Source organism: Camarhynchus parvulus, unplaced genomic scaffold (genome assembly GCF_901933205.1).
Source record: "Camarhynchus parvulus unplaced genomic scaffold, STF_HiC, whole genome shotgun sequence".
NCBI classification, from domain to species: Eukaryota; Metazoa; Chordata; class Aves; order Passeriformes; family Thraupidae; genus Camarhynchus; species Camarhynchus parvulus.
The window spans coordinates 29,843-99,459 of record NW_022148732.1 but is presented as its reverse complement, the minus strand read 5'-3'; the positions used below and the strand labels follow the sequence as shown (position 1 = coordinate 99,459).

The following is a 69,617-nucleotide window of genomic DNA, read 5'->3' as shown; positions in this document are numbered from 1 at the left end:
TTTGGGGGATTGAGACTCTAAACCCCAAATTTTTAAGAAATCAAGACCCTGAACCCCAAATTTTTGGGGAACTGAGACCCCAAACCCCAAATTTTGAGAGGATCAAGACCCCAACCCCCATATTTTTGTGGGATGGAGACCCCAAACCCCAAATTTTTTAAGAAATTGAGACCCCAAACCCCAAATTTTGGGGGAATCGAGACTCTGAACCCCAAATTTTGAATGGATCAAGACCTTAAACCCCAAATTTTTGTGGGAATTGAGACCCCAAACCCCAAATTTTGGGGGAATTGAGACCCCAGACCCCAAATTTTTGGGGGAATTGAGACCCCAAACCCCAAATTTTGAGAGGATCAAGACCCCAGACTCCAAATTTTGGGGGAATCGAGACCCCAACCCCCAAATTTTGGGGGAATTGAGACCCCAAACCCCAAATTTTGTGGGACGGAGACCCCAAACCCCAAATTTTTGGGGGAATCGAGACCCCAAACCCCAAATTTTGAGGGAATTGAGACCCCAGACCCCAAATTTTTGGGGGATTTGAGACCCCAGATCCCAAATTTTGGGGGAATCGAGACCCCAGATCCCAATTTTTGGGGGATTGAGACCCCAAACCCCAAATTTTTGTGGGATTTGAGACCCCGGACCCCTGGCAGACGCCCCCGAATGTTTTGGGGTCCCCAGGGGTCGTGTTCAACGACGTCTACTCGGCCTCCAAGTTCGCGGTGGAGGGGCTGTGCGAGAGCCTGGCCGTGCAGCTGCTGCAGTTCAACGTCTTGTGAGTGCGGGGGGAGCCCCAAAACCACCCCAAAATTATCCCCAAAATCATCCCAAAATTACCCCAAAATCACCCCAAAATTATCCCTAAAATTAGCCCAAAATCATCCCAAAATCACCCCAAAATTATCCCCAAATCACCCCAAAATTATCCCAAAATCATCCCTAAAATTACCCCAAAATCACCCCCAAAATCACCCCAAATCACCCCAAAATTATCCCTAAAATTACCCCAAAACCACCCCAAAATTATCCCAAAATTATCCCCAAAATCACCCCCAAAAACCCCAAAATCATCCCCAAAATCACCCCAAAATCACCCCAAAATCACCCCAAAATTATCCCAAAATCACCCCAAAATTATCCCAAAACCACCCCAAAATCACCCCAAAATTATCCCAAAATTACCCCAAAAATCACCCCAAAATCATCCCAAAATTACCCCAAAATTATCCCAAAATCACCCCAAAATCACCCCCAAAAACCCCCAAAATCACCCCAAAATCATCCCAAAATCATCCCCAAAATCACCCCAAAATCATCCCAAAATCACCCCAAAATTATCCCAAAATCATCCCCCAAAATCACCCCAAAATTACCCCAAAATCACCCCAAAATCACCCCAAAATCATCCCCAAAATCACCCCAAAATTATCCCAAAATCACCCCAAAACCACCCCAAAATTACCCCAAAATTATCCCAAAATCACCCCAAAATCATCCCCAAAATTATCCCTAAAATTACCCCAAAATTATCCCAAAATCATCCCAAAAATCACCCCAAAATCATCCCCAAAATCACCCCAAAATTATCCCAAAATCATCCCCAAAATCACCCCAAAATTATCCCAAAATTATCCCAAAACCACCCCAAAATCACCCCAAAATTATCCCCAAAATTATCCCAAAATTATCCCAAAATCACCCCAAAATCATCCCCAAAATCACCCCAAATCACCCCAAAATTATCCCTAAAATTACCCCAAAATTATCCCAAAACCACCCCAAAATCACCCCAAAATTATCCCAAAATTATCCCAAAATTACCCCAAAATCACCCCAAAAATCGCTGGAAAACCTCCCCAAAAATCACCCTAAAACCCCCAAAATAGCCCTAAATCCCCCACAATTCACCAGAAACCCCCTCAAAAATCCCCCAAAATCCCAAAAAAACCCCAACCCTCCCAAATCTCCTAAAAATCAGAAAAATCCCCATAACCATCCCAAAAATCCCCATAAAACCCCCAAAAAAATCCCCTAAAAATCCCCATGAAACCCCCCAAAGAATCGCCAGAAAAACCTCAAAAAACCCGCAAAAATCCCCCCAAAAAATTCCAAAGAATCCCAAAAATCCCCCCCAAAAAATTCCAAAAAATCCCAAAAAAACCCCCAAAAAATTCCAAAAAAAAATCCCAAAATCCCCCCCAAAATTCCCCAAAAAATCCCCCAAAATTCCCAAAAATCCCCCAAAATTCAAAAAAATCCCCCAAAAATCCCAAAAACCCCAAAATCCTCCAAAAATTCCAAAAAATCCCAAAAACCCAAAAAATCCCCCAAAAATTCCAAAAAAATTCCCAAAAATCCCCCCAAAAATTCCCCCAAAAATCCCAAAAAACCCCCAAAATCCCCCCAAAATTCCAAAAAAATCCCAAAAAAAATCCCAAAAATCCCCCAAAATCCCCCCAAAAATTCCAAAAAAATCCCAAAAATCCCCCCAAAAATTCCAAAAATCCCAAAAATCCCCAAAAATTCCAAAAAAATCCCAAAAAATCCCAAAATCCCCCCAAAAATCCCCCAAAAATTCCAAAAAATCCCAAAAATCCCCAAATCCAAAAATTCCCAAAAAATCCCAAAAAACCCCCAAAAAATTCCAAAAAATCCCCAAAAATCCCAAAAATCCCCCAAAAATCCCAACAAAATCCCCAAAAAATTCAAAAAAATCCAAAAATCCCCCCAAAAAATCCCCCCCAAAAATCCCAAAAATCCCCAAAAAATCCCCCAAAATTCCCCCAAAAAATCCCAAAAAACCCCAAAATTCCCAAAAATCCCAAAAAATCCCAAAATCCCCAAAAAATCCCCAAAAATCCCCAAAAATTCCAAAAAAATCCCAAAAATCCCCCCAAAAATTCAAAAAAATCCCACAAAATCCCCCAAAAATTAAAAACTCCCAAAAACCCCAAAAATTCCAAAAAACCCCAAAAAAATCCCAAAATCCCCAAAAAATCCCAAAAAATCCCAAAATCCCCAAAAACCCCAAAAAATCCCCAAAATCCCCCAAAAATTCCCCAAAAAATCCCAAAATCCCCCCAAAATTCCCCAAAAATCCCAAAAACCCGCAAAAAAAATTCAAAAAATCCCAAAAAATCCCCCAAAAATTCCCAAAAACTCCCAAAAATCCCCCAAAAAATTCCCCAAAAAAAATCCCAAAAATCCCCAAAAAAATCCCCCAAAATCCCAAAAAAACCCCCAAAATCCCCAAAAAATCCCAAAAAAACCCCAAAAAATCCCCCAAAAATCCAAAAAATCCCCCAAAAATCCAAAAAATCCCAAAAATCCCCAAAAATTCCCAAAAAATCCCAAAATCCCCCAAAATTCCAAAAAAATCCCAAAAAATCCCCCAAAAATTCCAAAAAAAATCCCAAAAAATCCCCAAAAATTCCCCCAAAAATTCCAAAAAATCCCAAAAACCCCAAAAAACCCCCCAAAAATTCCAAAAATTCCCAAAATCCCCCCCAAAATTCCCAAAAATCCCAAAAACCCATCAAAATCCCCCAAAATTCAAAAATCCCAAAAAAAAATCCCAAAAAATCCCCCAAAAAATCCCCCCAAAAAATTCCAAAAAATCCCAAAAATCCCCAAAAAATTCCAAAAAATCCCAAAAATCCCCAAAAAATCCCAAAAAAATCCCAAAAATCCCCCAAAAAACCCCAAAAATCCCCCCAAAAATCCCCCAGCGTGTCTCTGGTGGAGCCGGGCCCGGTGAACACGGAATTCGAGCGCAAGGTTCTGCAGGAGGTGGAAAAATCCGAATTTCCCGGCACCGACGCCGAGACCCTGCGCTACTTCCGCGAGGTTTATCTGCCCGCCAGCCGCGACGTGTTCGACACCTTCGGCCAGAGCCCCGAGGAGGTGGCGCAGGTCAGGATTTGGGGCAAATTTGGGATTTTTGGGGGTTTTTTAAACTTTTTTTGGATTTTTTGGGGTTTTTTAGGGCGATTTTTCGGGCATTTCCCACCGGGCGTTCAACGCCTTTGCCCAGAGCCGCCAGCAGGGGGCGCAGGTGAGTAGGTGGAGCAATTTTGGATTTTTTTCTGGATTCTTTCAGATTTTTTTAAATTATTTTTTAGGATGTTTTGGGATGTTTTAGTTATTTTGTGGGTTTTGGGGGGATTTTTTCTGAATTCTTTGGGATTTTTGGGGATTTTTTGGAGATTTTGGGGGGAGTTTTGGGCTGTTATCCGCCCGCCAGCAGCGGTTGTTCACACCTTCGGCCCAGAGCCGCGGGAGGTAGCACAGGTCAGGATTTGGGGAAATTTGGGATTTTTGGGGTTTTTAAAAACTTTTGCATTTTTTGGGGTTTTTTAAGGCGATTTTTGGGGCATTTCCCACCGGGCGTTCAACGCCTTTGCCCAGAGCCGCCAGCAGGGGGCGCAGGTGAGTAGGTGGAGCAATTTTGGATTTTTTTCTGGATTCTTTGGGATTTTTTTAAATTATTTTTTAGGATGTTTTGGGATTTTTTTAGTTATTTTGTGGGTTTTGAGGGGATTTTTTCTGAATTCTTTGGGATTTTATGGTGATTTTGGGGCAGTTTTGGGCTGTTATCCGCCCGCCAGCCGCGACGTGTTCAACACCTTCGGCCAGAGCCCCGAGGAGGTGGCGCAGGTCAGGATTTGGGGCAAATTTGGGATTTTTGGGGTTTTTTTTTTAACATTTTTGGATTTTTTGGGGTTTTTTTAAACTTTTTTTGGATTTTTTGGGGTTTTTAAGGCGATTTTTGGGGTATTTCCCACCGGGCGTTCAACGCCTTTGCCCAGAGCCGCCAGCAGGGGGCGCAGGTGAGTAGGTGGAGCAATTTTGGATTTTTTTCTGGATTTTTTGAGATTTTTTTTAATTATTTTTTAGGATGTTTTGGGATTTTTTTAGTTATTTTGTGGGTTTTGAGGGGATTTTTTCTGAATTCTTTGGGGATTTTATGGTGATTTTTGGGAGCAGTTTTGGGCTGTTATCCGCCCGCCAGCCGCGACGTGTTCGACACCTTCGGCCAGAGCCCCGAGGAGGTGGCGCAGGTCAGGATTTGGGGCAAATTTGGGATTTTTGGGGGTTTTTTTTAAACTTTTTTGCATTTTTTGATTTTTGGGGTTTTTTAGGGCGATTTTTGGGGCATTTCCCACCGGGCGTTCAACGCCTTTGCCCAGAGCCGCCAGCAGGGGGCGCAGGTGAGTAGGTGGAGCAATTTTGGATTTTTTTCTGGATTCTTTGGGATTTTTTAATTATTTTTTAGGATGTTTTGGGATTTTTTAGTTATTTTGTGGGTTTTGAGGGGATTTTTTCTGAATTCTTTGGGACTTTTGGGGGATTTTATGGTGATTTTGGGGGCAGTTTTGGGCTGTTATCCGCCCGCCAGCCGCGACGTGTTCGACACCTTCGGCCAGAGCCCCGAGGAGGTGGCGCAGGTCAGGATTTGGGGGAAATTTGAGATTTTTTGGGGTTTTTTAAAACATTTTTGAATTTTTTTGGGGGTTTTTTTAAACTTTTTTGGATTTTTGGGGTTTTTAAGGCGATTTTTGGGGCATTTCCCACCGGGCGTTCAACGCCTTTGCCCAGAGCCGCCAGCAGGGGGCGCAGGTGAGTAGGTGGAGGAATTTTGGATTTTTTTCTGGATTTTTGGGATTTTTTTTTATTATTTTTTAGGATGCTTTGGGATTTTTTAGTTATTATTTGGCAATTTTGGCGGGATATTTTTGGACTACCTGGGCAGGATTTTTTTTTGAAATTTTGGGGGAGATTTTTCAGGAAATTTTTTTTTTTTGATGGATTTTTTTGGGTATTTTTTGGGGATTTTGGGGGGATTTTTTTTTTGTTTTGTTTAATTTTTGGAGGATTATTTGGGTGTCTATTTGGAGTTTTTTACGGGGGGACTTTTTCAGGATCCTTTTTATTTTCTATTTGGGGAATTTTGGGTGGACGTTTTTAGATCTTTTTGAGTTTGGGGGTTTTTTTTTATTTTTAATTTTTAATTTTTTTTCATTTTGGGGGGATTTTTTGGGGGGGGGACATTTTTAGGATCCTTTTTATTTTCTATTTGGGGAATTTTGGGTGGACGTTTTTAGATCTTTTTGAGTTTTGGGGTTTTTTTTTTCATTTTGGGGGGATTTTTTGGAGATCTTTTTTCCGGATTTTTTCACGATCTTCTCACGGTGTTTTCGCAATTGTTTTGCGGATTTTTTAAATTTTTTTTTCATTTTTACGTGTCCCCTGCCCAGGCCATCGTGTCGGTGATCGGCGCCCGCCGCCCCCCGTTCCGCACGCCCACCAACCCGCTGTACTCGCCGCTGCTCGCGCTGCGCTTCGCCGACCCCCGCGGGGACCTCGGGGTGCGAACGTTCCAGCGCCTCCTGTTCGACCTGGGGCCCGCCTTCCACCTGAGCCTGGCGCTGCTGCGCTGCCTCACCTGCCGCTGCTGCCGCCGCCGCGTCACCCCCGTCTGACAACAACACAAAAATCGGGGTTTTGGGGGAAAAATCGGGGAGGTTTTAGGGGGTTTAGGGGGGTTTTTAGGGGGGTTTGGGGGTCCCACCTGAGCCTGCCGCTGCTGCTGCTGCTGCCGCCGCGGCGTCACCCCCGTCTGAGGGAACCCCGAATTTGGGGTTTTTGGGGCAAAATCGGGGCGATTTTGGGTGATTTTGAGGCAAAATCGGGGAGGTTTTAGGGGGTTTGGGGCATTTTAGGGGGTTTTTGTCTTGGGGGTCCCACCTGAGCCTGCCGCTGCTGCCGCTGCTGCTGCCGCCGCCGCGTCACCCCCGTCTGACAAAAACACAAAATTTGGGGTTTTTGTGGGGAAAAATTGGGGCGATTTTGGGTGATTTTGAGGCAAAATCGGGGAGGTTTTAGGGGGGTTTGGGGCATTTTAGCGGATTTTAGGGGTTTGGGGGGTTTTGGGGGGTCCCACCTGAGCCTGCCGCTGCTGCCGCTGCCGCGGCGTCACCCCCGTCTGACAAAAACACAAAATTTGGGGTTTTTGGGGTTTGGGGCGAAAATCGGGGCGATTTGGGTGATTTTGAGGCAAAATCGGGGAGTTTTTTGTTTTGGGGTTTTTTAGGGATTTTAGGGGTTTTGGGGGTCCCACCTGAGCCTGGCGCCCTGCTGCCGCCGCCCGCCGCGTCACCCCCGTCTGAGGAACCCCAAAATTTGGGTTTTTGGGGGATTTTGGCAAAATCGGGGAGGTTTTAGGGGGTGATTTTGAGGGGTTTGGGGGTTTTGGGTCCCCCTAGCCTCCTCCCGCCGGTTAAATTAGGGGTTTTGGGCATTTTAGCGGATTTTAGGGGTTTTTTTAGGATTTGGGTTTTGGGGTTTGGGTTTTGGGGGTCCCACCTGAGCCTGCCGCTGCTGCCGCTGCCCCGTCACCCCCGTCTGAGGGAACCTCGAATTTGGGGTTTTTGGGGTTTTTTGGGGGCGAAATCGGGGCGATTTGGGTGATTTTGAGGCAAAATCGGGGAGGTTTTAGGGGGTTTGGGGCATTTTAGCGGATTTTAGGGGGTTTGGAGAGGTTTGGGGGGTTTTGGGGGTCCCACCTGAGCCTGGCGCTGCTGCGCTGCCTCAGCTGCCGCTGCTGCCGCCGCCGCGTCACCCCCGTCTGACAACAACACAAAAATCGGGGTTTTTGGGGGAAAAATCGGGGAGGTTTTAGGGGGTTTTGGGGGTTTTTAGTGGGGTTTGGGGGTCCCACCTGAGCCTGCCGCTGCTGCCGCTGCTGCCGCCGCCGCGTCACCCCCGTCTGACAAAAACACAAAAATTGGGGGTTTTTTGGGGAAAAATCGGGGCGATTTGGGTGATTTTGAGGCAAAATCGGGGAGTTTTTAGGGGGGTTTAGGGGTTTTTTAGGGGGGTTTTGGGGGTCCCACCTGAGCCTGGCGCTGCTGCCGCCGCCGCGGCGTCACCCCCGTCTGAGAAAAACACAAAATTTGGGGTTTTTTGGGGAAAAATCGGGGCGATTTGGGTGATTTTGAGGCAAAATCGGGGAGGTTTTCGGGGCTTTTGGGGCATTTTAGCGGATTTTAGGGGGTTTGGAGGTTTGGGGGGTTTTGGGGGTCCCACCTGAGCCTGCCGCTGCTGCCGCCGCCGCCGCGTCACCCCCGTCTGAGGGAACCCCGAAATTTGGGTTTTTTGGGGGCAAAATCGGGGCGATTTGGGTGATTTTGAGGCAAAATCGGGGAGGTTTTAGGGGTTTTGGGGCATTTTAGCGGATTTTAGGGGGTTTGGGGGTGTTTTGGGGGTCCCACCTCAGCCTGGTGCTGCTGCTGCCGCCGCCGCGTCACCCCGGTCTGAGGAAAACCCGAAATTCGGGTTTTTTTGGGGCAAAATCGGGACGATTTTGGGTGATTTTGAGGCAAAATCGGGGAGGTTTTAGGGGGTTTTGGGGTGAAATCGAGGCATTGTTGGGGGGTTTTGGGAGTCTCACCTCAGCCTGGGGCTCCTCAGGAGTCTTTGAGTCACCCCCGTCTGAGGGGACCCCGAAATTTGGGGGTTTTGGGGGGTCCTGGGGGGAATTTGGGGTGAAATTGGGAAGATTTGGGGGTTTGGGGGAGACTTTTAGGGGGTTTTAGGAGATTTTAGAAGGTTTCGGGGGGATTTTAGGGAATTTTGGGTTGATCTTGGGGAATTTTTGGAGTCTCCTCCACACTTGAGGGCTCTTTGGGCTTCTCCATTAAACCCAGAACTCCTCCCACAGCCCCCCTCTCATTCACTGCCGCGCCGGGGATTTGGGGCTTCCTGGGAGGGATTTTGGGGCATTTTTGGGATTTTTTTATTTTTGGGGGGGGATTTTTTGGGGGATTTTGGGCCCCAAACCAACGGGGCAACAAAAACACCGGAACTCAAGTTCGGGGAAACACTTGAAACCCGGAAGCAAACTACCGGAAGTGCCCGGAACGCGCTGGGGGACACAGGAAGTAGCGAGGCCACGCGGCGGCGCCGGGATGGGGCGGCCCGGGAAGGTCGGGGGGAAAAAAATGGGAAAAAAATCGGGAAAAAACGGGAAAAAACCGGGAAAAAATGGAAAAAACCGGGAGGAACCGGGATGGGGAGGGGTCAGGGGAGCATCGGGATGTCAGGAATGGCGGGAGGGGCGAAAAAAGCGGCGGGATCGGGAAAAAAACCCAAAAGTTTGGGAATCGTGAGGGGAAAAGTGAGATCGGGGGAAGGGAAATCCCAAATTTTGGGGTTTCCGGCCCATTTTGGGTTCAAAAAATGCCAATTTTAGCGTCAGGAGGGGCTGGAAACTCCCGGATTTTGGGGTTTCTCGGCATCAGAATTCCCAAATTTTGGGATTTTTTTTGGGGGGGATCATTTCGGACACTTTTAACCCTTTCAGAGCCGCTTCCAGCGGCGGCAGCGCTCGGGGCGGGAGTTCTCCTCCGTGCCGCACTCGTTCGTGTTCCCAGCTGGGATTTGGGGAGAGTTTGGGATATTTTAGGATTATTGAAGATAATTTAGGATATTTTAGGATAATTTAGGATTTGGTTTAACCCTTTCAGAGCCGCTTCCAGCGGCAGCAGCGCGCCCAGGCCCGGCAGCGCTCGGAGCGGGAGTTCTCCTCCGTGCCGCACTCGTTCGTGTTCCCAGCTGGGATTTTGGGGATTTTTTGGGGATTTTTGGGATTTTTGGGATAATTTAGGACACTTTTAACCCTTTCAGAGCCGCTTCCAGCGGCAGCAGCGCGCCCAGGCCCGGCAGCGCTCGGAGCGGGAGTTCTCCTCCGTGCCGCACTCGTTCGTGTTCCCACGCGGCCGCGCCGGGAGGAGCCTCAGGAGCCTCTGCAGGGACCTCCGGAGGGTCCTGGAGCCCTTCACGGCCAGGAACCTGCAGGTGACACCTGGGGACACCTTGGGGACACCTTTGGGGACACCTTGGGACACTTGGGGACACAGCGGACTTTGGGGACATTGGGGACACATTTGGGACACTGGGGACACCTTGGGGACACTGGGTTGGGGATTTGGGGACATTGGGAATGGGCTCAGGAGGGTCCTGGGAATTTAATGGTCAGGAACCTGCAGGTGACACCTGGGGGTGGGGACAGCTTGGGACATTGGGGACACATTTGGGACATTGGGGACACCTTGGGGACACATTTGGGACACTGGGATCACTGGGACTGGGGATTTGGGACATTTGGGACATTAGGGCGACACTTTTGGGACACTGAGGTGACACACTTGGGGACACACCTGGGGACACATTTGGGACATTGGGATCACTGGGCACATTTGGGATACTGGTGGGACATTTGGGACATTGGGGACATTGGGAATGGGCTCAGGAGGGTCCTGGAGCCCTTCACGGCCAGGAACCTGCAGGTGACACCTGGGGACACCTTGGGGACACTTTGGGACATTGGGGACATCTTGGGGACACATTTGGGACATTGGGATCACTGGGACTGGGGATTTGGGACATTTGGGGACATTTGGGGGGACACCTTTGGGACTGGGGAATGGGGCTCAGGGAGGGGACACCGCTCAGGAGGGTCCTGGAGCCTTTAATGGTCAGGAACCTGCAGGGGACACCTGGGGGACAGTGGGGACACCATTTGGGACATTGGGATGGGGACACCATGGGGACATTTGGGACACTTTGGGACACTGGGGACACATTTGGGGACACTGGGATTTGGGGACACTGGGGACACTGGGATTGGGGATTTGGGTCCTAGCCCTTCACGGACACATTTGGGACATCTGGGGACACTGGGATTGGGGACATAGCTGGGGACACTGGGGAATGGGCTCAGGCAGGGGCTCCTGGTCACTGATTTTTGGGGACCTCAGGAGGGACCTTTTCTCTTGCAGGGGAACCTTTGTCAGATTTGGGAATTTGGGACACTTCAGGAACCCTGGGGACACATTTGGGCACTGGGGAACCCTGGGTCACTGGGTGGTTGGGGACCGAATGGGCAGGAGGGTTTTGGACCTTCAGAATTTTTGGGGACACCTCGGGAATTGGGGGAACATTGGGACATTGGGGAATCTTGGGGACACACCTGGGGACACATTTGGGAATCACTGGGAGTGGGGACATATTGGGGACACGGTTGGGGACATTGGGGACACCAGGAATGGGCTCGGGGTCCTGAGCCCTTTGGCCAGGAACCTGCAGGGGACACCTGGGGACACCTTGGGGACACCTTGGGAATTGGGGACACAGCTGGGGACATTGGGGAACATTTGGCACACTGGGGACACTCCTGGGATCACTGGGATTGGGGATTTGGGACACCGGGAATGGGCTCAGGAGGGACCTCAGGAGGGTCCTGGATCCTTTAATGGTCAGGAACCTGCAGGTGACACCTGGGGACATTGGGGACACATTTGGGACATTGGGGACATCTTGGGGACACATTTGGGACATTGGGATCACTGGGATTGGGGATTTGGGACATTTGGGACATTGGGGACACATTTGGGACATTGGGGACATCTTGGGGACACATTTGGGACATTGGGATCACTGGGATTGGGGATTTGGGACATTTGGGAATTGGGGACATTTGGGGACATCTTGGGAACATTTGGGACATTGGGATCACTGGGATTGGGGATTGGGAATTGGGACATTGGGGACATGAGGGTCGAGGGCCTGGAGCCTTCACGGGAACCTCAGGTGACACCTGGGGACAGCTTGGGGGACACATTTGGGACATTGGGACACTGGGATGGGTTTGGGAATGGGGAACCGAAGGGCTCAGGAGGGACCCAGGAGGGTCCTGGAGCCTTAATGGCAGGAACCTGCAGGGGAACCTGACCTGGGGACACTGGGGACACCATTGGGGAACTTTGGGACACTGGGGAACATTTGGGACACATTTGGGACACTGGGGACACTGGGATTGGGGATTTGGGACACTGGGGACACATTTGGGACATTGGGGACACTGGGATTAGGGACATTGGGGACACTGGGAATGGGCTCAGGAGGGTCCTCAGGAATTTTGGGATTTTTCCCCAGGAATTTCGAGGTTTCTCTTCCAGGATTTTTTCAGATTTGAGGAATTTGGGATTCAGGAATTTTGGATTCAGAATTTTTGGGATATCTCAGGAATTCCGGGATTGAGGAATTTGGGGATTTTCCAGGAATTTCAAAGTTTGTTGCTCCCCAGAATTTCGAGGTTTTTTTCCCAGGAATTTTGTCGTTTCTCTTCCGGGATTTTCCGGATTTCAGGAATTTAGGATTTGGGATTTTTCGGATTTTTCAGAATTTTGGATTCAGGAATTTTGGGATCTGAGGAATTTTATGGGATTCATGAGATTGCCTCAGGAATTTTGGGTTTTTTTCCCAGGAATTTTTGCGTTTTTCCCAGGAATTTCGAGGTTTCTCTTCCAAGATTTTTTCAGATTTGAGGAATTTAGGATTCGGGATTTTTGGGGTCTGAGGAATTTTATGGGATTCATGAGATTGCCTCAGGAATTTTGGGGGTTTTTTCCCAGGAATTTTTGGGTTTTTCCCAGGAATTTTGAGGTTTCTCTTCCAGGATTTTTCAGATTTGAGGAATTTGGGATTCTGGAATTTTGGGATCTGAGGAATTCTATGGGATTCATGAGATTGCCTCAGGAATTTTGGGGGTTTTTTCCCAGGAATTTCTTTTCCCAGGAATTTTTGGTTTTTCCCAGGAATTTCGGGTTTCTCTTCCAGGATTTTTCGGATTTGAGGAATTTGGGATTCAGGAATTTTGGGATCTGAGGAATTCTATGGGATTCATGAGATTGCCTCAGGAATTTTGGGGTTTTTGGAAGGTTTTTCCCAGGAATTTTTGGGTTTTTCCCAGGAATTTCGAGGTTTCTCTTCCAAGATTTTTTCAGATTTGAGGAATTTGGGATTCAGGAATTTTGGGATCTGAGGAATTTTATGGGATTCATGAGATTGCCTCAGGAATTTTGGGGTTTTTTTCCCAGGAATTTTTGGGTTTTCCCCAGGAATTTTGAGGTTTCTCTTCCAGGATTTTTCGGATTTGAGGAGTTTGGGATTCGGGATTTTTGGGATCTGAGGAATTCTATGGGATTCATGAGATTGCCTCAGGAATTTTGGGGGGTTTTTTCCCCAGGAATTTCGAGGTTTTTCCCAGGAATTTTTGGGTTTTCCCCAGGAATTTCGAGGTTTCTCTTCCAGGATTTTTCGGATTTGAGGAATTTGGGATTCTGGAATTTTGGGATCTGAGGAATTCGATGGGATTCATGAGATTGCCTCAGGAATTTTGGGGTTTTTTTCCCAGGAATTTTTGGGTTTTTTCCAGGAATTTCGAGGTTTCTCTTCCAGGATTTTTCGGATTTGAGGAATTTGGGATTCGGGAATTTTGGGATTGAGGAATTTTTGGGGGATTTTCCAGGTGCGCCGGAGCAATTCCCTGCGGGACCTGGTGGCCGTGGCCGGGCCCTTGGGGGTCACCCAGTTCCTGGTGCTCAGCAAATCCCAAACCGGCATCAACCTGGTGAGAATTCCGGGAATTCGGGGAATTTTTTGGGAATTTGGGGAACTCCAGGGGGTCCCAAATCCCTCCCGGACCCAGAGGATGAAGAATTTTCCAGATTGATCCCAAATTCTGTGATTGATCCCAAAGTAAACGCTCTGATGGGTCCGGGCTTGGGATTTTGGGGAATTTGGGGTTGGGAATTTTATGGGGATTTTACCAGGGAATTTTCCAGGATTTTCCCGTGATTTTTATGGGGATTTTACCGGGAATTTTCCAGGATTTTCCCGTGATTTTTATGGGATTTTTAATGGGAATTTTCCAGGATTTTCCCGCGATTTTTATGGGGATTTTACCGGGAATTTTCCAGGATTTTCCCGTGATTTTTATGGGATTTTTACTGGGAATTTTCCAGGATTTTCCCGTTATTTTTATGGGATTTTTACTGGGAATTTTCCAGGATTTTTCCATGATTTTTATGGGATTTTTACTGGGAATTTTCCAGGATTTTTCCATGATTTTTATGGGATTTTTACTGGGAATTTTCCAGGATTTTCCCATGATTTTTATGGGATTTTTACTGGGAATTTTCCAGGATTTTTCCATGATTTTTATGGGATTTTACTGGGAATTTTCCAGGATTTTCCCGTGATTTTTATGGGATTTTTACTGGGAATTTTCCAGGATTTTCCCGTGATTTTTATGGGATTTTTAATGGGAATTTTCCAGGATTTTCCCGTGATTTTTATGGGATTTTACTGGGAATTTTCCAGGATTTTCCCGTGATTTTTATGGGATTTTTACTGGGAATTTTCCAGGATTTTTCCATGATTTTTATGGGATTTTACTGGGAATTTTCCAGGATTTTCCTGTGATTTTTATGGGATTTTTTTCTGGGAATTTTCTGAGGAATTTTCCTGGGATTTTTTCCCAGGATTTTCTCAGGATTTTTTTGAGATTTCTCAAAATTTCTCTGGGATTTTTCTGGGAATTTTCTGAGGATTTTTCCAGAATTTTCCCAGGATTTTCCCCAGAATTTTCCTGGTATTTTTCCCAGGATTTTTCTGGGATTTTTATCCAGGATTTTCCCAGCATTTTATGGGAATTTTTCTGGGATATTTCTGAGGATTTTTCCAGGATTTTTTCTGGGATTTTTCTGGGATTTCCCCAAGATTTTACTGGGATTTTCCCCAGAAATTTTCCCGGGATTTTCTCATGATTTTTCCAGGATTTTTCTGGGAATTTTCTGATGATTTTCCCAGGATTTTTCTGGGATTTTTCCCAGGATTTTTGGGGGAATTTTCCCAGAATTTTTCAGGGAATTTTCTCGGAATTTTCCTGGATTTTTCCCACTTCTGAATCTTCTCCTCTTTCCCAGAAACTTTTCCGGCTGCCGGGGGGTCCCACCCTGACCTTCAAAGTGCTGCAGGTGCGTCCGGGAATTCCGGGAATTTGGGGAATTTTTAGGAATTTTTGGGATCCTGGGGGAGGAATTAATCCCTTTTTATGATTTTTTTTCCCATTTTCCCCCTTTTTTGCCCCATTTTCAGCACTCCCTGGTCTGTGACGTGGTCTCAGCCCTGAGGAGGCACCGCAGAGATTCTGGGGGGGATTTTTGGGATTCTGGGCTGGTTTTTTATGGGATTTTTGCTATTTTAATGAATATTTTTGTTATTTAACCCATTTTTTTCCCATTTTTCCCCATTTTTTGCCCCATTTTCAGCACTCCCTGGTCTGTGACGTGGTCTGAGCCCTGAGGAGGCACCACCTGCACCAGCAGCAGTTCCAGGGATGGATTTTAATGAAATTTTAATGGGATTTGGGGTATTTTAATGATGTTTTCCTGTATTTTAAGGATTTTTTTCCTTTTTTTCCCCTTTTTTGCCCCATTTTCAGCACTCCCTGGTCCGTGACAGGATCTCAGCCCTGAGGAGGCACCGCCTGCACCAGCAGCAGCTCTGGGCTGGTTTTTAATGAAATTTTAATGAATTTTTTTGTGATTTTTTTTTTGCTATTTTAACGCTTTTTTTTCCCTTTTTTCCCCCTTTTTTGCCCCATTTCAGTACTCCCTGGTCTGTGACGTGGTCTGAGCCCTGAGGAGGCACCACCTGCACCAGCAGCAGTTCCAGGGGTGGATTTTAATGGGATTTTAATGGGATTTGGGGTATTTTAATGATGTTTTCCTGTATTTTAAGGATTTTTTTCCTTTTTTTCCCCTTTTTTGCCCCATTTTCAGCACTCCCTGGTCCATGACGGGATCTCAGCCCTGAGGAGGCACCGCCTGCACCAGCAGCAGCTCTGGGCTGGTTTTTAATGAAATTTTAATGAATTTTTTTGTGATTTTTTTGCTATTTTAACGCTTTTTTTTCCCTTTTTTCCCCCTTTTTTGCCCCATTTCAGTACTCCCTGGTGCGGGACGTGGTCTCAGCCCTGAGGAGGCACCGCATGCACGAGCAGCAGTTCCTGCACCCCCCTCTGCTGGTTCTGGGGAATTTCGGGGCGCGGGCGGGGATGGAGCTCCGGCTCACGGCCGGGATGTTCCAGGGCATGTTCCCGGCCCTCAACGTCCACAGGGTCAGGGAATGTTCCGGAATTTCAGCTGGAATTGTGTGGGAATTTATCGGGAATTTATTGGGAATTATCCGGGAATTATGTGGGAATTTATTGGGAATTTATTGGGAATTATATGGGAATTATGTGGGAATTAATTGGGAATTATGTGGGAATTATATGGGAATTATGTGGGAATTTATTGGGAATTATGTGGGACTTATGTGGGAATTTATTGGGAATTTATTGGGAATTAATTGGGAATTATCCAGGAATTATGTGGGAATTTATTGGGAATTAATTGGGAATTTATTGGGAATTTATTGGGAATTATGTGGGAATTATGTGGGAATTTATTGGGGAATTATATGGGAATTATGTGGGAATTATGTGGGAATTTATTGGGAATTTATTGGGAATTATATGGGAATTATGTGGGAATTATGTGGGAATTTATTGGGAATTTATTGGGAATTAATTGGGAATTATGTGGGAATTATCCGGGAATTATGTGGGAATTTATTGGGAATTTATTGGGAATTATCCGGGAATTATGTGGGAATTTATTGGGAATTTATTGGGAATTAATTGGGAATTTATTGGGAATTATATGGGAATTATGTGGGAATTATGGGGGAATTTATTGGGAATTTATTGGGAATTAATTGGGAATTATGTGGGAATTATCCGGGAATTATGTGGGAATTTATTGGGAATTATCCGGGAATTATGTGGGAATTATATGGGAATTTATTGGGAATTTATTGGGAATTAATTGGGAATTATCCAGGAATTATGTGGGAATTTATTGGGAATTATATGGGAGTTATGTGGGAATTTATTGGGAATTTATTGGGAATTAATTGGGAGTTATCCGGGAATTATGTGGGAATTTATTGGGAATTAATTGGGAGTTATCCGGGAATTATGTGGGAATTATATGGGAATTATGTGGGAATTTATTGGGAATTTATTGGGAATTATCCAGGAATTATGTGGGAATTATGTGGGAATTATATGGGAATTATGTGGGAATTATGGGGGAATTTATTGGGAATTAATTGGGAATTAATTGGGAATTAATTGGAAATTATCCAGGAATTATGTGGGAATTAATTGGGAATTAATTGGGAATTATCCAGGAATTATGTGGGAATTTATTGGGAATTTATTGGGAATTAATTGGGAATTATGTGGGAATTATATGGGAATTATGTGGGAATTTATTGGGAATTAATTAATTGGGAATTAATTGGGAATTATGTGGGAATTTATTGGGAATTAATTGGGAATTTATTGGGAATTAATTGGGAATTATCAGGAATTATGTGGGAATTATGTGGGAATTTATTGGGAATTATCCGGGAATTAATTGGGAATTATGTGGGAATTATGTGGGAATTTATTGGGAATTAATTGGGAATTATCCGGGAATTATGTGGGAATTATATGGGAGTTATGTGGGAATTAATTGGGAATTAATTGGGAATTAATTGGGAATTACGTGGGGATTTTCCAGGAATTATATGGGAATTATCTGGGAGTTGTGTGGGAATTCATCAGGAATTGTCTGGGAATTAATCAGGAATTAGGTGGGAATTATGTGGGAATTATGTGGGAATTAATTGGGAATTAGTCAGGAATTATCTGGGAATTCACCAGGAATTAGGTGGGAATTGTGTGGAATTGTCTGGGAATTAATTGGGAATTAATCAGGAATTAATTGGGAATTGTCTGAGTATTGTCCTGGAATTATCTGGGAAGTATCCAGGAATTTGATCTGGAATTACCTGGGAATTAATCAGGAAATATCTGGGAAATATCCCGGGCTTATCTGGGAATTACCCAGGATTTTTATCCAGAATTTGATCCGGAATTACCCAGGATTTTTATCCAGAATTTTATCTGGAATTTTGCAGGAATTACCTGGGATTATCTGGGAATTTGGGAGCTGGGATTTGGGAAAATGGGGTTTGGGGGTTTGGGAATGGGGAGAGGGGCAGGAAAAGGGGATTGGGGCTCTGGGAACAGGGAAAAGGGGATTTTTCCCATTTTTCCCATTCCAATTTTTCCCATTTTTTCCCCATTTTTCCCATCCCAGGTGAACCTGAACTCCATCCGGCGCTGTTTGCTCATCTCCCACGCACTGGAATTCCCAGCTGGAGCCTGAAAGCCCAATTCCTGAATTCCCAAAACCCCAAATTCCTGAATTCCCAAAATCCCAAATTCCTGAATTCCCAAAACCCCAAATTCCTCAATTCCCAAAGTCCCAAATTTCTCAAGTCCTGAATTCCCAAATCCTCAATGTCCCAAATTCCCAAAGTCCCGAATTCCTCAATTCCCAAAGTCCCAAATTTCTCAAGTCCTAAATTCCCAAATCCTCAATGTCCCAAATTCCCAAAGTCCTGAATTCCTCAATTCCCAAAGTCCCAAATTTCTCAAGTCCTAAATTCCCAAATCCTCCAAGTCCCAAAGTCCCGAATTCCCAAAGTCCCAAATTCCCAACAAATTCCCAAAATCCCCAATTCCCAAAGTCCTGAATTCCCAAAGTCCTGAATTCCCTGAATCCCTAATTCCCAAAATCCCTAATTCCCAAAATCCCAAAGTCCTGAATTCCCAAAGTCCTGAAAAATTCCTCAAATTCCCAAAATTCCTCCCAAAATCCCCAAAGTCCTGAATTCCCCAAACTAATTCCCAAAGTCCCAACTCAAATCCAAATTCTCCAATTCCCAAAGTCCTAATTCCCAAAAAAATCCCAAATTACCGAAATCCCAAATTCCTGAACTCCCATTTTTACACCATTTTCCCCAAATTCCCATTTTTTCCCCCATTTTCCCAGGATTTTTCCCATTTTTCCCCATTTTCCCCCCAAATCCAGCAGTGTCCAGGTGGTGCCCGTGGGGCTCAGCCGGGGGCTCCGGAAAATTCTGCAGGAGAAATTCCCGAACCTGGGCAGGATGGACGACGTCAGCCAGCTGCTCATGGGGTACCTGGGGACATGGGGGACACCTTGGGGACACCTTGGGGACATCACAGGGACACCTTGGGGACACCTTGGGGACATTGGGGACATCGGGGACACCTTGGGGACACCTTGGGGACACCTTGGGGACATCAGGGACACCTTGGGGACATCAGGGACACCTTGGGGACACCTTGGGGACACCCTTGGGGACACTTGGGGACACCTTGGGGACACCTTGGGGACATCAGGGACACCTTGGGGACACATCAGGGACACCTTGGGGACACTGGGGGGGACACCTTGGGGACACCTTGGGGACATCAGGGACACCTTGGGGACACCTTGGGGACATCAGGGACACCTTGGGGACATTGGGGACACCTTGGAGACACATTAGGGACATCACAGAGACACCTTGGGGACATCAGGGACACCTTGGGGACATCACAGGGACGTCCTGGGCAGGATGGACGACGTCAGCCAGCTGCTCATGGGGTACCTGGGGACACTGGGGACATCCTGTCCCTGTGTCACCTGTCTTGTCCCTGTCCCTGTCCCCTGTCCCTGTGTCACCTGTCCCTGTGTCCCTGTCCCCTCCCCAGGGACGTTGTCCTGTCCGAGAGCGAGGCGGAGCCGGACGGGTCCCAGAACGTTCTGGAACTGGCCCAGAACGGGCGCGGGAAAGCGGTGACACAGCAGAGCGCCATCAGACTGACCGAGGTGACACCAATGGGGACATTGGGGACACTGAGGGGACATTGGGGTGGCACAGCAGAGTGCCATCAGACTGACCGAGGTGACACCAATGGGGACATTGGGGACATCAATGGGACATTGGGGACATTGGGGTGACACAGCAGAGCGCTGTGACACTGACCGAGGTGACACCAATGGGGACATTGGGGACATCATTTTGTTTTTTGTTGGTGGCAACTTTAACTACCGAGGTGACACCAATGGGGACAATGGGGACATTGGGGTGGCACAGCAGAGCGTCAGGCTGAGGTGACAATGGGGACATCAGTGGGGACATTGAGGGACACTGAGGGACAGTGGGGTGACACTGACCGAGTGTCCCTCTGTCCCCCTGCCCCCCGTGTCCGTCTGTCCCCTCTGTGTCCGTCTGTCCCAGATCGGGCCCCGTCTGACGCTGCAGCTGCTGAAGGTGGAGGAGGGGCTGGGCCAGGGCAACGTCCTCTACCACGGGCTGGGTGAGTGACACACCTGGGGACACCTGGGGACAGGTGAGGGACACACCTGGGGACAGGTGAGGGACACACCTGGGACATGGGCTGGGTGAGTGACACACCTGGGACAGGTGAGGGACACACCTGGGGACACCTGGGACAGGTGAGGGACACACCTGGGACATGGGCTGGGTGAGTGACACACCTGGGGGCACCTGGGACAGGTGAGGGACACACCTGGGGACACCTGGGACAGGTGAGGGACACACCTGGGACATGGGCTGGGTGAGTGACACACCTGGGACACATCTGGGACAGGTGAGCGACACACCTGGGACAGGTGAGGGACACACCTGGGACACACCTGGGGACTGGTGAGGGACACACCTGGGACATGGGCTGGGTGAGTGACACACCTGGGGACACATCTGGGACAGCTGAGAGGACACCTGTGACAATGTGAGGGGATCTCACCTATGTCCAGGTGTACCCAGGTGTATCTCAGCCATGCCCAGGTGTGTCCCAGGTGTGTCCCAGGTGTATCCCAGGTGTCCCAGGTGTATCCATGCCCAGGTGTGTCCCAGGTGTGTCCCAGGTGTATCCCAGGTGTATCCCAGGTGTAACCCAGGTGTATCACAGGTGTACCCAGGTGTAACCCAGGTGTATCCCAGGTGTATCCCAGGTGTACCCAGGTGTACCCAGGTGTACCCAGGTGTAACCCAGGTGTATCTCAGCCATGCCCAGGTGTGTCCCAGGTGTATCCCAGGTGTATCCCAGGTGTAACCACAGGTGTAACCCAGGTGTATCCCAGGTGTACCCAGGTGTACCCACGTGTATCCCAGGTGTAACCCAGGTGTATCACAGGTGTACCCAGGTGTAACCCAGGTGTACTCAGGTGTATCCCAGGTGTAACCCAGGTGTACCCAGGTGTAACCCAGGTGTATCCCAGGTGTATCCCAGCCGTGCCCAGGTGTGCTCAGGTGCGTTTTCCCTGCAGCCCCCAAAGGGGAGGAGGAGCTGCGGGAGCTCCTGGCCCGGCGCGAGCAGCGGCTGCAGGTGAGGGCGGAGCGGCGGCGGCAGCAGGAGCAGAACCTGGAGAGGAAACGGAAACAGCGGGAACGGCACAGGTGAGACACGGGGACAGGTGAGGGGACAAGGACAGGTGGCACAGGTGAGACTGGGACAGGTGAGGGTGGCAGGGGCCTCCCAGGTGAGGACAGAAAGGTGACACAGGTGAGGCTCCCCCAGGTGTCCCCTCACCTGTCCCTCCCCTATCCTCACCTGTCCCTCACCTGTCCCCATTGTCCCCTCACCTGTCCCCACCTGTCCCCATTGTCCCCTCACCTGTCCCCACCTGTCCCCATTGTCCCCTCACCTGTCTCTCCCGTCTCTCGCAGGGAGCGCAGCCTGGCCGGGATGGGCCGGGCCCCAGGTGGCCCCACAGGTGACCCCAGGGGTGGCCCAGGTGACCCCGGGGGTGACAGCGACGTCGAGGACCCCGGCGCACCTGAGGCAGGTGAGGCCGAGGCGTCGGAGGAGGACGAGGCCGAATATTACAGAGAGGAGCTGGGGGAGGAGCCCGACACAGGTGAGACTGGGGGGGGATAAAAGGAAATTTTGGGGTTTTCAGGTGAATTTGGGGAGGATCCAGGTGAGTTTTGGGGTGTTTCAGGTGAGTTTGGGGGTCATAAGGGGGGATTTGGGGAGGATCCAGGTGAGCTTGGAGGGCTCCAGGTGAGTTTGGGGGGGATCAAGGGGAGTTTTGGGGTGTTCCAGGTGAGTTTTGGGGTTTCCAGGTGAGCCTGGGGGAGGTCCATGTGAGTTCTGGGGGGCTGCAGGTGAGTTTTGGGGGGATAAAAGGAAATTTTGGGGTTTTCAGGTGAATTTGGGGATGTAAAGGGGGATTTGGGAAGGATCCAGCTGAGTTTTGGGGGAGTTCAGGTGAATTTTGGGGTGTTCCAGGTGAATTTTGGGGGTATCCAGGTAATTCTGGGGAGGTTTCAGGTGATTTTGGGATTTTCCAAGCGAGGTTTCCCTCCCCGGAAGTGGCTGATGACGCCAAAATTCCTGAATTTCCGTGATTTGGGATCAAAGTAAACGCTCTGACACTTCCGGGGCCCTCCTGCCCCCCCAAATCCCCAAATTTTCCCCCCAGATCCCAAAATTTTATCTTTAAATTCTCATTCTTCCCCTTTTCCCCCCCAGATTTGTTCCCCGGCAGCTCCAAGAGGAAGCGAAGCCCCTCGGCCGCGCCCCGAGCCCGGAAACGACGGAAGAGGAGCCCAAAATCCACCCCTGGAACCCCAAAATTCCACCCAAAAACCCCCAAATCCCACCCTGGAAATCCCAAATTTCGTCGTGGCACTCCAAAATCCCAACAGGGAACCCCAAAATCCCATCCAGGAAACCAAAAATCTCACCCAGGAACCCCGAAATCCCATCCTGGATCCCAAAAATCCACACCTGGAGCCCCAAAATCCCACCCAGGACACCCAAAAAACCCCAAACCCCACCCCAGGAATCCTGGAACCCCCAAATCCCAACAGGAAACCCCAAAATCCCAACCTGGAACCTCCAGATCCCACCCAGGACACCCCAAAAACCCCAAATCCCACCCAGGACACCCCAAAAACCCCAAATCCCACCGTGGGAAGCTCCTGAGCCCCCAGAAAATCCCAAATTTCCCTCGGCCAGGACGGGCCCGGAAAAGGAAAAACTGAGGGGGAAAAAAATTTGGGAATTTGGGGTCTCTGGGATGGATTTTGGGGTCCAACGGAATTTTGGGATCTTCCAGGAAAAATTTGGGGTTCTCAAGGGGAGTTTTGGGATTTTTAGAAGAATTTTGGGATCCTCCAAAACTCCCCTGCCGTGTTCTTTTCCATCTTTTCCCTGCTGGGATCCCCCAAATCCAGGGGAAATCACCCCAAAAAATGGGGGAAACAACGAAGGAAAAACCCAAAAAAATGTGGGGGAAAAAATCCCAGAAAAATGGGGAAAAAACCCCAAAAAAGGTGAAAAACGGCAGGAATAAAGTTGGATCCACCCCAGGAACTGGTGTCGTTCTTTTTTCCAGGAAAAATTTCACTTTTCTACCCCAAATCCCGTTTTTCCATCCAAATTCTCCATTTCCCCCCAAAGTTTCCATTTTTCCATCCAAATTCTCAATTTCCCCAAAATGTCCGGTTTTGCCCCAAAATTCCCGTTTTCTCCCCCAGTAATTCCCGTTTCCCCTCCCAAAATTCCCTTTTCCCCCCAAATTTTCCCATTTCCTCCCCCCCCAAATTTTCCCATTTTCCACACCAAAATCCTGGGACGGGGGCGGTGCCAGAACCCAGAGCTTTATTGAACTGGGATGAACTGGAACCAAACTGGGACCAAACTGGGACCAAACTGGGACCAACTGGGACCAAACTGGAACCATACTGGAACCAAACTGGGACCAACTGGGACCAACTGGGACCAAACTGGGACCAACTGGGACCAAACTGGGACCAACTGGGACCCACTGGGGCCGGACTGGGAGCGGCTCAGTTGGTGGAGGGCCTGGAGGGAGGAAAAAGGGAGAAAGGAGAGGTGAGAGACCCCCAGGTGTGCCCAGGTGTGTGCCCAGGTGTGTGCCCCAGATGTGCCCAGGTATGTCCCAGGTGAGTGCCCAGATGTGTCTGGGTGTGTCCCAAATGTGCCCAGGTATGTCCCAGGTGTCCCCAGATGAGTTCCCAGGTGTGCCCCAGGTGTGCTTGGTATAATCCAGGTGTCCCCAGCTGGGTTCCCAGGTGTCCCCAGCTGGGTTCCCAGGTGTACCCAGGTGAGTGCCCAGGTGTGCCCAGGTGAGTGCCCAGGTGTACCCACTTTGCCCACTCCACGTTGAGGATCAGGTGAGTGTAACCCCCGCAGGTGTGTGCCCAGGTGAGTTCCCAGGTGTGCCCAGGTGTGCCCAGGTGAGTTCCCAGGTGTGCCCCAGGTGTGCCTGGTATAATCCAGGTGTCCCCAGGTGAGTTCCCAGGTGTGCCCAGGTGTGCCCCACGTGTGGATCCACGTGGGTGCCCACCCACGTGAGGATCCCAGGTGTGGTGTGTCCCCCAGGTGTGCCCAGGTGTCCCCAGGTGAGTTCCCAGGTGTGCCCAGGTGAGTTCCCAGGTGAGTTCCGAGGTGTGCCCAGGTGTCCCCAGTGAGTTCCCAGGTGCCCCAGCTGAGTTCCCAGGTGAGTTCCCAGGTGTGCCCCAGGTGTACCCACTTTGCCCACTCCACGTTGAGGATCAGGTGGTCGTAGCCGAAGCCGGACACGCCCGCGATGGCCCTGGCCGCGTCCTCGCGCCGGTGGAAGCTGATGAAGGCGAAGCCCTACGGGACACACCTGGCTCAGCACACCTGGCTCGCACACCTGGCTCGGCTCAGCACAGCTCGGCACAGCTGGGCACAGCTGCCCGGCCCCCAGGTGCCCACCTTGGACTGGCCCGTGGTCTTGTCCTTGGCCAGGTAGATGCGGGAGATGGAGCCGAAGGGGCGGAACAGCTCCTGCAGGTCGGTCTCGCGCGTGTCCTCCGACAGGTTGGTGACGCGGATGGTGGCGTTGTCATCGGCTGGGCACAGGTGAGGCCGGGGCGGCCTCAGGTGAGCCCCAGGGGCCACAGGTGTGGGGTTTGTCCCCCCAGGTGTCCCCAAAAACCGCCCAGGTATCCCCAGGTGTGTCCCAGGTATCCCCAGGTGTGTCCCAGCTGTCCCCAGAGCCCTCCAGGTGTGTCCCAGGTGTCCCCCAAACATCTCCAGAGCCCCCCAGGTGTGGTTTGTTCCCCCCCCGATGTTGTTTTTAACCCTCCCCAGGTGCCTCCAGGTGTGCCCAGGTGTGCCCAAAGTATCCCCAAGTGTGCCCAGGTGTCCCCAGAGGCCCCCCAGGTGTGTTTGTCCCCCAGGTGTCCCTTTAACCCACCCAGGTGCGCCCCAGGTATCCCCAGGTGTGCCCCCAAGGTGCCCCCCAAAGTGTTCCCAGGTGTCCCCAGGCCCCCCAGGTGTGTCCCAGGTGACCCCAAAGCCCCCCAGGTGTCCCCCAAATGTCCCCAGAGCCCCCCAGGTGTGCCTTTCAGCCCAGGTGCTCCCCAGTGCGCCACCTCCGCGGCTGGCCCCATGAGCCCCCCAGGGGTCCCCAATGTCCCCTCAGGCCGGCGGTGTGACGCACGTGTGCGTTTTGCTCACCTGGGCGCCTGCCGCCCCTCTGCAGGTGGGACAGGTGGGGACAGGTGGGACAGGTGAGGGACAGGTGAGGGACAGGTGAGGGACAGGTGGGGACAGGTGAGACAGGTGAGACAGGTGAGGGACAGGTGAGGGACAGGTGAGGGACAGGTGGGGAACAGGTGGGGACAGGTGAGACAGGTGAGGGACAGGTGAGGGACAGGTGAGGGACAGGTGGGGACAGGTGAGACAGGTGAGGACAGGTGAGGGACAGGTGAGGGACAGGTGAGGGACAGGTGGGGACAGGTGGGGACAGGTGAGGGACAGGTGGGGAACAGGTGAGGGACAGGTGAGGGACAGGTGGGGGACAGGTGGGGACAGGTGGGGACAGGTGGGGGACAGGTGGGACAGGTGGGGACAGGTGGGGGACAGGTGGGGACAGGTGGGGACAGGTGGGACAGGTGAGGGACAGGTGAGGGACAGGTGAGGGACAGGTGAGGGACAGGTGGGACAGGTGAGGAACAGCCCCAGCTGCTCGGCCAGCATGGGGCCACCACCACCACAATGGGGCCACCACCTCACAAAAATGGGGAAAAAACACCGGGAAAAAACCAGGAAAAATCCCCAAAATTCCCCAAAAAAAGTGAGATTTGGGATCTGGGGTCCCGTGTCCCAGAAGTTTCTTCTCACCCCTGGAGAGCCCCAGCAGATCCTTCTGCATGGGGCCACCATGGTGTCACCAGGGCCACCACCACCACAACAACGCGGCCACCACGGTGACCTTGGGGCTACGCAACCATTAAAAAAAATGGGAAAAATGAGGGAAAAATTCCCAAAAAAAGCCAGAATTTGGGGTCCCACCTCCTGGCAGCTTCTCCTTCTCGCCCGTGGACAGCCCCAGCTGCTCGGCCAGCTCCTTCTGCATGGGCCCCAGCGTGTCCTTGTAGGGGCAGCGCGTGGTCCAGTGGTCGCCCTTGCAGATGCGGCACGAGACGATCTTCTGGCCCTTGAGCTTGTTCATGGGGTCCTCCTCCTCCTGGCAGTTCAGGTCCTGCAAGGGGACACACCTGAGCGCACCTGGGCACACCTGGGGACACCTGAGATACACCTGGGGACAGCTATGGACCTCCCTGATAACACACGTGGGCATGGGGCACACCTAGAGATGTTCATGGGGTCCTCCTGCTCCTGGCAGTTCAGGTCCTGCATGGAGAGACACCTGAGCGCACCTGGGCACACCTGAGGACAGCTGGGGACACCTGAGATACACCTGGGGACAGCTGTGGACACCTAGGGACACACGTGGGCATGGGGCACACCTAGAGATGTTCATGGGGTTCTCCTCCTCCTGGCAGTTCAGGTCCTGCTTGGGGACGCACCTGAGCGCACCTGGGCACACCTGAGATACACCTGGGGACAGCTATGGACCTCCCTGATAACACACGTGGCCATGGGGCACACCTAGAGATGTTCATGGGGTTCTCCTCCTCCTGGCAGTTCAGGTCCTGCAAGGGGACACACCTGAGTGCACCTGGGCACACCTGAGGACAGCTGGGGACACCTGAGATACACCTGGGGACAGCTGGGGACAGCTGGGGACACCTAGGGACAGACATGGCCATGGGGCACACCTAGAGATGTTCATGGGGTTCTCCTTCTTCTCACAGTTCAGGTCCTGCATGGAGACACACCTGAGCGCACCTGGGGACACCTGAGATACACCTGGGGACAGCTATGGACCTCCCTGATAACACACGTGGGCATGGGGCACACCTAGAGATGTTCATGGGGTCCTCCTGCTCCTGGCAGTTCAGGTCCTGCAGGACACGTAGGTACACCTGAGCACACCTGAGATACACCTGGGGACAGCTGGGGACACCTAGGGACAGACGTGGCCATGGGGCACACCTAGAGATGTTCATGGGGTTCTCCTTCTTCTCACAGTTCAGGTCCTGCATGGAGACACACCTGAGCGCACCTGGGCACACCTGGGCACAGCTATAGACCTCCCTGATAACACACGTGGGCATGGGGCACACCTAGAGATGTTCATGGGGTTCTCCTTCTTCTCACAGTTCAGGTCCTGCATGGAGAGACACCTGAGCGCACCTGGGCACACCTGAGGACAGCTGGGGACACCTGAGATACACCTGGGGACAGCTGGGGACAGCTGTGGACACCTAGGGACACACGTGGGCATGGGGCACACCTAGAGATGTTCATGGGGTTCTCCTCCTCCTCACAATTCAGGTCCTGCTTGGGGACGCACCTGAGCGCACCTGGGCACACCTGAGATACACCTGGGGACAGCTATGGACCTCCCTGATAACACACGTGGCCATGGGGCACACCTAGAGATGTTCATGGGGTTCTCCTTCTTCTCACAGTTCAGGTCCTGCATGGAGACACACCTGGGCACACCTGAGGACAGCTGGGAACACCTGAGATACACCTGGGCACAGCTATAGACCTCCCTGATAACACACGTGGGCATGGGGCACACCTAGAGATGTTCATGGGGTTCTCCTTCTTCTCACAGTTCAGGTCCTGCATGGAGAGACACCTGAGCACACCTGGGCACACCTGAGGACAGCTGGGGACACCTGAGATACACCTGGGGACAGCTGGGGACAGCTGTGGACACCTAGGGACACATGTGGGCATGGGGCACACCTAGAGATGTTCATGGGGTTCTCCTCCTCCTCACAATTCAGGTCCTGCTTGGGGACGCACCTGAGCGCACCTGGGCACACCTGGGGACAGCTTTGGGCAGCTGGGGACACCTAGGACACAGCTGGGGACACACGTGGCCATGGGGCACACCTGGAGATGTTCATGGGGTTCTCCTCCTTCTGACAATTCAGGTGCTGTGGGGGGACACCTGGGCACACCTGGGGGCACACCTGGGCACACCTGGGCACGCCCGTCCGTCTGTCCGTACCTCCTTGCTGGTGATGAAGGTCATGAAGACGTCGTCGCTCACGGTCGTCGTGGCCACGTTGGGCCCAGGGGCGTCGAACTCGGAATTCCCAAATTTCTTCCAGTTCTGGGGGTGGGGGGTGGGGAGGAGAAAAACGGGAAAAGGGAACTGAAAACCCCAGGAAATTCGGGATTCCAGCCCCGTTCCCATGGCAACACCTAAATCCCGCTTCTCGCTCCCAGGTAAATCCCAATTCTATCCCCAGGTAAATCCCATTTTTCCCAATTCTATCCCCAGGAAAATCCCATTTTTCCCAATTCTATCCCCAGGAAAATCCCATTTTTCCCAATTCTATCCCATAGGTAAATCCCATTTTTCCCAATTCTATCCCCAGGAAAATCCCATTTTTCCCAATTCTATCCCATAGGTAAATCCCATTTTTCCCAATTCTATCCCCAGGTAAATCCCATTTTTCCCAATTCTATCCCATAGGTAAATCCCATTTTTCCCAATTCTATCCCCAGGAAAATCCCATTTTTCCCAATTCTATCCCCAGGTAAATCCCATTTTTCTCAATCCCAGGTAAATCCCATTTTTCCCAATTCTATCCCCAGGTAAACCCCATTCCAAAGTAAATCCCATTTTTCCCAATCTCAATCCTGTTTTTCCCAGTTAAGTCCCATTTTTCCCAATTTTATTCCCAGGTAAATTCCAATTAAACTCCAAGATAAATCCCAATTTTTCCCAATTCCACGTAAATCCAATTCCTAGGTAAATCCCACTTTTCCAAATCCCATTTTTCCCAGGTAAATCCCATTTTTTCCTATTCCCAATCCCATCCCCAGGTAAATCCAATTCAATTCCCAGGTCAATCCCATTTTTCTCATTCCCAATCCCATTTTTCCCAGGTAAATCCCATTCTTCCCAATTCCAATCCCGTTTTTCCCAGGTAAATTCCAATCCCAATCCCAATCTTCCCATTTTTCCCATTCCCAATCCCATTTTCCCATTCCCAATCCCAATTTCCCAATTTTTCCCATTCCCAATCCCATTTTTCCCAATCCCAATCCCAATTTCCCCATTTTTCCCATTCCCAATCCCATTTTTCCCATTTTAATCCCATTTTTCCCATTCCCAATCCCATTGTTCCCATTTTTATCCCATTTTTCCCCATTTCAGTCCCACTTTTATCCCATTTTTCCCATTCCCAATCCCATTTTTCCCATTCCCAATCCCATTTCCCCCCATTTTTATCCCATTTTTCCCCATTTTTATCCTATTTTCCCCATTTTAATCCCATTTTTCCCCATTTTTATCCCATTTTTCCCATTTCAATCCCATTTTTATCCCATTTTCCCCCATTTTTATCCCATTTTTCATCCCATTTTTCCCCATTTTTATCCCATTTTTCCCCATTTTCCCCCATTTTAATCCCATTTTAATCCCATTTTCCCCCATTTTAATCCCATTTTTCCCCATTTTTCCCCATTTTTATCCCATTTTTCCCCATTTTTATCCCATTTTTATCCCATTTCCCCCCATTTTTATCCCATTTTTCCCCATTTCCCCATTTTTATCCCATTTTTCCCCATTTTAATCCCATTTTTCCCCATTTTTATCCCATTTTAATCCCATTTTTCCCCATTTTTATCCCATTTTTCCCCATTTTAATCCCATTTTTCCCCATTTTCCCCCATTTTAATCCCATTTTTATCCCATTTTAATCCCATTTCCCCCCATTTTTATCCCATTTTTCCCCATTTTTCCCCATTTTTATCCCATTTTTCCCCACCTTGCGCCGGGCCACGGCCTTGGAGGCTTTTCGGGTCTCGATCCGGAACGTTCGGATGATCTGGGACGGGAAAAACGTGGGAATGAGGCTGGAAAACCCCAAAAAATCCCAAATTTGGGGCCCACGGGCGACAGATCTGGGAATTCCTGGAGCACCTGGGCCCCAAAAAATCCAAATTTGGGAATTCCTGGAGCATCTGAACCCCAAAAACCCCAAATTTGGGAATTCCTGGAGCACCTGGGCCCCAAAAAACTCCAAATTTGGGAATTCCTGGAGCACCTGAACCCCAAAAATCCCAAATTTGGGAATTCCTGGAGCATCTGAACCCCAAAAACCCCAAATTTGGGAATTCCTGGAGCATCTTAACCCCTAAAACCCCAAATTTGGGAATTCCTGGAGCACCTGAACCCCAAAAATCCCAAATTTGGGAATTCCTGGAGCATCTTAACCCCTAAAACCCCAAATTTGGGAATTCCTGGAGCACCTGAACCCCAAAAACCCCAAATTTGGGGATTCTTGGACCACCTGATCCCAAAAAATCCCAAATTTGGGGATTCCTGGAGCATCTGAACCCCTAAAACCCCAAATTTGGGGATTCCTGGACCACCTGATCCCAAAAAATCCCAAATTTGGGGATTCTTGGACCACCTGATCCCAAAAAATCCCAAATTTGGGGATTCCTGGACCACCTGAATCCCTAAAAAGCCAAATTTGGGTTCAGAGGTGCCAATTTTGGAGCTCAGGAGCCAAATTTGAGACTCAGAGGTGCCAAATTCGAGGCTCAGATACCAAATTTGAGGCTCAGGTGCCAAATTTGGGGCTCAGATGCCGAATTTTGGACCTCAGGTACCAAATTTGAGGCTCAGGTGCCAATTTTGGAGCTCTGGTCCCAAATTTGGGGTCCAGAGGTGCCAAATTTGGGGAGCAGAGGTGCCAAATCCCGAGCTCAGGTGCCAGTTTTCGGGCTCAGGTGCCAGTTTCCGGGCTCAGGTGCCAGTTTTAGGGCTCAGGTGCCAGTTTTCGGGCTCAGGTGCCAGTTGCTCAGGTGCCGGTTCGGGCTCAGGTGCCAGTTTTCGGCTCAGGTGCCAAATCCCGAGGGCTCAGGTGCCAGTTTTGGGCTCAGGTGCCAGTTTTGGGGCTCAGGTGCCAGTTTTCGGGCTCAGGTGCCAGTTTTTGGGCTCAGGTGCCAGTTTTAGGGCTCAGGTGCCAAATCCCGAGCTCAGGTGCCAGTTTTAGGGCTCAGGTGCCAGTTTTTGGGCTCAGGTGCCAGTTTTCGGGCTCAGGTGCCAGTTTTAGGGCTCAGGTGCCAGTTTTCGGGCTCAGGTGCCAGTTTTTGGGCTCAGGTGCCAGTTTTGGGGCTCAGGTGCCAGTTTTCGGGCTCAGGTGCCAAATCCCGAGCTCAGGTGCCAGTTTTAGGGCTCAGGTGCCAGTTTTAGGGCTCAGGTGCCAAATCCCGAGCTCAGGTGCCAGTTTTCGGGCTCAGGTGCCAGTTTTCGGGCTCAGGTGCCAGTTTTCGGGCTCAGGTGCCAAATCCCGAGCTCAGGTGCCAGTTTTCGGGCTCAGGTGCCAATTCCCGAGCTCAGGTGCCAGTTTTTGGGCTCAGGTGCCAGTTTTAGGGCTCAGGTGCCAGTTTTAGGGCTCAGGTGCCAGTTTTCGGGCTCAGGTGCCAGTTTTAGGGCTCAGGTGCCAAATCCCAAGCTCAGGTGCCAGTTTTCGGGCTCAGGTGCCAGTTTTAGGGCTCAGGTGCCAAATCCCAAGCTCAGGTGCCAGTTTTGGGGCTCAGGTGCCAGTTTTAGGGCTCAGGTGCCAGTTTTCGGGCTCAGGTGCCCGCCGTGCCCACCTTGACCTTGCGCCCGTCCTCCTCCTCGCGGTACTCGGTGATGGTTTTGATGTTGCCATTGACGACCTCCTTGGGGGAGGGGAGGGGCCCTGGGGACAGGGACAGGTGAGACCCAGGTGTGTCCCTGCTGTCCCCAGGTGTGTCCCTGCTGTCCCCAGGTGTGTCCCCAGAGTTCCTCAGGTGTGTCCCAGGTGTGTCCCCAGAGCACTCCAGGTGCGTCCCAGCCGTCCCCAAGTGCCCCCACTGGTGTCCCTCTCCCCACAGGTGTCCCCAGGTGTGTCCCCAGGTGTCCCCAAGGGCTCCCAAGTGTGTCCCTCCCTCTACAGCTGTCCCCAGGTGTGTCACATGTGTCCCAGGTGTGTCCCAGGTGTCCCCGGCTGTGTCCCTCCCCTCCAGGTGTCCCCAGGTGTGTCACATGTGTCCCAGCTGTGTTCCCAGCTGTCCCCAGGTGTGTCACATGTGTCCCAGGTATCCCCAGCTGTGCCCAGATGTTCCCCCAGCTGTCCCCCTGGTGTCTCCAGGTGTGTCCCAGGTATCCCCAAGTGCCCCCAGGTGTGTCCCCAGGTGTCCCCAGGTGTGTCAGGTGTGTCCCCAGGTGTCCCCAGGTGTGTCACACGTGTCCCAGATGTGTCCCTGCTGTCCCCAGCTGTGTCCCTCCCCTCCAGGTGTGTCCCAGGTATTGCCAAGTGCCCCCACGTGCGTCCCCAGGTGTGTCCAGATGTCCCCCAGGTATCCCCAGGTGTGTTTCAAGTGTTCCCAAATGCCCCCAGCTGTGTCCCAGCTGTGTCCCCACCTGTCCCCAGGTGTGTCAGGTGTGTCCCCACCTGTCCCCAGGTGTGTCAGGTGTGTCCCCAGCTGTGTCCCCAGCTGTCCCCAGGTGTGTCAGGTGTGTCCCCAGGTGTGTCCCCAGGTGTCCCCTCTCACCTCCCTTGAGCAGCTCGGCCTCGGCGCTGGAGGGGCCTCCCAGGACCCCGGGCAGGGGCAGATCCTTGAGGAGCTCAGAGGTGATCACCTTGTCTGGGAGGGACAGGGGACACCTGGGCTCAGGTAACGCTCACCTGGGCTCAGGAACCCCCAGGGAACCTCACCTGGGCTCAGGTACAGCCTCACCTGGGTCACCTGGGCTCAGGAACCCTCAGGGAACCTCACCTGGGCTCAGGTAACGCTCACCTGGGTCACCTGGGCTCAGGAACCCTCAGGGAACCTCACCTGGGTCACCTGGGCTCAGGAACCCTCAGGGAACCTCACCTGGGCTCAGAGAACCTCACCTGGGCTCAGAGAACCTCACCTGGGCTCAGGTACAGCCTCACCTGGCTCACCTGGGCTCAGAGAACCTCACCTGGGCACAGGTGACCCGGTGTGACAGGTGTGACAGGTACCACAGATGCCACCCCCGCCAGGTGCCCCAGGTGTGACACGTGTGACAGGTACCACAGGTGTGACAGGTGTGACAGGTACCACATGTGTGACAGGTGCCACCAATGACAGGTGTCACAGGTGTGACAGGTGCCACCAATGACAGGTGTCCCAGGGGTGACAGCTACCACAGATGCCACCCCCGCCAGGTGCCCCAGGTGTGACAGATGTGACAGGTGCCCCAGGTGTGACAAATGCCACCCCTGACAGGTGTCCCAGGTGTGACAGATGTGACAGGTACCACAGGTGTGACAAATGCCACCCCTGACAGGTGCCCCAGGTGTGACACCAATGACAGGTACCACAGGTGTGACAGATGTGACAGGTGCCCCAGGTGTGACAGGTACCACAGGTGCCACCCCTGACAGGTGCCCCAGGTGTGACAGATGTGACAGGTACCACAGGTGTGACAGGTGCCACAGATGCCACCCAACAGGTGTCCCAGGTGCCACCCCCTACAGGTGTCACAGGTGTGACAGGTGCCACCAATGACAGGTGTGACAGGTACCACAGGTGTGACAAATGCCACCCCTGCCAGGTGTCCCAGGTGTGACAGGTACCACAGGTGTCCCAGGTGCCACCCCCCAGGTGTCCCCGGTGTCACTCACCATCCTCTCCTCCCTCCTCCTCCACCTGGTCAGCCCAGCTGGGCTTGGAGCTGTGGGGACACAACGGCCTCAGGTGCCACCTGTCCCCTCTCGGTGCCACCCTCAGGTGCCTCTGTGCCACCCTGTCCCACCTGTCCCCTCCCAGTGCCACCCTCAGGTGCCCCTGTGCCACCCGGTGCCACCCAGTGCCACCTGTCCCCTCCCAGTGCCACCCTCAGGTGCCCCTGTGCCACCCTGTCCCACCTGTCCCCTCCCAGTGCCACCCTCAGGGTCCCTCCCGTCCCCCTGTCCCCCCTGTCCCTCTGTCCCCTCCTGTCCCTCTGTCCCCTCCTGTCCCTCTGTCCCCTCCTGTCCCCTCCTGTCCCTCTGTCCCTTCCTGTCCCTCTGTCCCCTCCTGTCCCCCTGTCCCTCTGTCCCTTCCCCTCACGGCCACGGCGCCGCCCTAAGCCCCCCGGGCCCCCAACCGGGACCTCGGGGACCCAAATCGGGCCCGAGCAGGCCCCGGAACGGCCCCTCCGGAGCGGGCCCCGCCAGGCCCCGAGCGAGCCCTCCGGGACCCCGCTCCCGGTTCCCGTTCCCGGTTCCCGTTCCCAATCCCGCTCCCGGTTCCCAATCCCGCTCCCGGTTCCCAATCCCGTTCCCGGTTCCCGATCCCGGTCCCTTCTCGTCCCTTCCTGATCCCGTTCCTGTTCCTGATCCGTTCCCTTCTGTTCCCAATCCTGTTCCTTCCTGATCCCTTCCCGGTTCCCGTTCCCAATCCGTTCCCGGTTCCTGATCCCCCCGGTTCCCCCATCCGGTCCTCGGGACCCTCGGTCCCGGCCGTCCCGGTTCCGATCCGTTCCCTGTCTCGATCCCGGTCCCGGTTCCTGATCCCGGTTCCTGTTCCCGTTCCCGGTTCCCGTTCCCAATCCCGTTCCCGGTTCCCAATCCCGTTCCCGGTTCCCGATCCCGGTCCCGGTTCCCGATCCCGGTCCCGGTTCCTGATCCCGGTCCCGGTTCCCGATCCCGGTCCCGGTTCCTGATCCCGGTCCCGGTTCCCGATCCCGGTCCCGGTTCCCGGTCCCCTCACACAGCCACAGGCCCGACGCCGCCGCCGCCGCTCCCGATCCACCTGAAAACCCCGTCTCGGTTCCCGATCCCGCTCCCGGTTCCCAATCCCGGTTTCCATCCCCGGTTGCCGCTCCCAGTTCCCAATCCCAATCCCGGTCCCCTCACACAGCCACAGGCCCGACGCCGCCGCTCCCGATCCACCTCAAAACCCCATCCCGGCCCCGATCCCGGTTCCCGGCCCCGATCCCGGTTCCCGGCCCCAATCCCGGTTCCCGCTCCCGGTTTCCATCCCCGGTTCCCGCTCCCGGTTCCCGCTCCCGCCCTCACTCGTAGTCCCCGGTCGGCATCGCCTCCGCCGCCCTCACGCCGCCACACCGGAAAGGCCGCCTGCCACTTCCGGCCCGCGCGCGTCACTTCCGGCGGGGGGAAGGCGGGAAGCGCCCGCGCAAGGCATGGCGGGAAGCGGTTGCTAAGCAACAACGCCATGGGGATTGCGGCCTACTCGTAGCGCGGCGCAGAGAATTTGGTTTTAATTGTTTATAACTTATAGGCGCGATTTATTTGAAGAAATATTACAACATATAAAAACTACATAAAGTATCGAGTTGCACCTTGTACAAAGGGGCCGCGGGGGTTTGGGTACAATGCGATAAAAACGGGGGAGAGGGGCCGGGCCCTGAGGGGAGGTTGGAGCAGCACAGAGAGCGTGGAGGGAAGAGAATTAAAAAAAAAATTATAAAATAAAAAAAGGGAAAGTGGAGAAATAAAAAAGGCTTTGAAAAGATGGAAAAAGACAGAAAAAATGAAGAGAAAGGAAAAAAAAGAAGGAAAGGAGGGGAAAAATTTAAAAATGAAGGGGAAATAAGGGTTAAAAAGGGAAAAGAAAGGGGAAAAGAGGGGAAAAAAAGAAAGGGATATAAAGAAGGGTGAAAAATAGAAAATGAGGAGAAAAAAGAGAAAAAAGAGAAGAAAAAAAGGGGAAAGGAGAAAAAAGAAAGCAAGGGATATAAAGAAGGGTGAAAAATAGAAAATGAGGGGGAAAAAAGGCAAAAAATGAGAAAAAATAGAAAAAAAAGAGGGAAAAACAGAAAAAAGGGGGGGAGAAAAAAGGGGAGAAAAGGAAAAAGGGGGGAAAAGAAAAAAAAAGGGGAATAAAAATGAAAATAAAATTTAAAAAAAGCAAAAAAAGGCCAATAAAGTCAAGGCAGAGGCGCAGCAGCCCCAGGTGAGCCCGGCTCCCCCCGGCTCCGCTCCCGGCTCAGGCGGCGCCGGACGGACACGGGACAGCGGCAGCGGCCAGGGGACCTGCGGGGACAGGAATGGGGACAATGGGGACACCGAGGGGACACCGAGGGGACAGGGATGGGGATGGGACAGCGGCAGCGGCCAGGGGACCTGCGGGGACAGGAATGGGGACAATGGGGACAATGGGGACACCGAGGGGACACCGAGGGGACACCGAGGGGACCTGCGGGACAATGGGGACAGCGGTGACAATGGGGACAGGGAGGGGACACTGGGGACAGGGGACCTGCGGGACAATGGGGACAATGGGGACAGGGAGGGGACAGGGGACCTGCGGGACAATGGGGACAATGGTGACACCGAGGGGACAGGGGACCTGCGGGACAATGGGGACAGCGGTGACAGGGAGGGGACAGGGGACCTGCGGGGACAGGAATGGTGACAGTGGTGACAATGGGGACACCGAGGGGACACCGAGGGGACAGGCTGGGGACAGGGATGGGGACGGGACAGCGGCAGCGGCCAGGGGACCTGCGGGACAATGGGGACAGCGGTGACAATGGGGACAGGGAGGGGACAGGGGACCTGCGGGGACAGGAATGGTGACAATGGTGACAATGGGGACACCGAGGGGACACCGAGGGGACAGGCTGGGGACAGGGATGGGGACGGGACAGCGGCAGCGGCCAGGGGACCTGTGGGACAATGGGGACAATGGTGACAATGGGGACAGGGAGGGGACACTGGGGACAGGGTGGGGACAGGGAACCTGCGGGACAATGGGGACAGCGGTGACAATGGGGACAGGGAGGGGACACTGAGGGGACACTGGGGGGACCTGCGGGAACAACAGCGTGTGACAGGGAGGGGACACTGAGGGGACAGGGTGGGGACCTGTGGGGGACACCATGGGGATACTGTGGTGACACCTTGAGGACACTGAGGGGACACTCTGGGGACACTTGGGGACACTGTGGGGACATTTTGGGGCGGTCACTCACCGGCCGTGTCCTGGCGCAGCTTGGCCACAGCGCAGGCCTTGATCTCCAGCCCGATGGCCTTGGCCAGGGGAGGGGGCACCGCGTTACCCACCTGGGGACAGACGGACAGACGGGCGTGGGACAGACGGACAGACAGACAGGGGACAGGGGGCACCGCGTTACCCGCCTGGGGACAGACGGACGTGGGACAGAGGGACACAAGGACAATGGAAAATGGGACAGTGGACAAAGGGACACCAGGGATAATGGGACAATGGGACAAGAGGACAATGGGACAATGGACAGGACAAAGGGCAAGTGGGAGACAAGGGACAATGGGACAAGAGGACAATGGGACAAAGAGACAATGGACAAAGGGACAATGGGGACAACAGGACAATGGGACAAGAGGACAATGGACAATGGGCCTAGGGAGAAAGGGACAAAGGGACAAGAGGACAATGGACGGTGGACAATGGGACAATTGACAAGGGGACAGAGGGACAAAGGGACAATGGACAATGGGCATACGACAAGAGGACAATGGGACAAAGGGACAATGGACAAAGGGACAATGGGGACAACAGGACAATGGGACAAGAGGACAATGGACAATGGGCATAGGGAGAAGGGGACAATGGGACAAGAGGACAATGGACGGTGGGACAAAGGGATAATGGAAAAAAGGGACAATAAACAATGGGACAAAGGGACAAGAGGACGACGGGACAAGGGACAAAGGGACAATGGGACAGTGGGACAGTGGGGACAAGGGGACAGCAGCTGGTGGCACCCACCTGTCTGTGCTTGTCCAGGATGTTGCCGAAGAGCCGGAAGGTGTCGGGGAAGCCCTGGGAGCGCGCGCACTCCCGCACGCTGACCACGCGGTGCTGCTCGGGGTGCAGCACCCGGCCCTGCAACGGCCACCGAGAGCGTGAGACCCAACGGGGGGACACCAGGGAGCGTGAGATCCAACGGGGGGACACCAGGGAGCGTGAGATCCAACGGGGGGACACCAGGGAGCGTGAGACCCAACGGGGGGACACCAGAGAACATCACACCCAACCAGAGACTTCACATCCAACGTGGGGACACCAGAGAACATCACATCCAACCAGAGATCATCACATCCAACGGGGGGGACACCAGAGAGCATCACACCCAACGTGGGGACACCAGAGAACATCACACCCAACATGGGGACACTAGAGAACATCACATCCAACCAGAGATTATCAGCTCCAACGGGGGGGGGGACACCAGAGAGCGTCACACCCAACATGGGGGACATCAGAGAACATCACATCCAACCAGAGAACATCACACCCAACGTGGGGATCTCCAGAGACCGTCACACCCAACGTGGGGACACCAGAGAGCGTCACACCCAATGTGGGGACCTCCAGAGAACATCACATCCAACCAGAGAACATCACACCCAACGTGGGGGACACCAGAGACCATCACATCCAACGTGGGGACACCAGAGAACATCACACCCAACGTGGGGACCACCACAGACCATCACAGCCAGCGTGGTGGACATTGGAGACCATCAAACCCAACATGGTGACCACCACAGACCATCAGATCCAATGTGGGGGCCACCACAGACCATCAAACCCAACCATTGAGACATGGTGGCCACCAGACACCATCACACCCACCATGGTTGCCACTGGAGACCATCAAACCCAATCACTGGGACATGGTGGCCACTGGACACCGCCACCAGGTCCCACCGCCGGTGGTGCCCGCGGTTCCCCACCTGCTTGCCCATGGGCTCGGGGTTGGTGACGGTGGTGCTGAAGAAGCCGTCCCACTCGAGGCGCCCGTAGAGCCCGGCCCAGTGGTTGTGGCGGTTGCCGGTGTGCGGGAGGCACCACGGGATGAGCGTGTTGAACTGCCGGTCGGCCGGGTCGCACGGCTTCCCTGGGAACACCAACAACCCAACCATGGCACAACCATCACTGGGAACCTTCAAGGGTTGGGACATTGGACACCACCACCAACCCCACCCAACTGCTGGGACAACCATCATTGGGAACCTGCAAGGGTTGGGCATTGGACACCACCACCAACCCCACCCAACTGCTGGGACAACCATCACTGGGAACCTTCAAGGGTTGGACATTGGACACCACCACCAACCCCACCCAACTGCTGGGACAATGACCATTGGGAACCTTCAAGGGTTGGAACATTGGACACCACCACCAACACCACCCAACTGCTGGGACGACCATCATTGGGAACCTTCAAGGGTTGGAACATTGGACACCACCACCAACCCCACCCAACTGCTGGGACAACCATCATTGGGAACCTTCAAGGGTTGGAACATTGGACACCACCACCAACCCCACCACCCAACTGCTGGGACGACCACCATCATTGGGAACCTTCAAGGGTTGGGACATTGGACACCACCACCAACCCCACCCAACTGCTGGGACAACCATCATTGGGAACCTTCAAGGGTTGGGCATTGGACACCACCACCAACCCCACCCAACTGCTGGGACAACCATCATTGGGAACCTTCAAGGGTTGGGCATTGGACACCACCACCAACCCCACCCAACTGCTGGGACAATGACCATTGGGAACCTTCAAGGGTTGGGCATTGGACACCACCACCAACCCCACCCAACTGCTGGGACAACCATCATTGGGAACCTTCAAGGGTTGGGCATTGGACACCACCACCAACCCCACCCAACCATGGCACAACCATCACTGGGAACCTTCAAGGGTTGGGACATTGGACACCACCACCAACCCCACCCAACTGCTGGGACAACCATCATTGGGAACCTTCAAGGGTTGGGCATTGGACACCACCACCAACCCCACCCAACTGCTGGGACGACCATCATGGGCCACCAGCAAGGGTTGGGTGGTTGGACATTGGTGACCACCACCAACCCCACCCAACTATTGGGCCAATAACCATTGGCCACCATCAAGGGTTGGGACATGGTGGCCACTGAGACCACCAAACCCAACCACTGGGACATGGTGGTCACTGGACACCACCACCAACTCCACCCAAGTTCTGGGCCAAAGATGACCACTGGACACCACCAACCCCAAAAAGGGCTGGACCAACCATGACCATTGGTCAGCACCACCAATCCCACCCAAGTTCTGGGCCAGCAATGACCATTGGTCACCACCACCAACCCCACCCAACTGTGGGGACAACAACCATTGGGAACCTTCAAGGGTTGGACATTGGTCACCCCCATCAACCAAAAAAACCCCAAAATCTGGGGAAAAAAGACACCTCCGGCCCAGGTGGGGACGTGATTACGGAGGTCCACCACGCACCTTCGGCGCAGGAGCAGACGCCGCGCAGGGCGCCGGAGCTGCTGCGGCCGTTCTTGCGCTCGTGGTGGGTGTAGCGCAGCTTCCTGGTGCTGGTGCCGTCCGAGAGCCGCACCTCGATGTTGGGCAGGTCCCGCCAGTCGGAGCCGGGCGCCAGCGGGATGTGCCGCATCCGCGCCGCCACCAGCGCGCTCATGTCCTGCCGCGGCCGGCCCGGCGTCACCGCGGGCACGGGGAGGACAGCGTTGGGGGCCGGGGGGCATCGGGGGGACGTTGGGGGCGTTGGACATCATGGGGGATGTTGGGCACCACCAGTGGTTGTTGGGCACCATTCCACCATTTCCATCACTTCCGCCATTCCCAGCACCTCCACCATTCCCAAATCCACCATTCCCACCATCTCCACCATTCCCACCTCCACCATTCCCAGCACCTCCACCATTCCCAAATCCACCATTCCCACCATCTCCACCATTCCCAACCTCCACCATTCCCAGCACCTCCATCATTCCCAGCACCTCCACCATTCCCAAACCACCTCCACCATTCCCAGCACCTCCACCATTCCCACCACCTCCATCATTCCCACCATCATTCCCAATCACCATTCCCAGCACCTCCATCAGTTCCCAGCACCTCCACCATTCCCAAATCCATCATTCCCAATATCTCTACCATTCCCAGCACCTCCACCAGTTCCCAGCACCTCCATCATTCCCAGCACCTCCACCAGTTCCCAAATCCATCATTCCTAACATCTCCACCATTCCCAGCACCTCCACCATTCCCAAACCTCCACCATTCCCAGTATCTCCACCATTCCCAGTATCTCCACCATTCCCAGCACCTCCACCATTCCCAATATCTCCACCATTCCCAAATCTAGAATTCCCAAATCCACCATTCCCACCTCCACCATTCCCAAATCCACCATTCCCAAAACCTTCACCGTTCCCACCACCTCCACCAGCTCCCATGGTTCCCCCATCCCGATTTTGGGCGCGGTGACCCCGGGGAGCCGCGGGGCCGCCCCGGTGGGACGCGGTGGGCCGTGGTGGATCCCGTTCCCACCATTCCCACCTTGCAGATGTGATCCCTGAGGATGGGCTGGTACTGGGAGCCGCGGATCTGGCGCTGGAACCACGACTGGGGCTCGCCGTTGTAGGAGATCTCCAGCGCCGAGGCGCCGTTCCGGATCTCCGGCAGGTCCGACATCGTGTCCCGCACCGTGATGGTGCGGAACGGGCCCGAGTACGTCCTGAGGGCCACAGAATTCCCAGCTCGGAACTCTCAACACCGGAATTCCCAACACCAAAATCCCCAACTTGGAACTCCAACACCGGAATTCCCAACACCAAAATCCCCAACTTGAATTCCCAGCTTGGAACTCCCAACTTGGATCTCCCAACACCAAAATCCCCAACTTGGAACTCCAACACCGGAATTCCCAACACCAAAATTCCCAACTTGGAACTCCCAACACCGGAATTCCCAACTTGAATTCCCAGCTTGGAACTCCCAACTTGGATCTCCCAACACCAAAATTCCCAACTCAGAACTCCCAACTTGGAGCTCCCAAACTGGAATCCCCAAGTGCCAAATTCCCAGCTCAGAACCCCCAAGTGTTGAATTCCCAAACGGAATTCCCGACACAGAATCCCCAACGCCCAATTCCCAAATGCCCAATCCCCAAGTGCCAAATTCCCAGCACAGAATCCCCAAGTGCCAAATTCCCAGCTCAGAACCCCCAAGCGCCGAATTGCCATAACCGGAATTCCCGACACCGAATCCCCAATCCCCAAGCGCCAAATTCCTGACACTGAATCCCCAAGCGCCGAATTCCCAACTCAGAATCCCCAACACCAAATTCCCAAACTGAAATCCCCAAGTCCCGAACTGCCAAACCGGAATTCCCGACACCGAATCCCCAATTCCCAAGCGCCGAATTCCCAGCACAGAATCCCCAAGCGCCGAATTCCCAAATCAGAATCCCCCAAGTGCCGAATTGCCAACAATCCCAAGCGCCAAATTCCCAGCACAGAATCCCCAAGTGCCGAATTCCCAAACCGGAATTCCCGGCCGGGTTCCCGGTGGTTCCCGGTGTCCCCGGGCTCTCACGCACCGGGTGATGTTGCTGACGAATTTCTTGTCGTCCACCACGACGCTGAGCTGGCAGGCGCGGGGCGCGAACACGTGCAGGGGCTCGGGGAACATGGGCAGCTTCTCGCCCGGCGCCGCCGCCAGCACGATGGCGCGGCGCCGCGTCTGCGCCACGCCGTACTGCCCGGCCTGAGGGGACAATCCCATTGTCACCGAGAGGGGACAAAGCCACCCCAGCACGATGGCGCGGCGCCGCGTCTGCGCCACGCCGTACTGCCCGGCCTGAGGGGACAATCCCATTGTCACCGAGGGACAAAGCACCCCAGCATGATGGCAGAGCCGGGCGGAATCCCACCGTGGCGCGCGTCTGCCCGCCCGTACTGCCCGGCCTGAGGGGACAATCCCATTTGTCACCATGGGGACACCGACAGAGCCAGGGCCACCCCAGGGGACAGAGCCGCGTCTGTGCCATGCCGTACTGCCCGGCCTGAGGGGACAACATTGTCACCGAGGGGACAGAGCCACCCCAGGGGACAGAGCCACGTCTGCGCCACGCCGTACTGCCCGGCCTGAGGGGACAATCCCATTGTCACCGGGGACACTGACAGAGCCAGGGCACCCCAGGGGACAGGCGTCTGTGCCGCCCCGCCCCCCCGGGCTACCAGGGGACAAGACCCAGGGGACAGAGCCACATCTGTGCCACGCCGTACTGCCCGGCCTGTGGGGACAATCCCATTGTCACCGAGAGGGGACAAAGCCACCCCAGCACGTGGGATCTGCGCCACGCCGTACTGCCCGGCCTGAGGGGACAATCCCATTGTCACCATGGGGACACAGAGCCAGGGCCACCCCAGGGGACAGAGCCGCGTCTGCGCCACGCCGTACTGCCCGGCCTGAGGGGACAATCCCATTGTCACCATGGGGACAGAGCCACCCCAGGGGACAGAGCCACATCTGTGCCACGCCCTACTGCCCGGCCTGAGGGGACAACATTGTCACCATGGGGACACCAACAGAGCCAGGGACACCCCAGCATGATGGCGCAGCGCCGCGTCTGCGCCACGCCATACTGCCCGGCCTGAGGGGACAACATTGTCACCGAGAGGGGACAGAGCCACCCCAGGGGACAGGTCTGCCTCTGGAGGGGCAGTTCCTGTGGTGGCCATGGCCACGTGGAACCTTCACAGAGATGGGAATGTCCCCAGAGCCACCCGAGGGGACAGTTCTGCCTTTGGAGGGGACAGTTCCTAGGGGAACTGTGGTGGCCATGGCCATGTGGAGCCTTCATGGAGATGGGAATGTCCCCAGAGCCACCCAAGAGGTCTTTGGAGGGGACAGTTCCTGAAGGACAGGGGTGGGAATGTCTCCAAAGCCACCCAAGGAGTCAATTCCTCCTCTGGAGAACCTGTTCCCTCTGGGAATGTCCCCAAAGCCACCCAAGGAGTCCATTCCTCCTTTGGAGAACCCAACAGACCAACGGGGAATCGGCCAATCCCAACCGACAACTCCTTTGGGAACGTCCCCGAGGAACGACACAACCAACGTTCCTCAGGGTGCCAAAAAGGGGTTTTTTTCCCCCAAAATCAGCCCTGGAGAGCCTACCTGGAGCACCCCGAAGGTGCACTGGTAGCCCATGCGCACCAGGCAGCGCAGGGTCAGCTTGAGCACCATGGACCTCTTGAAGGACACGAAGTTCCGGACGTTCTCCAGCAGGAAGAAGCGCGGCCGGTAATAATCGCAGTAACTGCGGGACAGCGGGGTGGCCAGGGGACACCGGAGGGGGTCTCACCTCAAAAATCCCCTCCATCACCCCAGGAAGTCCTCTCCACACCCACCAGGGGAACACCAGATGGGGTTCCACGTCCCAAAAACCCCTCAAGACCCACCAGAGAACACCAGATGGGGTCTCACCTCCCAGAAACCCCCTCCAGACCCATGAGGGGACATCAGATGGGGTCCCACCTCCCAAAAACCCCTCCAACCCCACCAGGGGACACTGGATGTGGTCTCACCTCCCAAAAACCCCCTCCAGACCCACCTGGGGACATCAGATGGGGTCTCATCACAAAAACCCCCTCGATCGCCCCAAAAAATCCTCTCCACATCCATGAGGGGACATCAGATGGGGTTCCACCTCCCAAAAAACCTCTTCACACCCATCAGGGGACACCAGATGGGGTCCCAACCTCCCAGAAACCCCCTCCAGAACCCACCTGAGGAAGGAGACCACCAGGGAGTTCTTGAACTTGGAGTAGGTGCGCGAGTTGAAGCGGTTCATGCCGCTGAAGCCCTGGCACGGGGGGCCACCACAGAGCATCTCCACGTCGCCCTTCTGGGGCAGCTTCTGGCCCAAGGAGTTGGTCTTCTCGCCGGCCATGACCAGCTTGAGGAGCACGTTGCAGTCCTCGGTGAACACCGTGGTGCCAGGGTTGTTGAGCCGGAACGCCTGCGCCGCCGGCTCCCACATCTCGATGGCCCAGAGCGTCTCCGAGACACCTGAGGGCACGGCCGGGGTGGGCGGAGTTGGGTGGGAATGGCCAAAGTTGGGTGGGAATGGTCAGGGATGGATGAGGATGGTCAGAGATGGACATTGGGAATGGTCAGGGATGGGTGAGGATGGTCAGAGATGGACATTGGGAATGGTCAGGGATGGATGAGGATGGTCAGAGATGGGTGGGAATGGTCAGGGATGGATGAGGATGGTCAGAGATGGGTGGGAATGGTCAGGGATGGGTGAGGATGGTCAGAGATGGACATTGGGAATGGTCAGGGATGGGTGAGGGTGGTCAGAGATGGACATTGGGAATGGTCAGGGATGGGTGAGGATGGTCAGAGATGGACATTGGGAATGGTCAGGGATGGGTGAGGATGGTCAGAGATGGACATTGGGAATGGTCAGGGATGGGTGAGGATGGTCAGAGATGGACATTGGGAATGGTCAGAGATGGACATTGGGAATGGTCAGGGATGGGTGGGAATGGTCAGGGATGGTCAGGGATGGGTGGGAATGGTCAAAGTTGGGTGGGGATGGTCAGGGATTGTCAGAGATGGGTGGGAATAATCATGGTTGGATGGAAATTACCACAATTGGGTGGGAATGACCACAGTTGGGTGGGAATGACCACGGTTGGGTGGGGATGATCAGAGATGGACATGGGAATGATCACGGTTGGGTGGGGAATGATCACAGGTTGGGTGGGAATGACCACGGATGGGTGGGAATGATCACGATTGGGTGGGAATGTCACGGTGGGTGGGATGCCCAGGTTGGTGAGGAATGGCCACGGTTGGGTGAATGACCACGGTTGGATGGAATGGCCATGGTTGGATGGGAATGACCATGGTTGGGTGGGAATGACCACGACTGGATGGGAATGACCACGGTTGGGTGAGAATGACCACGATTGAATTGGGAATGGTCACGGATGGGTGGGAATGATCACGGTTGGGGATTGGGAATGGTCACGGTTGGGTGGGAATGACCACGGTTGGGTGGGAATGACCACGGTTGGATGGGAATGACCATGGTTGGATGGGAATGACCATGGTTGGGTGGGAATGACCACGACTGGATGGGAATGACTACGGTTGGGTGAGAATGACCACGATTGGATGGGAATGACCACGATTGGGTGGGAATGACCACGATTGGGTGGGAATGACCACGGTTGGGTGGGAATGACCACGACTGGATGGGAATGACCACGGTTGGGTGAGAATGACCATGGTTGGGTGAGAATGACCACGATTGGATGGGAATGACCACGATTGGGTGGGAATGACCACGGTTGCGTGGGAATGACCACGGTTGGGTGGGAATGACCACGGTTGGGTGGGAATGCCCACGGTTGGGTGGGAATGACCATGGTTGGGTGGGAATGACCACGGTTGGGTGGGAATGACCACGGTTGGGTGGGAATGACCACGGTTGGATGGGAATGACCATGGTTGGATGGGAATGACCACAGTTGGGTGGGAATGACCACGATTGGATGGGAATGACCATGGTTGGGTGGGAATGACCATGGTTGGATGGGAATGACCATGGTTGGATGGGAATGACCATGGTTGGGTGGAAATGACCATGGTTGGGTGGGAATGACCACGGTTGGGTGAGAATGACCACGATTGGATGGGAATGACCATGGTTGGGTGAGAATGACCATGGTTGGGTGGAACTGACCGCGGTTGGGTGGGAACGCCCAGAACTGGGTGGGAACGCCCAGAACCAGGTGGACCTCCAGCAGATTTACCAACCCCTGAGACCTTTCCCACCCCCTTCCCACCCCAGCCACGCCCCAGCTCCACCAGCTGGACCTCACCTGCCTGGTGGAAGCCCTCGGAGAGGCCTCCACAGCCGGAGAACACGTCCAGAGTCCTCAGCTTGGGCACCTGCAGCTTGGCCGGCTCCTGCTCGCTCTGCTCCGCGCTCGCCGCCTTCCCTTTGCCCTTCCCTGCCAACAAACCCAGCCAGGAACGGCTCAGTGCCTGCTCTTCCTCCTCCTCATCTTCCTCTGGGAATCCATCACCTCCCAGACCCTTTTCTGCCACTTTTTTACCCAATTTCTGCCCCTTTTTTACCCATTTTCTGCCTCTTTTTCTGCCCCATTTTACCCAATTTCTTCCCCTTTTTTACTCATTTTCTGCCCCATTTTCTGCTCCTTTTTTACCCATTTTCTGCCTGTTTCCCACCTCTTTTCCACCCCATTTTTCTGCCCCATTTTTATTCATTTTCTGCCCCTCTTTCACCCATTTTCTGCCCCTTTTTCACCCATTTTCTGCCCCTTTCCCAGCCCCTTCCCCACCTCTTTTCCACCCCATTTTTCAGCCCCTTTTTTAACCATTTTTTGCCCCATTTCACCCATTTTCTACCCCTTTTCCTGCCCTTTTTCCACCCATTTTCCAGCCTCACCTTTCCCTTTCCCCTTCCCCTTCCCTTTGTTCCCGGAGCTCCGGGCATGGTTGGGAGGATCCTCAAAGCTCTTGGTTTTGGCGTTGTAAGCCTGGAAAAAAAAAAACAAACAAAAATCCCCATTTCACCAGAACCCCCAAATTTTGCTCCATCCCTGGTGTCTCCAGACATCCAGGAACCCATCCAGATCCTTCAAAATCCAGTTTAGTACCCAAGATTTGCTCCCCAAAATCTCAGAACCTGCCCCAAACCCAACCCTACCATGGAACTCCCACCTGGAGACACCAGAACCCCAAATTTTGCTCCATCCCTGGTGTCTCCAGAGCTCCAGGAACTCATCCAGACCTCCAGGAACTCATCCAGATCCTCGAAAACTCAATGTAGTACCCAAAATTTGCTTCCCAAAATCTCAGAACCGGCTCCAAATCCAACCCTTCCATGGAAAACCACCCAGAACCCCAAATTTTGCTCCATCCCTGGTGTCTCCAGACATCCAGGAACTCTTCCAGACCTCCGGGAACCCATCCAGATCCTTCAAAATCCAGTTTAGTACCCAAGATTTGCTCCCCAAAATCTCAGAACCTGCCCCAAATCCAACCCTACCATGGAACTCCCACCTGGAGACACCAGAACCCCAAATTTTGCTCCATCCCTGGTGTCTCCAGAGCTCCAGGAACCCATCCAGATCCTTCAAAATCCAGTTTAGTACCCAGAATTTGCTCCCCAAAATCTCAGAACCGGCCCCAAACCCAACTCTACCATGGAACTCCCACCTGGAGACACCAGAACCCCAAATTTTGCTCCATCCCTGGTGTCTCCAGACCTCCAGGAACTCATCCAGACCTCCAGGAACTCATCCAGATCCTCGAAAACTCAATGTAGTACCCAAAATTTGCTTCCCAAAATCTCAGAACCGGCTCCAAATCCAACCCTTCCATGGAAAACCACCCAGAACCCCAAATTTTGCTCCATCCCTGGTGTCTCCAGACATCCAGGAACTCTTCCAGACCTCCAGGAACCCATCCAGATCCTTCAAAATCCAGTTTAGTACCCAGAATTTGCTCCCCAAAATCTCAGAACCGGCCCCAAACCCAACTCTACCATGGAACTCCCACCTGGAGACACCAGAACCCCAAATTTTGCTCCATCCCTGGTGTCTCCAGACCTCCAGGAACTCATCCAGACCTCCAGGAACTCATCAGTTCGAAAACTCAATGTAGTACCCAAAATTTGCTTCCCAAAATCCCCCTCCAAATCAACCTCCATGACCCCCAAATTTGTCCTCCCTGGTGTCCAGTCTCCTCACAATGTGTACCAATTGCTTCAAGCCCAAATAACCTCCTCCACAGACCCCAAATTTTGCTCCATCCCTGGTGTCTCCAGACATCCAGGAACCCATCCAGATCCTTCAAAATCCAGTTTAGTACCCAAGATTTGCTCCCCAAAATCTCAGAACCTGCCCCAAATCCAACCCTACCATGGAACTCCCACCTGGAGACACCAGAACCTCAAATTTTGCTCCACCCCTGGTGTCTCCAACCATCTCCCCCTCCCCTGGAACCCCTCCTTCCCTCACCTCCAGGAAGTAGAAGCGGTCCAGGCCCCCGGCCGAGTAGTCCTGGATGCTCTCGGTCAGGTCCTCGCCGTAGACCACGGAGCAGCGGCCCTGGACCGCCCGGAACTCCACGGTGGCCTCCTCGTCACTCCAGTAGAGCAGGTTGATGTCGGCGTGGTAGCTCGCCTTCGTGGACTTGTGGGTGTTCTCGGGCCTGGAAGTTTCCAGAAGAACGTCAGGATTAGGAGAGAAAACCGAGGTGGGTCCTCCTCGTGGTGGTGTTGGTGGGGTTGGGGTTTGGAGAGGGGGTTTGGGGTGGGATGGAGGGAAGATTGGAGGTGGGATGGGGAGGGGATTGAGGGAAAAGGGGTCCAAAAATGTTCTGAGATGTTCAAAGAGCTCCCACGACACCCAAAGAAATCCAGAGACATCTCAAGATGTTGCAGGACATCGAAAAATGTCTCAAAATATCCAAAGTTAACCAAAAAAATCCAAAGAAGCCCAAAGACATCTCAAGATGTCCCGGGACATTCAAAAATGTCCCAAAATATCAAAAAATACCCAAAAAAAGTCCAAAGATGTCCAAAGAAGTCCAAAGATGTCTCAAGGCGTTCCAGGACATCCAAAAATGACCCAAAATATCCAAAGATACCCCCAAAAAAATCCAAAGACATCCAAAGACATCTCAAGACATCCAAAAACGTCCAAAGATGTCCCACCAGGATCATCCAAGTTTGTGGATTTCTACCCCAATTCCCAGCACTGCTCACGCCACCGACCCCAAATTCCTCATCAATTTTGGGAGAATTTTCCCAATTTTGGGAAAAACCCTCACAGATTTGGGGACAAAATTCCCAATTTTGAAGCCAACCAGCCTCACCAAGTCTGGGACAACCCTCCTGATTTTGGGAGAGTTCTTCCAACTGGGAAGGTCCAACAAGGATCATCCAAACCATGAAGTCAACCAAAACTTTGAGCCACCAAAACCTCCTTTCACCACCAACTCCAAACCTTCTCCCAAACCCCCCAAAACGCCCCCAAAACCCGCCGGATTTGGCACCTGTAGAACTTGTAGATGCAGAGTTTGATGTCGGCCTCGTTGGGTTTGCCGTTGCCGCGCAGGCTGCAGAAGATGCTCTTGATGCGGCCCACGCGGAACGGGTCGGGCGCGTCCAGGTTGCTGCCCTTGATGTACTCCGAGTACTTCCGGTAGTGCTCGGGGTGCAGCTCCTCGTCCACCGCCTCCTTCTTGGGCCTCTTGGCCGGGCTGGCCGGCTTCACGCTGGCGAAATCGGGAGAAACGGCCCCAAAACGTCGGGATGGGGAGGTGGGGGTGGTGGGGGGTGGAGTTGGAGGGGTTTTATAGACTTTGAGTTGGGTTTGTCCATCAAAAGTTGGGTGGAGAGTCGGAATTTGGGGATCTTGGGTTTTCCAACCTTGAGTTGGGTTTGTCCATCAAAAGTTGGGTGGAGAGTTGGAATTTGGGGATCTTGGGTTTTCCAACCTTGAGTTGGGTTTGTCCATCAAAAGTTGGGTGGAGAGTTGGAATTTGGGGATCTTGGAGGGGTTTTATAGACTTGAGTTGGGTTTGTCCATCAAAAGTTGGGTGGAGAGTTGGAATTTGGGGATCTTGGAGGGGTTTTCCAGCCTTGAGTCTGGTTTGTCCATCAAAAGTTGGGTGAAAAGTTGGAATTGAGGAACCTTGGAGGGGTCTCCTAGCCTTAATTGGTTCTATGATTCCATAATTCCAAATTGTCCACCAGAAGTTGGGTGAAGATTTGGATGGAGAGGTCTTGGAGGAGTTTTCCAGCCCTGACCCCAATTTTTTTGTCAGAAGTTGGGTGAAGAGTTGGAATTGAGAGATCTTGGAGAGGCTTTAGAGCCTTAACTCCATAATTCCAATTTATCCCCCAAAACTTTGGGTTAAAATTTGGAACTCAGGGTCTGAGGGATCTCCCAACTTGAAATCTCCGATCCTGCAATTCCCAAATTCCAATTCACTCCCCAAAAAAACAGCACCAAGATCATTCCACCAGAGCCACCTCTCAATTAAACGAATCAAAACCAAAATTGGGGCAATTCTGATGCCAAACTTCTGGAAATTCAGGACACCAGACCTCCATTGACAGGTGGGAAAACCCAAAAATGTGATCCTCAAACCCACCTGAAGGAGAAGGCATCTGGCAGCAGGTAGACCCCGTCCCCAAGGCGGTACTGGACGCCGTTCTTGGTGGCCGCGGCGTAGAACATCTTCCCATCGGCCTCCTCCAGCGGCTCGGCCACCTTGGGGATCTCCTTGTGCCTCACCTCGTCCAGGCGCGCGCAGGAGCAGCTCATGCAGAACCTGCTGGGACACCACCAGGTTCTCCAGAAAAAAAATCCATTTTTGAGGTGGGAAGGACCCAAAATTTCGGGTTTTTCCACCCAAAAACTGACTTGTACTTGTTGTCCTCGGTGGGCTGCGTGCTGGGCGGGCTCTCGAAGCGCGCGTACTCCTGGTCGTACCACATCTGGTAGAAGTAGGTCCTTCCGTCGTCTTCCACCATCTTGATCTCCGTGTCCAGCCCGCCCTGGAGGACAAAGAGCAGCGGGGTGGCCGGGCTGGGCCGCGCTGACCGGCACCAGCAGGTCCAGCTGTCCCCACCGCCATGTCCCCACCTCCATGGCCCAGTTGTCCGAGGGCGCCTTGTAGATGACGTTGACCTTGCCGTGGATGTAGGAGAGCTGCATGTCCTCGCACTCGTCCACCAGGAACAGCTCCAGAGGGTCCGAGGTGGCCCCCAGGACGGTGTCCGAGCCCGGGCAGAACCAGTGGGCGTGGAACATCTGGCCACTGCTGTCCTCCCACATGGCCGTCACCCTGAGGAGTGGCACGGTGTGAGAGGGGATGTCCCCATGTCCCCAACGCCGTGGGAGAATGGAGAACCCACCTGGCTTGGTGGAATCATTGGGGCCATCCCCTGTTCTGACCCCATAGGAGAACCCACCTGGCTTGGTGGGATCATCAGAGATGTCCCCAACCCCATGGGAGAATGGAGAACCCACCTGGCCAGGTGGAATCGTTGGGGACATCCCACTCTCCCCAAACCCATCATTGGAAAATGGAGAACCCACCTGGGCAGGTGGAGGATCTCAGTGGGGATGTCCCCATGTCCCCACCCCTGCGTGAACATGGAGAACCCACCTGGCTTGGTGGGATCATCAGGGACATCCCCATGGGGAACATGGAGAACCCACCTGGCCAGGTGGAGGGTCTCAGCGGGGATGTCCCCATGTCCCCACCCCTGTAAGAAGATGGAGAACGCACCTGGCCAGGTAGAGGGGCTTGGTGGGGTCGTCGGGGCTCACGGACACGCAGTCTCCCACCTCCAGGGTCTCAGAGTCGATGCAGACGCGTTGGTAGAAATCCTTCTTGCCGTCGCTCTGCGGGACACGGGGGCGTTACAGGTACGGCCTCACCTGGATGGCTTCTCCTCACCTGGATGGGTTCTCCTCACCTGGATGGGTTCTCCTCACTTGGATGGGTTCCCTCACCCCTAAGATCCAACTCTGACCTCACCTGGATGGGCTCTCCTCACCTGGATGGGTTCCCCTCACCTTGCCAGATCCCCTCACCTGGATGGGTTCCTCCATCCAAGAGATCCAACTCCGGCCTCACCAGCATGGGTTCTCCTCATCTGGATGGGCTCCCTCACCTGGATGGGTTCCCCTCACCTGGATGAGTTCTCCTAACCTGGATGGATTCTCCTAACCTTGCCAGATCCCCTCACCTGGACGTGTCCCCTCACCTGGACAGGCCCCCTCACCTGCCCAGGTGCCTCACCTTGATGGGCTCCCCCACCCAGGAGATCCGGCTCTTGTTCTGCTTCTTCTTGCGGCCCTGGAGCATCTTCTTGGGCGAGGGCATCTCGGGGATGTTGTCATCGACCTCCTCATCCTCATCTGCCTCCCGCACCGCCAGGTTGGGACACCTGGGACGTCACCAGGGTGTCACCAGCAATGGGGACAGCGAGTTTGGGGACAGGGACGTTAGGGACGTTGGGGACGTCGGGGACAGGGCCACCCACCTCCTCTGCAGACACGCCTGCTTGCTGCGGCCGCTGCCACCGAACTTGACCATGTTCTGGCACGCCTTGCACTTGCCACACTCGGGCTGCTGGCACACCTGGCACGGGACAGGGGACACCGGTGACACCGGGAACGGCCCTCCATGATCAACTCAACCAACGCATGATGTTGATGTTGGCCAAAGCTGGAAGATCTTCCAAAACCAACCAACCCCACCCATGATGCTGATGTTGACCAACACCAGAAGACTCTCCAAAACCAACCAACCCCACCCATGATGCTGGTGTTGACCAACACTTCTCCAAAACCAACCAACCCAGCCTATGATGCTGATGTTGACCAAGACTGGAAGAGACCTTCAAGACCAACCAACCCAACCCAACCCGTGACACTGACATTGACCAAGGCTGGAAGACCCCCCCAACACCAACCACCCAAACCCATCCCCGCCGCCCCGCCGGCGACCCGTGGCCACCTCGCAGACGCCGCAGCGCCGGCGCTTGGTGGTGTTCTCCTTGTCCTCCTCGCGCTCGTCCTTCTCGATCTGCTCCGAGAAGAAGGTGTCGAAGATGAGGTACACCAGCTTGGTGGTGGTGGCCTTGGTGGGACCCTTGTCCTTGTCGATGCGCGTGGGGTGGCGGATGGCCTGGCGCCGCACGGCGCGCCTGCAGCACGGGGACAGCGCTCAGGCCACGCCCAGGGACACCCAGGGACCCCCACAGGTGCCAGGTGAGGTCCCCAAAAGGTGTGGATGGATTTTGGGGACCCAACCCAGCGTCCTTCTCCCTCTGGAGCAGCACCAGGTTTGGGCTTGCCCAGTTTTGGGAGGATCTTCCCAGTTTCGGGAGGATCTTCCCAATTTTGGGAGAACTGTCCCAGTTTTGAGAGGGTCTCCCCAATTTTGGGGGGCTTTCTGCTCTGATTCCCAGCACTTCTCACACTGTTGAACCCAAATCCTCACCAGTTTTGGGAAGTTTCCCACTTTTGGTTGGATTCCCCCAGTTTTGTGCTCACAGAACCCAAACCCTTCCCAATTTTGGGCAAATTCTCTCACTTTTGAGGTCCCACTTCCAAATTTTTGATTGGATTTTCCTAATTTTTGGGTTTTTTGCCCCCAAACCTCACCTCTTGCCCAGGGTGACGCCGGCCAGCTTGATGAGGTCCCTCATGCAGGGCGTGATGAGCACCGGGGGCTCGTCGCTGTCGCCGGCCTCGTCGTAGCTCTCCACCTGCTCCACCACGAACTGCGCGTGGCGCAGCAGCGAGTCCTCCGTGAAACGGTTGAAGTTGAGCCCCGCCGGCGGCACCGTGGTCTGGGGGAGGTTGGGAAGGGTTGGGGATGGTTGGAGATGGCCAGGAATGGTAGGTGACCCCTCCCCAGATTACCCATTCCAAGGGTCACCAAGGTTGGGAACAGTTAGGGATGGTTGGAGGTGGTTGGAGATGGTTGGGGATGGTTAAGGGTGGCCAGGAATGGCCCCTGACCCTCTCCAGATCATCATCCATTCCAAAGGTCACCAAGGTTGGGATTGGTTGGGGATGGTTGGGATTGGTTGGGGACGGTCTCTGACCCCTCTCCAGATCACCCATTCTGAGGGTCACCAAGGTTGGGAACTGTTGGGAAGGGTTGGAGATGGTTTGGAATGGTTGGGAAGGATTGAGGGTGGTTGGGAAGGGTTGGAGATGGTTTGGGATGGTTGGGAAGGGTTGGGGATGGTTTGGAAGGGTTGGGAATGGTTTGGAAGGGTTGGGGATGGTTTGGAAGGGTTGGGGATGGTTGGGGATGGTTAAGGGTGGCCAGAAATAGCCCCTGACCCTCTCCAGATCATCCATTCCAAAGGTCACCAGGGTTGGGAATGGTTGAGATGGTTGGGAAGGGTTGAAGATGGTTTGGAATGGTTGAGAATGGTTGGGGATGGTTTGGAATGGTTTGGAAGGGTTGGGGATGGTTGGGAATAGTTGGGGATGGTTGGAAAGGGCTGGAGATGGTTTGGAAGGTTTGGGGATGGTTTGGGGATGGTTGGGGATGGTTGGGAAGAGTTGGGGATGGTTGAGATGGTTGGGAATGGTTTGGAAGGTTTGGGGATGGTTGGGAATGGTTGAGATGGTTGGGGATGGTTTGGAAGGGTTGAGATGGTTAGGAATGGTTTGGAAGGGTTGGGGATGGTTTGGGGATGGTTGGGAATGGTTTGGAAGGTTTGGGGATGGTTGGGAATGGTTGAGATGGTTGGGGATGGTTTGGAAGGTTTGGGGATGGTCGGGAAGAGTTGGGGATGGTTGGGAATGGTTGAGATGGTTGGGAATGGTTTGGAAGGGTTGGGGATGGTTGGGAAGAGTTGGGGATGGTCAGGAAGGGTTGGGGATGGTTGGGGATGGTTTGGACGGCTTGGGGACGGTTGGGAAGAGTTGGGGACGGTTGGGAATGGTTGAGATGGTTTGGAATGGTTTGGAAGGCTTGGGGATGGTTGAGAAGAGTTGGGGATGCTCGGGAAGAGTTGGGGATGGTTTGGAAGGTTTGGGGATGGTCGGGGATGGTTTGGAAGGTTTGGGGATGGTTTGGAAGGTTTGGGGACGGTTGGGAAGAGTTGGGGATGGTTGGGAAGGGTTGGGGATGGTTGGGAAGAGTTGGGGATGGTTGGGAAGGGTTGGGGATGGTTGGGGATGGTTTGGAAGGCTTGGGGACAGTTGGGAAGAGTTGGGGACGGTTGGGAATGGTTGAGATGGTTTGGAATGGTTTGGAAGGGTTGGGGATGGTTGGGAAGAGTTGGGGATGCTCGGGAAGGGTTGGAAGGTTTGGGGATGGTTTGGAAGGTTTGGGGACGGAGGAGAAGAGTTGGGGATGGTCGGGAAGAGTTGGGGATGGTTGGGAAGAGTTGGGGATGGTTGGGAAGGGTTGGGGATGGTTTGGAAGGCTTGGGGACGGTTGGGAAGAGTTGGGGACGGTTGGGAATGGTTGAGATGGTTTGGAATGGTTTGGAAGGGTTGGGGATGGTTGGGAAGAGTTGGGGATGGTCTCTGTGGTGGCACGGTCACCTCGATCTTGTTGAGCAGGTCCTCGTAGCTGACGTGGCGGTTGTTCTGCAGGAACTCCACCACGATCTTGCTCATGTAGATCTTCTCCTGCATCAGCGCGAAGGTGGGCGCGTACTCCTCGCTCGGCTCCATCAGGATGTAGTCGGCAAAGGCTGGGGAAAAAAAACCCCAAAATTGAGGGATTTTGGGGAAAAATGGGGGGTTCTGGGTGAGGGAGAGGAAAGGAATGGGGGAGAAAAGGGAAGAGGAGGAAAAAGGAGAAGGGAAAGAAAAGAGGAGGAAAGAGAGAGAAAAATGAAGGGAAAAAGAGGAAAAGGGGAGGAAAGAAAATAAGGGGAAAAGAGCAGGAAAAAGCAGAAAAAAGGAGGAAAGAAAGAGAAAGGAAAAGAAAGAAAATAAAGGGGAAAAGAGCAGGAAACAGGAAAGAGAGAGGAAAGAAAAGAGAAAGAAAATGAAGGGGAAAAGAGCAGGAAAAAGGAGAAAAGAGAAGAAAAGAAGACGAAGAAGAAAAGAGGAGAAATGAGAAGAAAAAACAGAGAAAATATGGAAAAAAGAGAGAGAAAAGAAAAAGAGAAAAAGAAAGAAAAAGAAAGAAAACAAGAAAAAACAGAACCAAAAAGAAAAACAAAAAAGTAGAGGGAGAAAAAGAGAGAAAAGAAAATGGAAAAAAGGGAGAAAAAGGGAGAAAAGAAAATGGGGAAAAAAGGGAGAGAAGGAGAAGAAAGGGAGAATAAAGGAGAAGGGAGAAGAAGGAGAAAGGGCAAAAACCCTGAAAGCCTCCCCAAAGAAAAACTAAAAAAAAGCCCAAAATAACCCAAAACCCACTCAAAAAATCCCCAAATTCCCCCAAAGCCCCTCCTCACCTCAAAAAAAGCTCAAAATAACCCAAAACCAACCCAAAAAAGCCCCAAATTCCCCCCAATCCCCTCCTCACCCGTGCTGAAGCCGATGAGCGCCTTCTCCCCGCCGTCGAAGCCCGTGATCCACCAGGCGTTGATGGGCCCCAACTTCTTGGCTCTCACCCCACCTGCCAAGGCAAAAAAAAAAAACCCCAAAATCCGAACAATTCCCACCTGGGGAATCCCCAAATCCCCCGGAATTCCGGGCGTTCCCTCACCGTCCAGGCAGGGGTTGTCGTCGTAGATGGGTTTGACGACGCCGCTGAAGTAGAGCTCGATGTTCCTCTCGATGAGCCCGGTGTCGAAGGGACACAGATGTCCCCTCTTGTCGTAAACGCTGCCGGGGGTGGGGACAGGGAGGGCGTGGGACACCGTTCCAGAGGGAATTCCAGCGGGAATCTCCCCCAGGATCTCACCTGAAGGAGGTGACTTTGTGCTGGGGGAGGTCCTCGTAGCTCTCGAAGCCGTCCTCGTTGGCGTCGAAGATGGACAAGCGCTCGTCCGTCAGCATCTCCGGCTCCTCCAGCTGGATTTGGAGGGGGAAAAAATAACCCCAAAAAAAAAGGGATTTAGGGATATTCCTGATTTTCATGAGCTCAGGGAAAGGAGGTTTGGATCCCTTACGGCGTCGTCGGGGTCCCCTTGGAAGAATTTGAGGTCGGGGTCGTCCAGGTACTGCCGGCAGTCGAGGCATTTTGGGGGGGTGGTCTGCGCGAGAGAGGAGGGAGAATCAGCTTTTCCCAAAGTTATTCCTGGAATTATCCCGGATTTTGGGAAAATTTGGGGTTTCACATCAGAACCAGCCCCAGCTGTTTGGTTTTGGGAAGCTGAACGGGCTGGAAATAGATTTATATTCCCATAGGATCATCCATCCTTTGGAACAATCAACTCGTCCCAAAAAAACTTAAAATTCAGGAGTTTTAAGGGATTAAAAAATCCCCAAAAAAGCTGGAATGAGGAGGGACTTACTTTAGCAGAAGCAGTGATTTTAACCTGAGGGATTTCATCTTTGATTTCCGACCTGGGAGGGAAAAATGAAATTCTGGGATGAGGATGGAGCAGTGATGTCATCGTTGTCACTGTCATTGTCACCGTCACCAGGACACGGCTCTGGGAATGTTCCCCCTTTTCCTCACCCATCTTTGGTTTCCATTTTCATCCTTTTCTCGTCTTGATCCTGGAGAAAAAGGCAAAAAAATGGGAAAAGGAACAGGAAAATGCAATCCCAGCGTGGCCAAAATCTTGGGAAATCCCCCAGGATGTCACAACAGAGCAAAATCCTGGGAAATCACCCCAAAAACGACCTGGAAAAGCTCCAGGATGTCACAACAGAGCAAAATCCTGAGTAATCACCCCAAAAACGACCTGGAAAAGGTCTGGGACGTCACCACCAACCTTCTCCTCCAGCTCCTCCTCCTCCTTCTCCACGTTCATCAGCTCCGGCTTCACCTCCCCGTTGACCTCCTCTGATTTCCTCTTGTTGGATCTGTGGGATCGACCCAGGACGGGATTTTTTGGGGAATGGGAAGGGTTCGGGATGGTGGCATGAGGAAGAGGAGGGTGACCCTTCCCACTGACCCTTTGGACAGGAGGCTGAGGATGGACGGCTGCCGGCCGGAGCTGCGGGTGACGCGGGAGCTGGCCGGAGACTCTGCGGGAAAATCACGGTGGATCCCAAATCCCAACGGGAATTGTCACACCCCAAGGCCAGGAGACCCCAAAACCCTTCGCAAGGAGACCCCAAAACCCTTCCAGAGGAGACCCCAAAACCCTTCCTGAGACCCCAAAACCCATCCTGAGGAGACCCCAAAACCCTTCCTGAGGAGACCCCAAAACCCTTCCAGAGGAGACCCCAAAACCCTTCCCAAGGAGACCCCAAAACCCTTCCTGAGATCCCAAAACCCATCCTGAGGAGACCCCAAAACCCTTCCTGAGGAGACCCCAAAACCCATCCTGAGGAGACCCCAAAACCCTTCCTGAGGAGACCCCAAAACCCATCCTGAGGAGACCCCAAAACCCTTCCCAAGGAGACCCCAAAACCCTTCCCAGTTCTTGATCCCAATGAGAACTGTCACACCCCAACAGCAGGAGACCCCAAAACCCTTCCCAAGGAGATCCCAGTGGGAATCATTGCAACATCCCAAGCCCAGGAGACCCCAAAACCCTTCCTGAGAAGACCCTAAAACCCTTCCCGAGGTGATCCCAGTTCTTGACCCCAACAGGAATTGTCGCACCCCAAAACCAGGAGACCCCAAAACCCTTCCTAAGAAAATCCCCCTCTCCATCCCAATGGGAACTGCCCCACCCCAAACCCTCCAGACCCCCACCAAAACCCCATTCACACCCCAAAAAAACCCCCCGAAACCCCAAATCCTCACTTCTGGCGTCGCCGTTGGAGCGGCTCCTGCGGGATTTCAGCGCCCTGGCGGCGGGGCCGGAGCAGGACGGGGACGAGGACGCTGCCGCCCCCTCCTCGAGCTCCATGGCCCCATCCTCATCCTCGTCGCTGCCGAAGGCGCCGTTCCCGGGGCAGCCGTTGGGATTGGGGCCCCCGGAGCCGTTGGGGGCCGAGAGCTCCTGGCGCAGCAGCGCCTTCACCTTGGCCAGGTAACGCTCCTGGGGATGGGAGCAGCCAAATCCTGGGGTTTCTTGGGGTTTGATCCCAAATCCCGCAGGGAAAGTGATCCCAAATCCCAGGGTGTGATCCCAAATCCCACAGGGGTATTGGGAGGCTCAGACCAAATTCCAGGGATTTCCTGGGGTTTGATCCCAAATCCCATAGGGATTCGTGATCCCAAATCCCACAGGGAAAGGGGGAGATGAGACCAATCCCAGGGTGTGATCCCAAATCCCACAGGGAAAATGGGGGCTCAGCTCGAATCTTGGGGTTTGATCCCAAATCCCAGAGATTCGTGATCCCAAATCCCACAGCGAAAGTGGGGGCTGAGTGGAGTCCCAGGGTTTTCCCAGTTTCCTGGGATTTTACCCCAAATCCTGGGGCTTTTTAGGCTCTTCCAGGTGTTTTACCCCAATCCCAGTGTTTCACCCCAAATCCCAGGGGTTTTGAGGCTTTTCCGGGTGTTTTATCCCAAATCCCATGGTTTTACCCCAAATCCCGGGGTTTCTGAGGCTTTTCCAGGTGTTTTACCCCAATCCCAGGGTTTTACCCCAAATCCCGGGGTTTCTGAGGCTTTTCCAGGTGTTTTACCCCAAATCCCAGTGTTTTACCCCAAATCCTGGGGCTTTTTAGGCTTTTCCAGGTGTTTTACCCCAATCCCAGGGTTTGGGGTCTCACCTCGGAGAGCTCCTCCCGGCGCAGTTTGGCCTCGAGCTCGCTGAGCTGCAGCTGCACCTCGGCCTGCAGGAAGCCGTGGATGAGGCTCAGCTTCTCCTGGACGCTCTCCTGGGGACATCGGGGACATTGGGGACACCGAGGGGACATTGGGGACACCATGGGGACATTGGGGACACGGCAGGGCCATTGGGGACACCGTGAGGACATTGGGGATGGAGGGGACACAGTGGGGACATTGGGAGCAGGAAGCCGTGGATGAGGCTCAGCTTCTCCTGGACGCTCTCCTGGGGACATTGGGGACACCGAGGGGACATCGGGGACACCATGGGGACATTGGGGACACGGCAGGGCCATTGGGGACAGGTGGGGACATTGGGGATGGAGGGGAACGTGGGGAACTGGGAGCAGGAAGCCAGGATGAGGCTCAGCTTCTCCTGGACGCTCTCCTGGGGACATTGCGGACACTGGGGACACTGAGGGGACGTTCGGGACACCGTGAGGACATTGGGGACACGGCAGGGCCATTGGGGACACCGTGAGGACATTGGGGATGGAGGGGACACAGTGGGGACATTGGGAGCAGGAAGCCGTGGATGAGGCTCAGCTTCTCCTGGACACTCTCCTGGGGACATCGGGGACACCGAGGGGACATCGGGGACACCATGGGGACATTGGGGACACTGAGGGGACATTAGGGATGGAGAGGACACGGTGGGGACATTGGGAGCAGGAAGCCGTAGATGAGGCTCAGCTTCTCCTGGACACTCTCCTGGGGACACCAAGGGGACATTGGGGACACCGTGAGGACACTGGGGACACTGTAGGGACATGAGGGACAGAGGGGACAGCGGGAACAGTGTGAGGACAGCATGGGGACATCGTGGGGCACAGAAGAACTTCCCATGGGGACAAGGTGGGGCACGGAGGGGACACTTCCCATGGGGACACAGGGGACACAGGGACAGCCCAGGTGACACTGGGGACACTCCAGGACTGGCAGGTGACACTGGGGACAACCAGGACTCACCTTCTCTCCCAGGTTCTCCTCATCCCGCTCCAAGTCCTGCAGCCTGGGGGGGGGGACACAGCCGGGGTCACCAGGGGAGGGGACAAAGGGACAAAGGGACAATCAGACCATCAGGGCTGGGGTTAGAACCCCCAGATTGGAATCAGGACCCCCAGATTGGGGTCAGGAACCCCGGGATTGGGGTCAGAACCCCCGGATTGGAATCAGGACCCCCAGATTGGGGTCAGAACCATCAGGACTGGGGTCAGGACCCCTGGATTGGGGTCAGAATCCCAGGATTGGGGTCAGAAACCCCAGGATTGTGGTCAGAACCATCAGGATTGGGGTCAGAACCATCAGGATTGGGGTCAGGACCCCCAGATTGGGGTCAGGAACCCCAGATTGGGGACAGAATCCCAGGATTGGGGTCAGGACCCCCAGATTGGGGTCAGGACCATCAGGATTGGGGACAGAAACTCTGGGATTGGGGTCAGGACCCCTGGGATGGGTTCAGGACCCCCAGATTGGGGACAAAACCCCCAGGATTGGGGACAGAACCCCCAGGATTTGAGACAGGACCCCCAGGATTGGGGTCAGGACAGGGGTCATGACCCAGGTCAGGACCCCTCAGGTGCCCTCTGGGGTGGCTCCTGTCACCCCCAGGATGGCTCCTGTCCCCAGGCCACCCCCCTGTCCCCATGTCCCCACCCCAGCCACCCTCTCCAGTGCCACCTCCACTTCCCTTTTCCCTTTTCCTGCAGGATCTGGGCTTTCTTGGGGGACTCTGGGTGGATTTTGGGGGACTCTGGGTGGATTTTGGGGGGCTCTGGGGTTTTTTGAGGGGCTCTGGCTGGATTTTGGGGGGCCCTGGGTGGATTTTGGGGGTCCCCCGGGTTTGGGGACAGCCACGGGGACCTTGGGGACAGCGCGGGCACCGCGCCGGAAGTGGGGGAGGGGTTTGGGGCCCCCCCCACCCCTTCCTGCCCGGGCTGGGGGGCACAGGAGGGGTTTGGGGGGGGGGGGATGGGACAGTGACAATTCCCACCGGGATCACCCCAAAATGTGCCACCCCCCCCACCCCAAAAACACCTGACCGGGGGACATGGGGTGGGGACAAAGCCGGGGCCACGTGGGCACCCCAAAACTGGGGCAGGGGGGATTTGGGGGTCCAGGGCTGGAGGGGAGGGGGCCCAAAATATGGGGGGTCACTGCAGAGGGGGGCAGGGAACTTTTGGGGGGGTCAGGGTAATTTTGGGGGGTTCAGGGTAATTTTGAGGGGGGTGGAGAGGGGTCAGGGTAATTTTGGGGGGGTTTGAGGTGGGTCAGGGTAATTTTGGGGGGGTCTGTCAATGCAGGGTGATGCTGACAGCCCAGTCCTGGGGGGTCAGGGTGGTGTTGGGGGGTCACTGCTTTTGGGGGGGGCTGTCAATGCCATTGGTGGGGGGTGTCAGTGACATGAGGGGGTGACAATGCCCAAGCTGGTGGCCCTCAGCCCATCCCGGGGGTCTCAGCCCATCCCGGGGGTCTGAGCCCATCCTGGGGGGTGACATTGCCAAGGCTGAGGGGTCTCAGCCCATCCTGGGGGTCTCAGCCCACCCTGAGGGGCTGCAAGGGCTATGAAAGGTCATGAGGGGCTGTGAGAGCTGAGGGACTCAAGGAGCTGTGAGTGCAGTGAGAGCTGTGATGAGTTCTGAAGGCTGTGAGGGGCTCTGAAGCCCGTGAGAGACTTCGAAGGCTTGCGAGGGGCTCTGAGGGCTCTGAGGGCTGTGAAGGGCTCTGAGGGCTGTGAGGGGCTGCGAGGGGCTTTGAAAGCTCTGAGAGCTGTGAGCGCTCTGAAGGTTGTGAGAAGCTGTGAGGGGCTCTGAAGGCTGCGAGGGGTTCTGAGGACTGTGAGGTCTGTGAGGGGCTCTGACGGGCTCTAAGGGCTGTGAGGGGCTCTAAGGGCTGTGAGGGGCTCTGAAGGCTGTGAGGGGCTCTAAGGGCTGTGAGGGGCTCTGAAGGGCTCTAAGAGTTGTGAGGTCTGTGAACGGCTCTGAAGGCTGTAAGCACTTGAAGATTCTGAGGACTGTGAGGTTGTGAAGGACTGCGAAGGGTCATGAGGGGCTCTCAGGGCTGTGAAGGGCTCTGAAGGCTGAGGGTCTCTAAGAGTTGTGAGGTCTGTGAGAGGCTCTAAGGTCTGTGAGGGGCTCTGAAGGCTGTAGGCGCTCTGAAGGCTGTGAGGGGCTCGAAGGGCCATGAGGGGCTCTTAGGGCTGTGAGGGGCTCTGAGGTTGTGAGGTCTATGAGAGGGGGGCCCCACTCCCGTCTCGCTCCCGCCTCCCGGCCGGGACTCACCGTCGGCGCAGCTCGGCGGGCAGCGGGGCCGGCGGCAGCGGCGCGGCGCGGGCCGGCATCGGGAGCGGCTCGGCGGGGGCCGGGCGGGGGGCGCAGGGCGGGCTCGGGGCCCGGTTCCGGCCGGGTTCGGGGCCGCGCTCGGGGCCCGGCTCGGCGGGACCGGGAGCGGCTTCGCGCGGAAACGAGCGGCGGGAGCGGGGCGGCGCCGACCACCGCGCGGGGGGAGCCGGCGCGCACCATGCTGCCGCCGCGGGGGGGGACTGCGCGGGGCCAGGCGGTGTCTGCCGGGCCGGGGAGACCGGGAGGGGATCGGGGGAGACCGGGGGGGACCGGAGGGGTCGGGGCGGGACCGGGAGCGGCGGAGGGGGGGAAAGGGGAGGCCTCAGGGGGGGAACGGAGCGGTGAGGGGGGAGTGGGAGGTACCACTGAGGGGAGACGGGGGAGGCGGGAGATGCCACTGAGAGGGAGTGGGAAGCACCACTGAAGGGAGATGGTGGGGGGAATGGGAGATACCACTGAGGGGAAATGGGGAGAGATGGGAGGTACCACTGAGGAGATGGGAGATACCACTGAGTAGAGATGGGGGGAGGCGGGCGGTACCACTGTGAGCAGGGGGGTGTATGGGGCGTACCACTGTAAGGCAGCGTGGGGGGGAAATGGTTGTACCACTGAGGGGAGGGGGGGGGGACATTCTCACCGGGCTGTACCATTCTAGAGATGGGGGGGTCCCCAAGGCCAGCCCAGTGTCCCCATTGTCACCCCGGGGTGTCCCCATTGTCACCACAGAGCCCTTGTGTCCCAGGTCACCTTTATTGTCCCCTTGGGGACACAAACCCCCCCGCTCCGGGTATGGCCACAGCCCCGTTTTGGGGTGAAAAGTGAAAATTTGGGGTCCCAGAGCTGCTCTGGTGACCCCAAGGACAGGGACAAGGTCCTGGAGTGTCCCCAAAAACGGATTTGGGGGTGCCAAGGTTCCAAACTGACCCCAAAAAATGAACAGGGGGTCCCAAAAAACAGATCTGGGGAGACCCAAAATGTCCCAAAAAAATGGATTTTGGGCGTCCCAAGGTTACAATTTTAACCCCAAAAATTATTTGGGGCTCCCAAAATGTCCCCAAAAAGCAAATCTGGGGACCCCAAAGTCCCAACCCTCCCCCCCAAAATCCATCCTGGGGGTCCCAAATTTGGGGTCCCAGGTAGGCAAAAGCAGAAAATAAAATAAAATAAAATAAAATAAAAAAAAATAAAAAAAATAAAATAAAAAAATGTGGAGGTTTTGGGGTGTCCCCCCCGGTGTCCCCTCAGTTCACCAGGAGCGCGTTGTCCTGCACGGGGGCCCTGTGGAGACACAAATTTGGGGTTTTTTTAGGATTTTTAGGGTTTTTTGTGGGGCAGGGAAACGCCCCCAGATCCCAAAAACCCCGGGAGGGGAGGGGGAACCCCAAAAACCCAGGGAGGGGCTGGATTTTGGGGTAATTCAGGGTCATTTTGGGGTCATTTTGGGTCATTTTGGGGTCATTTGGGGCTGAATTTTGGGGTCATTTGGGGCCAAATTTTGGGGTCATTTTGGGGTCATTTTGGGTCATTTGGGGCCGGATTTTAGGATCATTTTGGGGCTGGATTTCAGGGTCATTTTGGGCTGGGTTTTGGGGTCATTTTGGGGTCATTGAGGTCTGAATTTTGGGATTATTTTGGGGTCATTTGGGGCTGGATTTTGGGGTCATTTTGGAGTCATTTGGGGCCAAATTTTGGGGTCATTTTGGGTCATTTGGGGCCGGATTTTGGGATCATTTTGGGATGATTTCAGGATCATTTTGGGTCATTTAGGGCTGGATTTTGGGGTCATTTGGGGAGGATTTGGGGATAATTTGGGATTCTTCCACCCCCCAGGTGACACCGAGCCCAAACCAGCCAGGACCCCCCTCCCTTGGGGTGACCCCAAACCCCCAAAACTCCTAAAAATGTCCCCAAATCCCCCCCAAAGTCCCCAAATGCCCCTAAATCCCCCGAAACGTCCCAAAATCCCCAAAACCCCCCAAAATCCCCCCAGATTTGGGGCCGCAGACCGGGGGCAGCAGCAGAGGGCGGGGCAGGAGGCGGAGCCGGAGCTGCCCCGGCGGAACTTTCCGGAACCGGGGCTGTCCTGGCACTGGGCGATGAAGGCCTGGAGCTCCGACACCGGCGGGTCACCCTCGGACTGGTTCTGGGGACACAGGACAGGTGAGGACAGGTGAGGGGACACAGGACAGGTGAGGGACAGGTGAGGGACAGGTGAGGGACAGGTGAGGGACAGGTGCGGTGACACGGGTTACCCTCGACTGGTGTGGGGACACAGGACAGGTGAGGGACAGGTGAGGGACATGGACAGGTGAGGGACAGGAGCTCTGACACGGGGTGTCACCCTCGGACTGGTTCTGGGGACACAGGACAGGTGAGGGACAGGTGAGGGGACATGGGACAGGTGAGGGACAGGAGCTGTGACACCGGGGTGTCACCCTCGGACTGGTTCTGGGGACACAGGACAGGTGAGGGACAGGTGAGGGACAGGGAAGGTGGGACAGGTAGGGACAGGTGAGGGACAGGTGACCACGGGACACGGATGGTTGTGGGGACACAGGACAGGTGAGGGACAGGTGAGGGACAGGTGAGGGGACACGGGACAGGTGAGGGACTGGTGAGGGACAGGTGTGATAAGGGTGTCATCTTCAGACTGGTTGGGAAGGGAAGGGGGACACAGGACAGGTGAGGGACAGGTGAGGGACAGGAGCTGGGACACAGGACAGGTGAGGGACAGGTGAGGGACACGGTGGTGTCACTTAGGGATGGTGGGACCGTTGACACGGACTGGTTGGGGGACAGGTGAGGGACAGGTGAGGGACACCAGGGTGTCACCTTTGGACTGGTTCTGGGGACAGAGGGACAGGTGAGGGACAGGTGAGGGGACACGGGACAGGTGACAGACAGGAGCTCCGACACCGGCGGGTCACCCTCGGACTGTTTCTGGGGACACACAGGACAGGTGAGGGACAGGTGAGGGACAGGTGAGGGACAGGTGAGGGACAGGTGAGGGACACCGGGGTGTCACCCTCGGACTGGTTCTGGGGACACAGAGGAGGCACCAGACAGGTGAGGGGACACGGGACAGAAGAGATAACACACCCAGATAATGTCACACATAGATGATGTCACACAGGTGATGTCACACCCAGGTGATGTCACATAAGTGAGATAACACACACAGGTGACGTCACACACAGATAATGTCACACACAGATAATGTCACACAAGTGATGTCACACACAGGTGACGTCACACACAGGTGACGTCACACACAGGTGATGTCACACCTGCCGCACTCACCTTGATGGTGTCGTAGGAGCCGGTGATGAGGTCCCACACACAGATAACACAGAGATAACACACACAGGTGAGATAACGCACACAGGTGACGTCACACACAGGTGACGTCACACCCAGGTGATGTCACACCCAGGTGATGTCACACCCAGGTGATGTCACACACAGGTGAGATACACACAGGTGATGTCACACACAGATAATGTCACACAAGTGATATCACACCCAGGTGATGTCACACAAGTGATATCACACCCAGGTGATGTCACACGGGTGACATCGCACCCAGGTGAGGTCCCACCTGCCCTGCTCACCTTGATGGTGTCGCAGGAGCCGTGATGAGGTCACACACACAGATAACACACACAGGTGAGATAACACACACAGGTGATGTCACACCCAGGTGATGTCACACATAGATGATAACACACACAGGTGATGTCACACACAGGTGATGTCACACATAGATGATATCACACACAGGTGAGATAACACACACAGGTGATGTCACACCCAGGTGATGTCACACATAGATGATAACACACACAGGTGATGTCACACACAGGTGATGTCACACCCAGGTGATGTCACACATAGATGATAACACACACAGGTGAGATAACACACACAGGTGATGTCACACCCAGGTGATGTCACACATAGATGATATCACACACAGGTGAGATACACACAGGTGATGTCACACACAGATAATGTCACACATAGATGATAACACACACAGGTGAGATAACACACACAGGTGATGTCACACCCAGGTGATGTCACACATAGATGATATCACACACAGGTGAGATAACACACACAGGTGATGTCACACCCAGGTGAGGTCCGACCTGTCCTGCTCACCTTGATGGTGTCGTAGGAGCCGGTGATGAGGGCGATGAAGAGGCTGAGCACCATGTAGATGAAGAGGGCGCTGAAGGAGTACAGGTACACCTGGCTGAAGAGCCACACCAGGGCCCCGCTGGGGCGCAGCGCCGCGAACGTGGCGAACATGTCATCGCCATTGACCAGCGAGAAGAGACACTCGGACACCATGGAGAGCGAGCGGAACTGGGGACGGGACACCTGGGTCACCTGTGTGCCACCTGTGTCACCTGTAACCCCTGTGTCACCTGTGTGTCACCTGTCACACCTGTAACCCCTGTGTCACCCCTGTCATCGCCATTGACCAGCGAGAAGAGACACTCGGACACCATGGACAGCGAGCGGAACTGGGGACGGGACACCTGGGTCACCTGTGTGCCACCTGTGTCACCTGTGTCAGCTGTGTGCCACCTGTGTGTCACCTGTGTCACCTGTGTGTCACCCCTGTCATCGCCATTGACCAGCGAGAAGAGACACTCGGACACCATGGACAGCGAGCGGAACTGGGGAGGGGACACCTGGGTCACCTGGGGGTCACCTGTCACACCTGTGTGCCACCTGTGTGCCACCTGTGTCACCTGTGTGTCACCTGTGTCACCTGTAACCCCTGTGTCACCCCTGTCATCGCCATTGACCAGCGAGAAGAGACACTCGGACACCATGGACAGCGAACGGAACTGGGGACGGGACACCTGGGTCACCTGTGTGCCGCCTGTGTCACCTGTGTCAGCTGTGTGCCACCTGTGTGCCACCTGTGTCACCTGTGTGTCACCTGTCACACCTGTAACCCCTGTGTCACCCCCGTCATCGCCATTGACCAGTGAGAAGAGACACTCGGACACCATGGAGAACGAGCGGAACTGGGGACGGGACACCTGGGTCACCTGGGGGTCACCTGTCACACCTGTGTGCCACCTGTGTCACCTGTGTCACCTGTGTGCCGCCTGTCACACCTGTGTGCCACCTGTGTCACCTGTGTGTCACCCCCGTCATCGCCATTGACCAGCGAGAAGAGACACTCGGACACCATGGACACGGGAGGGACACCTGGTCACCTGTGTGCCCCGTGTCACCTGTAACCCCTGTGTCACCTGTGTGCCACCTGTGACCATCGCCATTGACCAGCGAAGAGACACTTGGACACCATGGACAGCGAAGGGAACTGGGGAGGGGACACCTGGGTCACCTGTGTGCCACCTGTGTCACCCCCTGTGTCACCTGTGTGCCACCTGTGTCACCTGTAACCCCTGTGTCACCTGTGTGTCACCTGTCACACCTGTAACCCCTGTGTCACCCCTGTCATCGCCATTGACCAGCGAGAAGAGACACTTTCGGACACCATGGACAGCGAAGGAACTGGGGACGGACACTGGGTCACCTGTGTGCCACCTGTGTCACCTGTAACCCCTTGTCACCTGTGTGTCACCTGTAACCCCTGTGTCACCTGTGCCACCCTGTGTCACCTGTAACCTGTCACACCTGTGTCGTGTCACTTGTGTCACCTGTCACACCTGTATCATCCACATCTCATCCATGGATTGAACCCCAAACCCAAAATCTGGGAATCCCCCAAACCCGAAAATTTGGGAATCTCCCACCCCCAAACCGAGATTTGGGAATCTCTTGACCCCATAACTACGATTGGAGAACACCCCAACCCCAAATC

The 69,617-nt window shown here is 54.2% G+C and overlaps 5 protein-coding genes across 5 annotated transcripts in view; 2 read left to right on the top strand and 3 right to left on the bottom strand.

Moving 5' to 3' along the window:
* Positions 1-6,485, top strand: part of RDH8 (retinol dehydrogenase 8) — a 14,089-nt gene extending 7,604 nt beyond the window's left edge. The window contains exons 4-6 of the mRNA XM_030970798.1: positions 685-778; positions 3,732-3,915; positions 6,261-6,485. Of these exons, the coding sequence (XP_030826658.1) occupies positions 685-778; positions 3,732-3,915; positions 6,261-6,485 (503 nt within the window). The remainder of the gene's footprint in view (positions 1-684; positions 779-3,731; positions 3,916-6,260) is intronic.
* Positions 6,486-9,690: 3,205 nt separating this feature from the next.
* On the top strand, positions 9,691-22,878 carry LOC115917062 (suppressor of SWI4 1 homolog; the record flags this gene model as incomplete). The annotated part of the gene is made up of 11 exons (XM_030970797.1): positions 9,691-9,861; positions 13,376-13,477; positions 14,835-14,885; positions 15,857-16,030; positions 18,108-18,160; positions 18,876-18,992; positions 19,574-19,691; positions 20,104-20,182; positions 21,156-21,285; positions 21,556-21,746; positions 22,364-22,878. Coding segments are annotated over 11 exons (1,701 nt in total), but the record flags the coding sequence as incomplete, so codon positions are not given.
* Positions 22,879-23,472: 594 nt separating this feature from the next.
* On the bottom strand, positions 23,473-35,383 carry EIF3G (eukaryotic translation initiation factor 3 subunit G). Its single transcript, XM_030970801.1, has 10 exons — positions 35,278-35,383; positions 33,901-33,950; positions 32,801-32,893; positions 31,877-31,965; positions 30,037-30,096; positions 28,266-28,370; positions 26,174-26,375; positions 24,602-24,852; positions 24,393-24,499; positions 23,473-23,701 (listed from the first exon to the last, which is right to left on the bottom strand). Exons 1-10 carry the CDS (start codon positions 35,295-35,297, stop codon positions 23,686-23,688), a joined length of 993 nt encoding a protein of 330 aa, XP_030826661.1. The 5' UTR covers positions 35,298-35,383; the 3' UTR covers positions 23,473-23,685.
* A 668-nt stretch (positions 35,384-36,051) lies between these two features.
* On the bottom strand, positions 36,052-63,765 carry DNMT1 (DNA methyltransferase 1). The gene is made up of 34 exons (XM_030970802.1): positions 63,707-63,765; positions 61,395-61,437; positions 60,368-60,475; positions 59,451-59,688; positions 58,651-58,723; positions 58,468-58,558; positions 58,209-58,249; positions 58,042-58,093; positions 57,697-57,780; positions 57,489-57,598; positions 57,291-57,409; positions 57,108-57,200; positions 56,174-56,325; positions 54,266-54,453; positions 53,616-53,805; positions 53,140-53,237; positions 52,896-53,043; positions 52,380-52,495; positions 51,731-51,932; positions 51,509-51,642; positions 51,237-51,416; positions 50,133-50,354; positions 49,094-49,286; positions 47,518-47,608; positions 46,928-47,059; positions 44,819-45,101; positions 44,208-44,349; positions 42,628-42,794; positions 41,586-41,763; positions 40,509-40,704; positions 38,944-39,107; positions 37,973-38,089; positions 37,197-37,287; positions 36,052-36,255 (listed from the first exon to the last, which is right to left on the bottom strand). Exons 1-34 carry the CDS (start codon positions 63,763-63,765, stop codon positions 36,209-36,211), a joined length of 4,542 nt encoding a protein of 1,513 aa, XP_030826662.1. The 3' UTR covers positions 36,052-36,208.
* A 1,181-nt stretch (positions 63,766-64,946) lies between these two features.
* Positions 64,947-69,617, bottom strand: part of MCOLN1 (mucolipin 1) — a 16,849-nt gene continuing 12,178 nt past the window's right edge. Inside the window, exons 12-14 of the mRNA XM_030970800.1 lie at positions 67,931-68,137; positions 65,773-65,909; positions 64,947-65,044 (exon numbers count right to left, since the gene is read on the bottom strand). Coding sequence (XP_030826660.1) covers positions 65,008-65,044; positions 65,773-65,909; positions 67,931-68,137 — 381 coding nt within the window. The 3' untranslated portion in view covers positions 64,947-65,007. The remainder of the gene's footprint in view (positions 65,045-65,772; positions 65,910-67,930; positions 68,138-69,617) is intronic.

Coding starts and splice junctions, on each gene's coding strand:
- EIF3G (XM_030970801.1), bottom strand. CDS start 35,297: ATGCCGACCGGGGACTACGA. Junction 33,951..35,277: donor ATGCCGACCGGGGACTACGA/GTGAGGGCGGGA, acceptor GTGTCCCCACAG/CTCCAAGCCCAGCTGGGCTG. Junction 30,097..31,876: donor AGGACGGGCGCAAGGTCAAG/GTGGGCACGGCG, acceptor TTCCCGTCCCAG/ATCATCCGAACGTTCCGGAT.
- DNMT1 (XM_030970802.1), bottom strand. CDS start 63,765: ATGCCGGCCCGCGCCGCGCCGCTGCCGCCGGCCCCGCTGCCCGCCGAG. Junction 59,689..60,367: donor GCCGGGAGGAGCTCTCCGAG/GTGAGACCCCAA, acceptor TCCCATCCCCAG/GAGCGTTACCTGGCCAAGGT. Junction 58,559..58,650: donor CTCAGCCTCCTGTCCAAAGG/GTCAGTGGGAAG, acceptor TCGATCCCACAG/ATCCAACAAGAGGAAATCAG.